Source organism: Hevea brasiliensis, chromosome 18 (assembly GCF_030052815.1).
Source record: "Hevea brasiliensis isolate MT/VB/25A 57/8 chromosome 18, ASM3005281v1, whole genome shotgun sequence".
Lineage (NCBI taxonomy): Eukaryota > Viridiplantae > Streptophyta > Magnoliopsida > Malpighiales > Euphorbiaceae > Hevea > Hevea brasiliensis.
This window is the reverse complement of record NC_079510.1, coordinates 6,551,965-6,624,053: the sequence shown is the minus strand read 5'-3', so window position 1 is coordinate 6,624,053 and position 72,089 is coordinate 6,551,965. Positions and strand designations below refer to the sequence as shown.

The 72,089-nt window shown below is 33.2% G+C and overlaps 3 protein-coding genes across 5 annotated transcripts; 1 reads left to right on the top strand and 2 right to left on the bottom strand.

Annotated features, from left to right (window-relative positions):
* Positions 1 to 19,951: 19,951 nt before the first annotated feature.
* LOC131175815 (uncharacterized) lies at positions 19,952 to 20,866 on the bottom strand. Its single transcript, XM_058140485.1, has 2 exons — positions 20,768 to 20,866; positions 19,952 to 20,671 (listed from the first exon to the last, which is right to left on the bottom strand). The coding sequence occupies exons 1-2, from the start codon at positions 20,864 to 20,866 to the stop codon at positions 19,952 to 19,954; spliced, it is 819 nt and encodes a 272-aa protein (XP_057996468.1).
* A 4,022-nt stretch (positions 20,867 to 24,888) lies between these two features.
* LOC110637253 (putative disease resistance protein At4g19050) lies at positions 24,889 to 29,792 on the top strand. The gene is made up of 2 exons (XM_021787286.2): positions 24,889 to 25,025; positions 25,766 to 29,792. The coding sequence occupies exon 2, from the start codon at positions 25,768 to 25,770 to the stop codon at positions 29,422 to 29,424; it is 3,657 nt and encodes a 1,218-aa protein (XP_021642978.2). The 5' UTR covers positions 24,889 to 25,025; positions 25,766 to 25,767; the 3' UTR covers positions 29,425 to 29,792.
* Positions 29,793 to 32,033: 2,241 nt separating this feature from the next.
* On the bottom strand, positions 32,034 to 69,636 carry LOC110637246 (ATP-dependent DNA helicase Q-like 2). 3 transcript variants are annotated; one of them, XM_021787259.2, is made up of 20 exons: positions 69,390 to 69,628; positions 69,059 to 69,280; positions 65,570 to 65,716; positions 65,263 to 65,475; positions 60,223 to 60,327; positions 60,010 to 60,114; positions 59,772 to 59,894; positions 57,168 to 57,256; positions 54,646 to 54,682; positions 54,537 to 54,570; positions 54,289 to 54,341; positions 54,135 to 54,212; positions 53,988 to 54,053; positions 52,684 to 52,750; positions 52,530 to 52,583; positions 45,449 to 45,556; positions 41,685 to 41,749; positions 34,229 to 34,307; positions 32,781 to 32,995; positions 32,034 to 32,433 (listed from the first exon to the last, which is right to left on the bottom strand). In XM_021787259.2, the coding sequence occupies exons 1-20, from the start codon at positions 69,396 to 69,398 to the stop codon at positions 32,242 to 32,244; spliced, it is 2,061 nt and encodes a 686-aa protein (XP_021642951.2). In that variant the 5' UTR covers positions 69,399 to 69,628; the 3' UTR covers positions 32,034 to 32,241. The 3 variants fall into 3 exon arrangements, with proteins under 3 accessions (XP_021642951.2, XP_021642956.2, XP_057996313.1); XM_021787264.2 differs by having other exon boundaries at positions 69,059 to 69,285; positions 69,390 to 69,627; XM_058140330.1 differs by lacking the exon at positions 32,034 to 32,433 and having other exon boundaries at positions 32,834 to 32,990; positions 69,059 to 69,285; positions 69,390 to 69,636.
* Between the last annotated feature and the right edge of the window lie 2,453 nt (positions 69,637 to 72,089).

Genomic DNA, 72,089 nt, shown 5'->3' with positions numbered 1-72,089 from the left:
TGGAGATCGGAAAAATACCTTTAGGCACCTTTCTAACTTAAAAGAGATCGGAGGAGAGTTCTTATCCGGTCTTAACTCAAATTCTAATAAACATTTAAAAGAGATCGGAGGAGAGTTCTTATCCGGTCTCAACTCAAAATTTTATTAAATAGGGATCGGAGGAGAATTCTTATCCTTCCCATCTCCAAATATTAATAAATACCTAAAAGAGATCGGAGGAGGACCCTCACCCGACCTCCAATTAGAATTTTAATAAATAATCCAGTAGAGATCGGAGGAGAGTTCTTATCCGGTCTCTATTCAAATTTTAATAAATATTAAAAAGAGATAGGAGGAGAGTTCTTATCCTATTCTCACACCAAATTTCAACCCGTATGCAAGATAATCCCAAAACCCAGAACAATTCGTAACGCCAACTCACTTAGGCTGTCTCATTTACTTATGTATCTGGGTAATCCTAATTAGTGAAAAATCAAACATTCCTTTTACCAAAAGGATTAACATTCCCACTATAGCCCTTCTAACTAATTTATAAAGGACACAAAATTAAATCTACTTACCCTTGTTAAGGGACGAGGTGGGGTGCCTAACACCTTCCCCACCCGTTAATGGACCCCGAACCTAGAATCTCTGTTTTGAAGTGGTTTCATTTTTAATTTAACTCCCTAAATGGTTTTCTTTAGTTTCCCTCAAAACTAAGGTGGCGACTCCTCACTTTTCCCACTTCGGTGAGTGATCGTCCGGGCGACCGCAAAATCCCGTTGCGACAATTTGGATTGGGATATGTTTTGAAAATTTCTTTTGAGGTAAATTGAAGAACTGTTTTTACCCAAATTTAGCCGTAACCATGCGAATTTTCCGCAAAATTTTAAAAATGCCTAATTAGCCCTAAATAAGATTTATAACACATGCTTGAGTTGAAAACACTCAGATTAAATTTTTACCACCACACAAGACTTAAAAACGAAATTGTTTTGCCAAAATCCCTTGTAGTATATTTAATAGATTATCGGTTGGCGAAGTACGATAATTTATTAGGTATACTACAAGATCATGTTACATCTTACGGAGGGGTAGGGTGTGACATTCTCTTCAGTTCTTTTGTTCTATTTCTCTAGGCTACTTTTATGTTCTTTTATTTCACTTTTATTATGTTTGCTAAACTCACCATGAGTAAGTAGTTTCTTTATTCTGGAATTAAGAGAGTAATGCTTATAATCATTATTATGGACAGATATTGAGTTTCATCTATTGGATTTGAGTTTTGTTCTTTGATTTAATATTATGTGTTCTTAATGCATGCTATGTGTCGGTACCCACTAAGACATGATAGAAGATACTAATTGAAGAACTGAAAGGTGAAGATTGGTATTGGAAAATTAGAGTATTGAACCTAGGAAATCTGACTTAGAGATAGGCTGATGACTGAAACACACCTTAGGTGCCTTGAGAGAGGATCTAAGATATCTTAGGATTAATTTCCATCAAAGCAACAATCCTCAATACAATGAATGAACAAGATTAAATCCATAATAAGGTTAAAGTGTGAAATCTTAATTCTGGAATTGTTTTAATAGATTGTCTCATTTTAAATCTATTACTCTTTTAGTCTTTAGCATTCAAAATAGATCAAATTCATTGCCCATTTTATTCAGTAGCCTAGATAGTCAAAATTGTTGTGTAGTTTGGTACTTGCTATTTAAATTCCTCATGGGACGATACTCTACTCACTACTTTATTACTTGTTAGTGATCTGTGCACTTGTAGGATTATAAAACTAGCAAACAATCAGCTACAACATTGGCTTTCCCAGGCTAGTAATCTATCAAGTAGTCATAGTCTTTTATTAGCTCTAACCATGTCCTCTGCCTCCAATTCAACTCCTTCTATGTGCCCAGATACTTTAAACTTTTATGGTATGTGTGGATGAAGCATTTTTCTCCATACAAATAGTGTTTCCAATTTTTCAAAGCAAATACAATTGCTGCTAACTCCAAGTCATGTGTAGGATAATTCCTCTCGTGTGGCTTAAGCTAGCGTGAAGCATAGGCAATGACATTTTTATCTTGCATCAACACACAGCCTAAACCATTATGAGAAACATCACTATATATGGTGTACTCTTTACCTGATGTAGGTAAAGCTAGAATTGGAGCTTTAGTCAAACACCATTTCAACTCATTAAAACTTTCCTGGCACCAATCAGTCCATTGAAATTTCACATCTTTTCGAAGCAACTTAGTTAGTGGAGATGTTAACATAGAGAATCTCTTCACAAATCTATGGTAATAACCAGCCAAACTAAGGAAACTCTGAACTTCTATAACATTTATGGGCTGCTTCTAATTAAGGATAGCTTCTACCTTCCTGGGATCTACCTTGATACCTTCAGCTGATATAATGTGCCCCAAAAATGTAATTTTTTTAGCCAAAACTCACATTTAGATAGTTTGGCGTACAATTGTTTCTCCCTCAAAGTTTGTGGCACAATTCTCAGGTGCTTGTCATTCTCTTCTGCATTCTTCGAGTACACTAAAATGTCATCAATGAACACCACAACAAATTGATCTAAATATGACCAGAAGATAGTGTTCATCAGGTCCATAAAAGAAGCTGGAGCATTAGCCAACCCAAATGGCATCACCAAAAACTAATAGTGGCCATAGCGAGTTCTGAAGCTAGTTTTAGGTATACTCTGCTCCTGCACCCTCAACTGATAATAACCCGATCTCAAGTCAATTTTGAAGAACACAGCTGCATCTTTCAGTTGATCAAACAAATCATCTATTTGTGGAAGAGGATATATATTCTTTATGGTCACCTTATTCAACTGTCTGTAGTCGATACATAGATGGAAAGTACCATCCTTCTTCTTGACAAATAACATAGTTGCTCTCCAAGGTGACACTCTAGGGCAGATGAAATCCTTATTAAGTAATTCTTATAACTGCACTTTCAACTCTTTCAACTCAGCAGGTGCCATTCTATAAGGAGTAATAGAAATCGGCTCTACACCAGGCATAACCTCAATTTCAAATTGCACCTCTCTTTCTAGAGGCAATCCTGGTAATTCTTCAGGAAAAACATCCGAAAAGTCACATGCAGTAGGGATATCCTTTAGACTTGGACTCCTCGCTTGGGTGTCTATCATATGGGCCAAATATGCTTCACACCCCTTCCCAATCATTCTTCTAGCAAATGCAGCTGAAATGAGATTTGATGGTAATAATTGCATCTCCCCATGTATTACCACATCTTCATATTGGGGAAGACCAAAAGTGACTATCTTCAGTCTACAGTCAATCATAGCATGATGCCTGGCTAGCCAATCTATGCTTAAGATGATATTATAATCTCAGAAGGACATTTTAATGAAATCGGATAGGAATATATGTCTTTGGATCACCAAAGGACAATCCTTATACAATCTGTTTACCCTAACCTCTTATCCTAAAGGACTAGTCACTAGGACATTAAAGTCTATTTTCAAGTAAGGTATAGTAGCAGAACACACAATCTTATCACTAGCATACGAATTTGTAGAGCTAGGATCAAACAGTACATAAACATCTTGCTCAAAGATGGAGAAATTATCAACAACTACATCTGAGGTTTCTGCCTCCTCCCTCTGGCGCATGGTGTACACCCTGGCTGGTGCACCACTCTGCTCTGGCTGATTTACTGTGCCCTAACTACCCGAGGTACTGCTCTTGCCTCTACCTTTGCCTCTGCTGGCTGATTGTGAACCTCTAGTGACAGAACCTTGAACAGATCCTTCAGTAGTGGTAGGTGGCCTAGATCTGTGGGCACTGGTACAATCTTTAGCAAAGTGTCCCGTACCACTATAATTATAACAGGCACCTATGGCCTTGTAGCACACCCCTCCATGGGTCTTACCACACGTCTCAAAGAGACAAACTGATAGTGCTCCATAGGGTGTCTGTTGGGTAGACCTGGGTGGCCTCTGTCCTAAGGATCTCCCTCTACCAGATTTACAAGAACTGGATCCTCCAAAATATTTTCTTTTTCCCAACCCATTGCCAGAAACTTAACCTAAAGTCTTTTCACTCTTTTCCTTTTCTTTTGTCCCCTTTTTAACTATCCCTTCTAACTCAATTCTTTCTAATTCTAGGGCTTGTGAAATCAACTCTGAGAAATTTTCATGTCTAAAACCAACCACTTGCAGTCATAGACTCTGTCTCAGCCCAACCTCACACGTTTATATCTGTTCCTGTTGGTGGTGAGTAAACTCCCAGCATAGTGACTCAGGCGAGAGAACTCCCTCTCATACTCTACCACAGTCCTGTCCCCTTATTTCAAACTCAGAAACTTCTGAAGCTTCATGTCTACATAGGTATCTGGGACGTATTTTTGTCTGAATTCTCTAAGGAATTCGTCCCATGTCAACACTGGAGGTGCTACTAAATTGTGGAGAATAGTCTTCCACCATTCATATGCATCTCTATGCAGCAGAGAAACTGAATACTCAAACTTTAATTCATCTTTACAGTGCAGTTTCTTGAAGACCCTTTCCATTATCTTCAGCCACTGCTCTGTTTGTAGCGGGTTCACTGTACCCTTAAATTTTGTCATCCCATATTTCATTAACTTGTCATACTATCGTGTTAGGGGTTGGGGTTACACTGCTAGTGCTTGCACTAGGGCTTGGACTAGTATATTTCCAACCATTTGCTAGAAGAATGTGGCCATTTATTGTGCAAATTGTGCAGGGAACTACTGCATGTGTGGGGCTAGTGCAGCTGATCCACCGACATTCTGAGGAGTTGAGGCTTCCTCCTGTGCCTCAGCCATAACTGATTGTTCTACAAAATGATCCCCTTCCTCCATTTCAATCACAAAATTTCTACCTCCTGAACAATCTCTCCATTAGTCTATATTCACGATGTAAATATACTATATGTATCAATCAATGACAATTGAGCTATTGTACTAATAAAAAATTAGTTCAAATTCACAGTTCAAAACTCATTTTAAAACATGCTCTGATACCACTAAAACATGTCACACCTTACCCCTCTATAAGGTATAACATGATCCCATAGTATACTTAATGAATTACCGATCTTCACCTACCAATAACCCATTAAATATACTACAAGGGAATTTAAAACAATTCCATTTCATTTTAGAGTTTAAAGCAATGATAAAAGTGTTATCATAGTGTCCTTAGGTTGGATATATGCCATAAATTTGATTTAGAAATAAATTAGCATTTTTAAAATTTTACAAAAATTTTGCATGTTGATAACTAAAACTATGTAAAAATAGTTCTTCAAACCTATTAAAAATCAATTTATAAAAATATATCATAGACGATTTGAACATAATCAAACTCTAGTAATTTCTTTTCATTCATCCAATACCAAGAAAGTGTGCTCATCTCATATACAAATCAAAATAAATGTTCTTTTACAAATTTACAACCCAAAAGATAACAAAATATTATTACAATTTCACTTGTACAACTACTCATTTTGTCTTTTAGATACATATGGACAATTTACATCAAAATGAATTTACAATGGGTATAACTCATATACCCGAAAATGATCCAACCATAGCTTTAATCACAGCTACGAGTAGCTCACTCTACTGCTTTGCCTTTCTCCTTATTTGCGACAGCATAAAAAAGCTATAGTTAAGTATTTTACTCAGTGGTGCACAACTAAAATTTTTAATTCAATATAAAACATACATTGTCAATGCGTAACAAAGAAATTAGAATATCCATATGCATAACAAAGAAATTGGAATATCCATATTTTTCATAAGTCATAAAACCAATCTTATAATTTACAATCATACAAATCATGTATTTTAATCACATTTTATCAAAACATTCATAAATTAGTTGTGTTGCCAATAATCACACAGTTAGGGCCACGATACAAAATTTTCGATTAATGCCGTGCTGTACACCACGACAAAGTAATTTACAACCTCACTAATTATTATTAATGAGGGAGGTGGCTAGCTAGCTATATTAGTACTCATCCGAACTCAACCTCAACGGGTAAACCAGGAGGAGGATCACATAATCAAAGTCAGTCCCATAAAAAGAGGAGAAACACAGTAAGGGACTGTCATGCTAACTGTGATTTAAAAACAATTTTCAAAGGTTTCTCGATCAATAATCACATTTGCAAAAATAATAACCACATTCAAATAATCATAAAACCCACAAAGATTTGGCAACACCCAAATTTCTCAAATACTTCTAAAATCATTCAAAACTGGCCCACCCCTTTGCTACAATGATGTAAAAGGGCCAATATCCGTCTTTCCACATTCACAAATTCATTTCATAAAATTAAAGTTCTCAAATGTAAGAAAAATCATGCCTCATTCATAATAACTCATTCAAATCAATTACAAAGTTAAAAACAAAGAAAAAAGGTTAGTTGTGCACAAACCTCAATGGATTTCCTTTCTCTTGATTTACTTTTTCTTGTCTTCTAAGGTCTCCTTTTCTACTGAAACACACAATTAAAGTGTCTCAATACTCATCCCAATTATCTCTAAAAGTTATTCAATAAATGCCTAATAAATTTCCTAAGTTGGCTATGCAATTTCAATAAATTCTAGTTCTGTACAGTCTGAAACCTTGACTTTGAACTCCATTTCAACATAGTTTCAGTCATAATTTGAGAAAGTGATCTTAATGAAATTTATTCTTCTATGTCTTAGTTTTCTTTAACTTTTTGAATCACGCAATTTGGAGTTCTCGATATCAAGTTATGGCCAAATGACTAAACACTATTTCAAATGTCATATCCTAAAATTTTAGGTTTTCTAGATTTATATCTTAACTTTGCATTCTATATCTAGACATCTTAATCTCATAATTTGGCCCTAGTACCTGAAACAATATTTTAGTTCTTTATCTAAGGTTTCTAAATCATTTTGAATCACTTCAATTGGAGTTTTGTAGAGAAAGTTATGGCCTAATAACCATTTAGAGGTCATAAGGCCAATTAGCTAAGGAGCAGGAATTCTAGATTTAGGATTCTTGACTTATCCTAACAATGCCCCTACTTTGCCCTAAGAATTGGACTCTGGTCCAAACATGAATTTTTTAGTTTTATGTCTTATGAGACTTTTGGATTTGGAATCACTACATTTGCAATTTTGTAGCCCAAGTTTTGACAATTTTTCCAAAACTGGTTGGATAGGTAATTGTTCAGAATTTCCAGGTTAGTCCAAAATCAGGATAGATTTGCTGGACCAAATTTATCTAGAAATTTGATCAAGTTAGGATCATAATTTGGCTCTATGGTCCTCATAAGAATTGTTCTCCTATGTCTCAGGTTTCCATTGATTCAACAATCACCTAATTTGGAGTTTTCTAGGGTGAGTTATGCCTAATTTACTAAGCATTGTTCATTTGGTCACTTTTGGTCAGGTCCAGAATTGCAATTCCGAATTCAAGCCAAATTTGAGATAACTTATAGTCATTTTTTGGGCAGACTCTCTTCATAAAAAATTTAGTATTATGTCTTAGGTTTCTTTCCCAATTAGTTTTATACCAATTAGAGTTGTGTAGCTCAATTTATAGGCTGTTAAGCACATTGGGCTCAAGTGTCCAAATTCTAGCAATTCAACACACTACCAATCCATTCATTCCTTTCATCAACTCACATCAATTCTCAAACAAGGTGTACCAAATGACCATAATTTGCTCTTATAAATATCAATTGCATGTATATCACAAAACCCTAATTCCTCATCATCCCAAATTCATACAAACTCATGCAATTTAGCATACTAATCATGTATACCATATCACTTAAGTTCTAATTTATGTTTAATCTCATCAAACACTTTAAAACCCTAGGTTCCCTCAAGCTGGCCGAAAACCAAATCCCTCATTTCATGCATGATTCTCATACTTTTTCATGTAAATTCATCAAAATCAAACTTAATTCAAGGTATACATACTAAATCAAGCATGAAAGAGAGCTCACCTTAATTGATGATTTCTCAACTTTAATTTCCTTCCAATTTTCTTGTTTTTCTTTCTCCTAATCTTCACTTTGAGGCTTAATTAGAGGTTTTCTACTAATTTAGTGGAAAATTTATGGAAGAAAAGTGGGGAATCAAAGCTTGGAACAATGAAAATGGAGGATGGAAATGATAGAGAGGGAGCCGGCCAAATCCTTGGGAAGAATATGACTTTTTAATTTTAATTTTTCTCTTTTATCTCTTTATATAATTATCCAAATATAAATATTTAATTATAATTATTTTAATTGCGTTATGATGAGGTCATGTTTATGTCATAATTTAAATAAAAATTGAAAATTTCATTTCTTTCTTTTCTTTTCCATACACATTTCTATATTCTTAATTCCTTTTCAATATTTTAATCTCATTCAATATAATGGACATTTAGGTCAAAAGTCACCTCTTGAAGTGAATTGACCAAAATGCCCCTCATCGGGTTATAGTCCATCTTTTTTTTTTCCATAATGCCCGATGAGTCCTAAGGTTCTAATTCACCTAATGGTGCTTTTTCCCTTTTTATTTCTATGATTTTTTAGTTCCCAATAGTTTCACAATTATCCCTTAACTAAGGATTTTATGGGGTCCCACATGAATTTAGGATAGTAATTGAACTTATAGTCACTTCCCATGTAGGTCACTCATCGCTGTGATCTAGGCTCATTTAACCTATTAGTGCTCCATTTCTTTTATTTTTATCCAACTTCATTTGATCTTTATCAATTTTATTTGTGGCTTCTCTATGTGATTTAAGTATAGTTCTAGATATTCTAGCTGTCCGGACAGACATTAGTCACCGGAACAATAGAATATACAGGACTACTTAGTATGAAGGTGTTACAACACAGTTAGGGAAATATATGTCTAATAAGGTTGAGTCCCTGTATGCTATATAATGAATGTTATGTTATGTTAGGTTTCATGTTATGCCTCATTATGTGCTGTGTGTTCATGTGAATGCACATGAACTTTTTATGTGCTTTAACACTTTTTGTTTGCTTTCAAAAATGCAAGATTCTTCTTATTTGCTTTCAAAAATGTGAGGTTCAATGAGGTCCGCTAGGTTGATGGGTGCTCCACCCGAGAATGAGGTATTGGAGCACTACTCGCCAACTCTGTTGTTAGGGAGAGAGTAAGCAGAAGTGGAAGGAGAGAGTCTTCAAGAGGTCCTTTAAAGTCAGCAGGGAGACTGCACATACACCTAGAATGTCTATAGATGCACAAAGAGTTCTCATGGCTTCTCCTAACAGCATGAGAATCCTGAGCCTTCTAGTGTGGGAAGGATGGGAAAAGATAGTTTTAAGGAAGGAGGAGATGAGTTAGAGTTTGTATCTCCTCCACTGCCAGAACTTGAGTATGGGTTTAGGTATCAATATCTAAACTAGGGAAGTTTTGGAAACCCTGGATTTATAGCTACCCCCAATATCCTCTTTTTATGCCCTACCCACCTTATTTTCTACTGTACAACCCATATCCCATATACCCTCCAAAACAGTACCTCTAAAGTTCTTCAACCACTATGGGAACTCAAATACCATGGAAGGAGTTACAAGAGAGTAAGTGCCACCACCATCCCCTGTAGCTCCTACAGTTCTTACACAAAAGGCCAAGATAAGTAGTAAGGTATGTCAAAGATGATGGACCACTTAAAGTTAGATGTTCCCAAGTATAAGGAAAGATATGATCTTTTCGAGTATGTGAAAGCAGTCAAAATGATAGCTGATGAATTGGACGCCAGTGATAATAGGGTCATTCAGATGGCTGGCTTTACCTTGAAATGTAAAAAGACGAAGGAATAGTATAAGTCCTATATTGTTAATAAGGTTGACAATATGACCTAGTCTTAGTTTGTGACAGAGTTTACTAATTGGGCTTTTCCAAAAAGCTCTAGGGAACTGAAGGTGGAGGAGTTTGAGCAGTTAAGGCAGATTGCTGATATGAGTATTGACGAGTGCACAGATAAGTTTGTTGATATTCTACAGTATGTGGGGCAAGAGTATGATATGGGTAAGGAAAAAGCAAAGAGGTACACTCAGAGGTTGCACTTTAGACACTCCTCATTGATTTTGGCTATAGAAACCCACAGTTTTCATTCCATAGTAGATGTTGCAAGAAAGATAGAGGTTGGGGCTATCATTGAAGGGTGTTTGGAGCTGAAAAGTATAAAGGCTAGGCAATCTGTAATTCCTAAGGCTATAGATACAGGGAAGTTTAGTCACTTAACCAAGACTGTTTCCTCATTTAGAACTAAGAAAGATAAAGGAGGGAAGTTTGGTAAAAAGCGAAAAAAGAAAAAGTTCTGGAATAGAATCAAGTCAGGCCTTGGGATGGGAGGCAAATCTAGTTTGGGTTTGTATACCTCTGGTTGTGTCAGATGTGGGAAACCCCATCGAGGAGTTTATAGGTTTGGAACCTCCCAATACTATAGGTGTGGCCAGAAGGGGCACATGTCTAGGGAGTGTCCTAACATGGAAAGGGTGGCTTCACAATAACATATTAGGTCAGGCAGTATGGCTCAATCGGTAGAGAGATAGACTTTTGTGGGTCCTTCATCAGGAAAGGGACAAGGTAGAGGATGAGGTTAAGACTTCCTCTATGGCAGGCTCACAAGGGAGGGGTTCAACAGCACCAGCACGAATCTTTACCATGACACAATAGGAAGCTAATACCTCTAACATTATAGTGTTAGGTAACCTTTGCATTGGAAGTTTCAATGTGCATGTTTTAATTGATCTTGGTGTACCCCATTCTTTTGTTAAACCCAAAGTAGTTCTAAGATTGGGTTTAGTAGTTTTGAGTCTGTAACGTCCATTGCTTGTTGGTAGGCCCAAGTGTGATCCTTTGATGATAGAGATGATCTGTTATGCCTATCCAATAATGGTGAGGATAAATGCTTTCCAGCTGACCTAGTGGTCCTAAAATTGATTAATTTTGATGTCATTCTAGGGATGGATTAGCTCTCAACCAATCATGCCTCCTTAGACTGTAGAAACAAGGTAGTAAGGTTTAGAGGACAAGATGGGTCAGAGATAATTTTTTAGGGAGATCAAACATTATCAGTGAAGGGGATGAACTCTGCCATACAAGCTAGGAAGATGTTGTAAAAGGGATGTGGAGGATTTCTAACCCCCATTGGAGAGGTTATGGAGAATAAAAGTGGACCAGAATCAATTCCTATGGTAAGAGAGTTTCCAGATGTATTTCTTAAGGAACTACCTGGTCTGCCACTTGAGAGGGAGATAGATTTTAAAATTGATCTGATGCTTGGTACTAGACCCATATATATTCCTCCTTACAAGATGACTCCTGTAGAGTTAAAAGAGTTAAAAGAACAGCTGTAGGAATTAGTGGATAAGGGATTCATCTGACCAAGTACTTCCTCTCGGGTGCTCCAATACTGTTTATAAAGAAGAATAATGAATCATTGAGGCTGTGCATTGACTATAAACAGTTGAACAAAGTTACTACAAAGAACAAGTACCCTCTGCCCTATATTGATGACTTGTTTGATCAGCTAGCTAAAGCTAGTTGTTTTTCAAAGATAGATTTGAGGTCTAAATATTACCAATTGAGGATTAAGGAGTCAGATATTCTAAAGGCTACCTTTCGAACTAGATATAGGCATTATGAGTTTCTGGTGATACCGTTTAGGTTGTCCAATGCCTTAATTGCATTCATGAATCTCATGAATAGGGTATTCAAACAATATCCGAATCACTTTGCAATCATTTTTATTGATTATATCTTGATGTATTCCAAAAGTTCAGAAGAGCATGCATAACATTTAAGAATAATTCTTCAGACATTGAGGGAGCATTATTTATATGCCAAGTTCTCTAAGTGTGAGTTTTGGCTAAAGAGTATATCCTTCTTAGGACATGTAGAGTCAAAGAATGAAATAAAAGTGGATCCTAAGAAGGTAGAAGCAGTGGTTGATTGGCCAAGGCCAACCATAGTGACAAAGATCAAGAGTTTCCTAGGTTTGGCTAGCTATTATAGGAGATATGTGCCTAATTTCTCCAAGATAGCTACTCCAATGACTAGGTTAACTCAGAAGAATAAGAAGTTTGAATGGCATGATGAATGTTGATGAATGTGAGGAGAGCTTTCAAAGGCTTAAGGAGTGTTTGATTTTAGCACCAGTACTAGCTCTGCCTATAGGCAATGAAGATTTCATTATCCCACTCATGACTTAGAGATGATGGCATAGTTTTTGCCTTAAAGATATGAAGACATTATCTTTATGGAGTAAAAATGCGTGATTTTCACATAGCACAAGAGTCTCTAGTACATCTTCAAGCAGAAAAAGTTAAATCTCAAACAGAGGAGATGGGTAAAACTGCACAGTGATTATGACTGTACTATCCAATATCATTCAGGAAAGACAAATGTTGTACCGGCTAATTGGAGAACGGTTACTACTCAAGTTATCAGATAAGGGTACCTGGATAGCTCAATAGCTCAAGTGAAGATGACACTAGTGTACGTAAGGCAAATAGCAGAGAAACAGCATGAAGACCTTGAGTTGCTAAAAATAGCAGAAGCGGTACAAAAAGGTAAGATCAGTTAGTTCTGTTTCAACGGAAAAGAAGTGTTAAGGTATGACAATAAGTTATGTATACCAAATGACATCCAACTCAAGAGAGAGATTATGAGGGAAGCTCATAATGCTAAGTACAGTGTGCACCCTAGAGCTACTAAAATGTATTAGGACTTAAAGAAGGTGTATTGGCAACCTTATATGAAGAAGGAGATTGCACAATTTGTGACTAATTGTGAGGTATGTCAGAGAATGAAGCTGGAGCATCAGAAGCCAGCAAGAATGCTCAACTCACTACTCATTCTAGAGTGAAAATAAGAAAATATGACATGAACTTTATTATAGGGTTACTAGTAACCTCTAATAGACATGAGTCGATATGGGTTATAATGGATAAGTTGACTAAGACTACTCACTTCATTCTAACTATTATGTGCATAAGTTGGCTCAGATCTATGTGGCAGAGATAATAAGGTTGCATGGAGCACTAGTGACAATAGTCTCTGATAGAGGACCATAGTTCACATCAAGGTTTTGGCGCTATCTTTAAAATGAGTTAGGCACCAGGTTAGACTTTAGCATGGTTTTTTACCCTTAGACAGATGAACAATAAAAAAAAAAAACCATACAGATTTTGGAGGATATACTGAGAATGAGTGTACTTGACTTTGGAGGATTATGGAAAAAGTACGTTCTCCTAGTTAAGTTTACATACAACAACAACTATCACTCTAGTATTGGAATGGTACCATATGAAGCTTTGTATAGGAGAAAGTATAGGTCTCATGTATGTTGGAAAAAAGTAGGTGAAAGAGCCTTAGTGAGAATAGAGTTAGTGGAAGTCACCAATCAAGCCATGCCCTTAATCAAGGCAAGGTTAAAGATAGAAGCTAGTAGATAGAAGAGTTACACATATCTCTGTAGAAAAGAAGTGATTTTTCAGGAAGGAGACATGGTGCTTCTAAAGGTATCTCTAATGAAGGATGTTATCTAGTTTGGAAAGAGAGGCAAACAAGCTCTAAGGTACATTGGAGCATATGAAGTGCTGCAAAGGGTCGAAAATGTATCTTATAAGTTAGCTTTGCTATCAGAAATAGAGAGAATCCATTCGGTGTTCCGTGTTTCTGTGTTGAGGAAGTTCATGTTAGATCCGAACAAGGTTATAAGTGAATCAGACATAAAAATTTCAAAAGATCTTTCTTATGTTGACAACCTATTTATATTGTAGACACTCAAGTAAGAAAGCTCAGGAAAAAGAAGAGACCTATGATTAAGGAATTATGAAACTGCCACAACATGGAAGAGTGCACATGGGAAACCCATGATTCCATGATACAATAATATCTCCTCCTTTTCTAGCTATGTCCTATATATTATGTATATTATATTTGTTATGTTATGTTTTTATGTGTTTGTTTTAACATTCAAGGATGAATGTTCTTGAGGGAGGGAAAATGTAATATCAGCCACTTTCTAATGTCAAAATATCTATCCTTAACGGAATATTCTGGTGAAAGTTAAAACTTCACTAACAAGGGAGTGGGGTGAGATGTGAAAATGTGTTTATGTATGTGTGATGTGTTCAAAATGTATTTAAGAATGAAAAATATTTTAAAGGTTTTATTTCCTAAAAAGTTTTAAAGTATTGTTTTGGGCAAAAAGAACTTCGACAGTCAAAGGACAGACTTTCGGTAGCCAAAGTCCTTTATATGGTTCAAATGCCCATTTGGACAAAACAGACTCTAGTAGCCAAAAACATGATTTTTGGCAGCTGAAAGTCCTTCGACTATCAAGGGTATAAAAGGGACCAAAGCTCCTTTTTCTGCCTAAAACACTTGGGTTTTCTTTCCTTTTTCTCTCTCTTAACTACTGGGACATACAAGGAGCTCTTTGAAGAGATTTCCTTGAGTTTTTGAAAACCTGAAAGTGGATTCTTCCATTTAGTGGAAGAGTAGATTCAAGCTTTGAGGTTTTGATTCTTTCACCTTTAAGCTCTAAGAAAAAATATAACTTTTTATTCTTCTTGATCTAATAGGTAGATCTAAGAAAGTTTACAAGGGATTAGATTTTTTTAATTTCAATCTCGTGAAAAGTTATTTTTAAATTGAGTTTTGGGAAGTTTATGTATGCTAAGGTTTTGTGATTTTATGTTGAAATTGTGTGTTTTGTGGTTAAAATAGTTATGTTTTAGTGTTATAAGCCTTAAATGGCTAGTTTCTCTTGATGGATTTGAAGAAAATCCATGTATATGTTATATTAGGTTTTGAGGAAAATCTAGGGTTTGAATTTTGATCAATGTATATGGGTACTAAGCATGTTTTCAAGTTTTTTTAGGCCCTAGAGATGTGTATATATGATGGGATTGTGTTTTGAAACTTTGGAGTTAGTTTGGATGTTGATGGGAGAAGGATTTTGAGGTTTTCAACTTGCAAATTCTTAAAATTCCTAAGTTCGACTGCTGAAAGCCAAAGGTTCGACAGCCAAAGCATGCAGTTTCTTAGAAAATCTAAAAAAACTCTCAGGTTTGGCAGTCAAAATCAACCTTGGACAAAAGGGCTGCTCGAAGCCTGAGACTTTGACAGTCGAAGTAGGTTCTCTAATGGATGCAAAGGACAATGTGCAGTTATTCAATTCAATTTTGATATCATTCAAGAAGGAGACATAGTGTAATCTTTCAATAAAGATTTTGATTCTTCAGTACTTTAGAATTTGAGGTCGAATTATCTCTAAAGTGTGGGTGAATGATGCGGTGTGCAAATCCATATCAGAACTAAAAGACTTTCTGTTTTCATATTTCATATGGACTTCTAGCTTTAGATGGATTCTTTATTTTATTAGATAAGTTTTATTTATATTTTCTAGTTTATATAGAACTATAAAATACTAATTCTATTTAATTTAGGTCTTTAAATTATGCTTTGTATTTAGATTATGACTCTTTAATTTATTCCTATCTAAATTAGGATTTAGAACTCTATAAATAGATTTATTATATTCAAATTTTTTAACTTCATTTATTTCTTTAATTTTCAATAAAGTTGTCTTTGCTTTATTTATCTAAGACTTTAGATTAAGTCTTGTGTTTCTTAAGATCTTGGATTAGATCTTATTCATTTTCAAGGGTTTGATCGTGTATCGATCATTTTTCGCGCTACATGCTGCATCACGAAGGGCCTAGAATAAGATGTTTATAATATGTATAGAGTTTCAGAACCCTGTATAACACTCTAGGGTTCTATTTCATAGGATCGGGCTTGAGAGACTCAGAAGGTTAAGGATCCGAGGATAGCTACCGTTCGAGATAGGCGGTTGATAGATTTCAAGAGGCTAGTAACTCTAACCTTAATAAAATGAAAACTATTTAAAGGTAATTAATGATCATCCTCATACATCACATCATATTTATTTAGGATATATGCATCTAGAACACAAAGATATTGTATAATTACATAATTTATTGTTGGTGTATTGATGGATGTTGGATGACCCATTGACTCCCTCCATGTTTATGACTATGTTATATTACGTATTTTATGGATCCATAAGTAAATTCCATTGAGAGATCTTTGTGATGCCCTTTAGAGGAGATTTGTAAGTTGTCCCAAGATGCGTGACACAATTTATGTCTTAAGAGAAAGTTTGGGGAGTTATTGGTAACAAGTCTATCCTACGTGAAATGTTTGTAATGTGAAAACTCATGTGAATGATGCATTGCATATGTGTGATTGCATGATATAATTAATGTTGATTAGTTTACTCATTGAGCTTGTGTAAGCTTACCCCATTTTTCTAACCCCCAGATGCAGGATTGCAGGACTAGAAGAGTTTTTTGAAGAGAGAGCATCAGGGATAGCTTTAGCCCTTTCCTTTATGTATGATGTATGGATAGATGTACATATAAACTGTGAATGGATAGTATTGTACTAGTAATTTAAGAAATTTAAAGTTATGTAGCTTTTTAAGTATGATAATGTATATGTTATATTAACCCTTTTTGAGAATATGCATGTCGAACCATTACGCTTTAGAGTTTATATATGTTAAGGTTCAAATTCTAAACCAAATTTATGTTATAAATGTCTAAATGTGTAAGAAAAGATTAAAGTGTAATGGTTTGGAGTATAGTTAAATGGTGAGGTACAAGAATGTATGTATATTTTACAAGCCTTAGGCTTGCTACAAGTTCTAGCAACTTTAACCTGATCCAAAACCTAGCACCAGTAATGGCCTTTGGTTTGGGTCGTTACAACTTGAATAAATAATTACCTATGAATCTATATATATATATATATATATATATATATATATATATATATATATATATATTTGACACATAATTATTTTGCAATTATATTGAACTAATTATCATTAACTAGAACTCTATGCCCCACAACTCCACTCCACCTCATTTGAAAGAATATACTTGCTAGATCTAACTCATTGAGTGAGCACAGAGCATATGCGCACCCTACAATTTGGTTAGTAAAGAAGGATATTATTGTTGTGGCAATCTTGGATCATGATTGCATGCATTGCTCCTCCTTTCTTGTTGATTTACGACACTCCTCTTGATTGCAGGTTCTATGGTTTGATTTTTGCACTACTCCTTTCTAGATCGTCCATTCCTTGAGCTTTTGATTGCTTATAGGTTGTATTTTTATAATTTATTTTAATTTGTAGATAATCTTAATGCTATGAATTAGAAATTTGGAATAAGAATTTGGACATGCAAATTTTGGGATAATTTATTTTAAATTTTAAATCTGTATAATTTTTTGTGTTGTGTTTAATATTATAAATTGAAATATTGATTTGCGAATTGGGATGCTGGGATAAAAATCACAGAGCTTGGCCTTCATTTTAGTTGCTAACCTATAATTGAAAAAAAAAAGTAATAAAAAAAAAGATAAAAGAGTAATTTCATATTTTTTACTTATAAAATTGCTATTACATATTACAATAATTTTTATGAAAATAAATTAACGTTAAAGAATTTTATTATAATAAATTGAAGTTAAGTGACAAAAATGAAATAATAACCAAAATAAAGGACAGTTAATTAATGATATAAATTGAGCTATAATATTTTGATTATAATTGATAATTAATTAAATATTTTTATTTTCATTATGTTTATTTTTTAATTTTAATTTTAATTTAATTTGATTGTTATTTTAAAATTATTAAAATTTTTGATAAATTAAATTTCGCTTTATTCTATTGGATTAAATCGATGGTAGGCATGAGCCAGCCACCACAAAAGCAAGTGAGAGTCAGGTAGGGAAATGTCTTACGGTTGTCAAATTTCCATTGGTTGATTGTCAATCAATTGGACAGAAATTTCACATCACCGAAAGAGATTAATGGTCTGTTTGGTTTAACTGTGGGCTGCAGCTGATAACTAGTAGCTGATAGCTGTTACTATTAGTTGATAGCTGATAACTTATAGTAATTTACTGATGTTAAGTATTTGGTAAAATTATGTTAGCTGCTGCTATTCATATGTAAAATGACCAATAAGGGTATGTATTATGTAATTTATTTTATTATTAAAATAATTATATAATTATTAATTTCTTATATATTGTTAATTATTTTATTATTAAAATAAATATATATTATTAATTTATTATTTCAACAAATTTAATTATTATTGAAATATATAAATAAAAATTAAATATTTTAAAGTAAAATATATTTGAAACTATAGTAAATAAAATTGATTTAAAAAAATTAATAATCATTGTTTGCTAATATTAAATTATAAGCAATTTGATCACGTAATGCATTTATTTGAAGTGCTCCACTTTCTTGACTACTTTCTTCTACTTGAATGTCATCTGCGTCACGAAATATATCTGGTGGTATAAATTTTGGACTTTTATCTAATTGCTCAAATGGTGGATCAGCCAACGCTTTTCTTCGAATGTAATTATGTAAAATGTCATTGACACAACTACTATGTCTCTTTGTACATAAAATGAATAAGGAGACATTGTTTGCAATATCTTCCATCTTGCCTTCCAAACTCCAAAAGTTCGTTCAATGCAACATCTTAGAGATGAATGCCAACGAATAAAAATTTCTTTGAGTCCCCTTGGTCTTCCACCACGTTGAAAATTAGGTAAATGATATCTAGTACCTTTATAAGGTGCAAGATATCCTTCCATTTGTTGATATCCAGCATCCACTACATAATATTTTCCTACACATAAAATATATTTTATTAAAAAAACAAATCACTAATGTATAATAGTATAAGGTTTGTGTGTATATATTTGTGTACATCTGTGTACTTGCCTTTTTATGACCAATTGAAAAAAGAAATGAGAAAAATGAAAATAAAATACACATTTACCTGGTGGTGGTTTGGGGAAGTTTAAATTTTGTTTATTGATAGCATACTGGAAAAGGCGTCCATCATGAGCTGTACCTTCCCATCCTGCCATTACAAATGTAAATTGCATATCAAAGCTATAAGCAGCCATAATATTCTGGGTAGGTACCCCTTTTCTACCAATAAATTGAATCAAATTTTCTTCTTGAACATAAGCAGACATATGAGTTCCATCAATTGCTCCAATGCAATCCTATTTTTCAAATGTTTAGATTTTAAAATTAAAATACTTAATGATTTTTAATGATATTTGTAATATAGTACTACATATAATGGTAAGAAAAAAATTTGAAAAATATACCTTGAAATGAGGCATATATCTGTCATCATTCAGTGTCTCAGGAGGAATATTACTGAACGTGGGGTCTATCGGTTTTATCATATCAATTGACAAGCACATCATTACTTTTAATACTTCATGAAAACTCCTACTGACAGTTTCTCCAGAATGCTGAAACCTTTCTTAAACTTGCCTATTTGAAGCTCCCAAAGCGAGAACATATAAAAACATGCCAACTTTTTCTAAAATAGTCATTTTTTTAGAACATTTTAATTTGTAATGAAGCTCTAAGTCTAAACAAAGTTTTATTAATGTGTCTTTATCCATTCTGAATAAATTAACACATCTTCTCTCATTACCTCTCATTATTTCTTGTAACCATACAAGTCCTGTATGGAATGAATCCATACAAGGTTCTTTATGAATATAAGACAAGTAATAGCTACATATAATATCAATTGCATATGTGGTTGTCTGCCAAACTTCATCGTCATCGTCATCCCAAATCATTCACTGAACAACATCCATTTCTATCAAGAAAAAATTAAAAACAAATAAACCTCATATATAAATTAATAGTAAGTACTAAATATTTTAACTTTACAAGTTCATGAATACACTAAAACTTTATTGCAATGCCAAACTTGATAATTAAGAGTTCAAACAAGTAATGAAAAATAAGAAAAATTGCAAATACAAGTAATAGCATCTACTAAGTAGAAGGCTTCCACACACCATTAGTCCATAATGAGAAATGAAATTGAAGCCATTTCCACTTTGTTTCTACATCTTTGAGAGTATTGTACATCTCTCTTTTTGACTTTTGATCAAGTAACAGTGTGCAAAAAAAATGAATATTGCTTCCTTTCTCTATAAATGGCAAAGTTAATACATCTTTCATAACTTCTTCAATAGAACAACCTGGGCAATCTCCCAAAAGACTACACATAGTTGCAGTCTTAGGCTCCATGGTCTCTTTTATAGTTTCTTTTAGCTCTTTAACTGTATCAGTCATCTGTGTAGCGCCTGAAACCTTTTCGCCCTTATTATCCTTTTTTTTCTTTATTGCAGGGTCATTAGACAACTCTTTCCTCTTTTGTTTTTGCACATTATGTTGACTATTATCATTTTTTGTATTCTCTAAACCCACATTTTCACTTACTGCTTGACTGAATGAACCTTCAGATCCAAAACCAGCGTTCATCATTTCATCTAAATCATCATCAAAATTAGATTCTGCATTAATATTCTCCTCAACATGATCTGCGGTATTAAATTGTTGCCTCTCCTGAGTTTCATTAGGTAAAACTCCAGATGATGGTGCATATGCAAATTCTCCAGTAGCCACAGTTCCTAGAAATAATTCTCGATAGTTTTCATAAAGCTCTTGTCTAATTCCTTTCTCTCGAAATCTTGTAAAATTTGAATTTTCCTAATACATATAAAAATCAAAACACTAGTGTTAATAAATAATTAAATGCTTATTTGTTTAATGAAGCCTTAAAAGCTAGTTCTTTATTTAACTTACCTTAATTTTTTTGTTCCACCATTCATCAGGAGCAATAACTGTGCCTTTTATGGGATCCCATCCTAATCCTGTTTCACTCCCTTTTAATGCTTTCCACATCTTCCATTGATCTTTCATCCAATCCCACTTGTGCCTTAATTGTCTTTAGTATACTCTACACCAACTTGCCTCAATTCATTCTGTAACCATGTATATCCTTTGTCACCCCATCCACCACCATTTCTCTTGCCCAAATTAGTGCCTCAAACACAACTTTTAACAAACAAGTTAAATTGTTCACTACTCCATGCAACCCTTCTAGCACCTTTATTTTTTGTAGCCATATCAACTTAAAAGATGAATGTTATTAACTCCAAATAAAAATAACATTCAAGCAAATAAAAAGTATGCAAAAGTATTAAACATAAACTCCCATTTGAGATTAATTCAAGCAAAAAAGCATGAAAGTAAGTTTCCTATTTTGTAAGAATTCAAGCTTTTGAAAGGCAAATAAAACTAAAAATAATAATCTAGACCTTCAGTATTACATGAATTTATCATGAGATAACTAATAATAACTCTTTCCATAATCTCCAAATTCCAATGATAAACATCAAATAATTCCTAGTACTATAGCTAATTCCAGCATTAAAATTGATCATGAGAATTGAAAATTGACTTGTTTAGTTAATAAAAGAACTGTACAACCAACTTCTATTGCAAATTGACCTATTGAAAAAATACTAAGAAACATGAGATCACCATATTCTAGACTTTACATATCTAACATAATTAACAATTCTTTTTTCATATTAATTGTTTAATTTTAGAGTTTGTTCTATCTTGGATTAAGAACAATGTTCAACCAAAACCAAATCAGTAGCAATGAAAATTCGAAGGACTGATCAATAAATTTGAGCCATATTACTTCCAGGTCCCTAGTTATTTCCAAGGTGTGATTCCCATATATGGCAAAATTAATAATGTCCTCAACTAAATTATTATCTCATACCTCGATCACTAAACATACTAGAATTAGATTGAACCTTTTGGATCGATTCAAAGGGCAATGAATAATAACTTGTCATCAACTCTCATGCTACATAAATATAACACATCTTTTTCCCTAAGAAAGTTCTGCTAGAAATAAACATTGTGTTTGAAGCACTATATTTGATGCTTAATTCAATAATATTTGACCAAAGGTGCTTAATAATAACACAAATAGTTATTGCTCCCCATGTTTTCAGGCAATCATGCACCAAATGAAAGTAATTACTAATTCTTCTTTCTATTAGCATAGTTTTCTATTCATTACAATTAACCTTTTTAATTAACATCTATAGCAAAATCACACTGAAAAAAATTTTCATTTGATTTAAGTAATAGTTTCAGCATACCTTCAAGGTTCTAGAAAATCACAATAAAGATCCACACACTTTCAAGGCATCTAACCATGCCCTATGAAGGCCCACAAAAGGAACTCAAGGTACAATTTGATGTCTCATGTGTTTTAATTTTTCTACTTGATCTCAAATGTGTTAGACCTATTCTAAATGCCAACAACCAAAACTCCATTTGAAACAGGCTTGATTCCATATGATACAATGGAAGCAAAGGAGTAATTGAAATAATTCATGATGTGATAACTATTCTAATGCAAAGCATTCAGACCTCTAAAGATGTCTATCATCGTAAATGGAACAAGATTACTACTGTACTAGGCACATAATATAATTTCTAAGTCAAGCTCTTAGATTCATGAACACCATTGATTTTTTTCATTATGAGGTGAATAGCATCAGGAAAAAAGAAAAAAAAAACATATATATATATGTATGTATATATATATAGATCAGCTTAATTGATGTCTATCATCATAAATGGAACAACATTCACTCATAAATGGAATTTTATGGAATTAGCTGATGTCTATCATCGCCGATGTTTATCATCATAAATGGAACATTTTCAAGAACATATATATATATATATATATATATATATATATATATATATATATATATATATATAGAGAGAGAGAGAGAGAGAGAGAGAGAGAGAGAGAGAGAGCAGCTATTGTTGACTTTTTTCTTTGTGAGGTGAATAGGGGAAAAATAAATTAATTTTTTTTATTGTGAGGTGAACAGGGGAAAAAGAAATTGATTTTTTTCTTTGCGAGGTGAATAGCATCAGAGAAACGAAATTGCAGTTAATATATATATATATATATATTTATTTATACTACTATTATGTCTCCTTTTTTAGTTTTGAATTTAATTTGATTCTAATGAAATGTGATCACACTGCTTGTGAACTCATACATTATGATTTCAGTTTAGCTTATATATGAACAGGGGAAAAAGAAATTGATTTTTTTCTTTGCGAGGTGAATAGCATCAGAGAAACGAAATTGCAGTTAATATATATATATAAGCTAAACTGAAATCATAATGTATGAGTTCACAAGCAGTGTGATCACATTTCATTAGAATCAAATTAAATTCAAAACTAAAAAAGGAGACATAACAGTAGTATAAATAGAATTAAAAATAAGAAAATCATACCTTCTTGACTCAATAAGGAATATTCTGATGCATTTTAATGTCACAAATTAATTTTACCTTGAGAAGAAATTAGAATTTCAATTGATAAGCTCAAGAAGGAGACACAATGATGGCACAGAAATTGAAAAAAAATCACAGCTTCGATCGAAATAGGAACAAGAAAATAAAATAAGGAAGATGACAGATTGGAAAGAAATCGGTATTTTGATTCAAATAGGAGCAAGAAGATAATACAGTGAAGAATATTGCGTAAATGTTAGAGTAAGGATATTTTAGTCAAAAAATTAAAAAAATATATATATAGAGCAATTCTAAATAGCTCCTATTTTAGAGCTGATAGAATTTGTAGCTGATAGGTGTCTTATCAGCTGCTTTTCAGTTATCAGTTAATTTTTTGGAGTTTTACCAAACACTTTAGTTCATTTGTTTGATATTTATCGCCTATCGATTGCATCAGCCTAAACCAAACACTTCAGGCCTGTTTGGTTTAATCATAGTGCGGTGATAGTCATTATCGATGAAATGATAGTGATAATCGATAGGGGTGTTTGGTTTAGCTGTTGTTTGCACTAATAATCGATAAATGATAGTATTCTTGGTGATAAATGATAACCGATAAGAATCGATTGATATTAAGTGTTTGGTAAAATTATGTTAGCTGCTGCTGTTCATATGTAAAATGATCAATAAGTGCATGTATCTTGTAATTTATTTTATTATTAAAATAATTATATAATTATTAATTTCTTATATATTGTTAATTATTTTATTATTAAAATAAATATATATTATTAATTTATTATTTCAACAAATTTAATTATTATTGAAATATATAAATATAAATTAAATATTTTAAAGTAAAATATATTTGAAACAATAGTAAATAATATTTATTTAAAAAAATTAATAATCATTGTTTGCTAACATTAAACTATAAGCGACTTTATCATGTAATGCATTCATTTGAAGTGCTCCACTTTCTTGACTATTTTCTTTCACTTGAATATCATCTGCATCACAAAATATATCTGGTGATATAAAATTTAGATTTTTATCTAATCGCTCAAATGTTGGATCAGCCAACGTTTTTCTTCGAATGTAATTATGTAATGCCATGGATACAACTACTATATCTCTTTGTACATAAAATGAATAAGGAGGCATTATCATTTTAATAGTATATAAATAATTATATATATATATATCAATTTATACTATTTTTATACATTATATTATATTATATTATTATATATATAAAATATATATATAAATTTGAATGTAAATTATTATTAAAATAATTAATTTTATAAAATTGAGATATTAAATAGTAATTTAACCAGTATTGATTAACAGAAAAATTAATGAAGGAATTAAATAATATAATGAAAGTAAGATACAAAGACTAAATAATATATTTTTTAAAATATATATCAAATAATTAATTTCATTAAAATATAATTAAATAATAATCCATCCTTAATTTTTTTAATATTTTAGGTAAAAAAAAATTATTTGTACTAAATATGAGTTAAAAATAAATTTGAGGGAGCATTGTGCAATTTACCTAGAAGTAGACTTCATACGAAGCTTATGGACCATATGGCAACTAAATGCGAGTGTTGGGAGTTGGGTACAAAACTCAGATTCAGACGATTTGGGACAGTAGAATCTTTTCAGCTTTCAAATCCAACGAAAGGGTGTTCCTATTCCAGGTTTGATTGATAAAACCCTAATTGATTCTCATTATTTTGTTGTAATTGAAGGTAGATCTGTGAAATTTAATCCAAGAATTTGTTCATATTATGAGAAAAGCTGTTCTTGAATTTGGGTTATAATCTCTACTTGTTTAAAGCTTAAAGTGAAGATACATACATTATTTAAATGCTTGTTTGGTTCTTTTTTCCGTATAAAATCTTCAATGTATACTCGATAATTCCTTGATTTAATAACTACTGCATAGCGTTAATCGTTCTACAATGAAGCAAATATTTACAGAATCATGAAATATATAGTTAAAATGAATAATCTTGGTCAGTAATTTGATAAACATGTCATTGATTCTACCAAAACAAGTTGTTCAAGGGCAGTGTAGGTTTTACACAACTGGTTAAGCATCAATGCTACCTATAAAAATGAATATTTTTGCTAACTTGATGAACTATTTTCCCGCCATTAAATAGTTTAGAGAGGCTATTAAACTTATTTAAGCAGGTTATATTTTGCAACTAAAAAGTTTTCAAGTCTTAGTACTTGTATGATAAGTTTCTGCTGAGCAGCTGAGAAAGAGAGGGAAAAGAAAAAAGAAAAAAAAAAAGAGAACCCACAAATACTAGAAGACTGACTTTTGTTGTGATATATTAGAATGGGCAAAATGGATTCACTTATTGCTTTTCTTTTAGTTATGCAATTTGCTTTCATCTATCAGAATTCTTACATGGGATTTTCTTATTAGCAATGGCCACAACAAAATTGGGAGAGCAGAAGGAAGAAATATTGGAAGAGTTGAAGAAAGAGAATTCGAGAAAAATTATCCTTGAGGGGGACACTGGAGTGGGTAAAACATGGATGGCAAGAGAGATACAAAAAATAGCAATCAGAGATGGCATATGCTATGCAAGTCTTTGGGTATCCCTAAATATAAAATATGATGACAGGTCATTTTATGAGAACATAGCTTGTCAGTTAGCTGTATTTTCTGCTACTGAGGAATGGGAAGATGATGACAATAATGAGAAGGATGAGCAGACGCTCGACAGCTTGAAGCAAAGTATTTTAACAAAGCTTGAAGTACAGAGATCAGAAAATCATCGAAATAACAAATGTCTTCTGCTGATTTTGGATGATGAGGGAAAAAAGATGAAAGAAGACTGGATTATGTCAAAACTGCATCCTGTAATTCCTGAGATTGACCGAAAAACATTGAAAGTCGTAATTTCTGGAAGGCAAAGCTATGATGGCCAAATTATTGATGACACTGCCGCAGTAATTACTGTTGAACCCAAGGTAATTAAGGTTGAATCTTTATCCGAAGGCGAGTCCTTGACTTTATTGCAAAGTAGAGTTGACAAAAAAGTTGCTGAAGTATATGACACATTGCCACACAGTGTAGATTGCTTTTGGCATAGCAGGCAATTCTTCTCCAAATATGGTGCTGTGCATTACAATGAGTTGATCACTCACTGGCTAATTGAAGGCTTTTTAGGTCCTTTTAATCATGTGGAGGCGGCTTATGAGGATGGACACCAAATTTTGATGGAGTTTATAAATCGTGGCATTTTAAAAATTCAAGAGGATAATATTGTTGTCATGGAAGGATCAATGCTGAATTTGGTTGATCAACGTAATCTTGGATTTGTTGGGACAGCTAGAGTTGGACTTGCTAGTGTGCTTGAGGATGATGAGTGGGAAGGTCTTGGGAGAATCACACATACTGATGGAATGATAAAAACACTGCATAGTGGTAAAAAAGGAGAAAAGATTTACACTTTAATGATTGACGGAAGTCGTCTCTCCAGGGAAGTCCCTGAAATGTTCTTTCAGCACCTGCTTGAACTAAAAGTCCTTGTGTTTTTTGGTCCCAGATTTAAGCTGCTTCCCTCATCTTTATCTAAAATGGACAATCTACGTATTCTTGTTCTCAGGGGCTGTGATCTACTGGAGGACATCAGCTACATCAAAGAACTCAAAACTTTGAGTGCTCTTGAGATATCCAATGCTAGTGCTTTAAAAACAATCCCAGACAACCTATTTGAGCAAATGTCTCACCTTCGAAGTCTTAACCTATCTGCACTCAGCATCAAATCATTACCCTCTATTTTGAACTTGAAGGAACTTCGTTGGCTCATTCTAAGACAGTGTTCTCGCTTGCAAGATTTGCCAAAACTGCAAGCATTTACAAATCTTGAAGTGCTTGATCTCTGTGGCGCTACCTCTTTCAAAAGGTTCCAGGACAAAAACTTTGCCCCCCTTCAGAAACTTCAGACCCTTGACCTTTCCAATACTAAAGTTGAACGCCTACCCATATTTCAAGATCGTGAAAAATTCCCATCTCTTAAAAACCTCAAGCGGCTATTATTAAACTGTTGTGATCATTTAACTAGACTGCCCAGTCTGAAACCATTATCTGGTCTCCAAATTCTTGATCTTTCCGGTTCTGTTATGTTGAAGGAAATCAATGAAGAATCGTTTGAAGAAAAGGACAACCTTAAAACTCTCAATCTATCTGGAACTTCTATAATCCAATTGTCTTTTGACAATTTGGACATCTGTGATCTCAACTTGACAGGTTGTTCTGGCCTGGAAGAACTGCCTTGCACAGAAACACTCAAAGACCTTAAGCGGCTTGATCTTTCTGATGCCTCTAGTTTGGTCAGAATCAAAGACAACTCCTTTGAGCATCTGAAACTCCTGAGCTATCTCAACCTCTCAAATACGAAAGTTACAGCTCTGCCTTCAGTTTCCAACCTCCACAACCTTCGTGAGCTTTTACTAAGGAATTGTTCATGCATTGAGAAACTGCAAAACATTGAAGGACTTATAAGGCTTGAGGTTCTTGATCTTTCAGGTTGCAGATCTTTGATAGCAATAGAAGGTGAACCCTTCAAGCTGATGTCTAGGCTTCAGACGCTCAACCTTTCTGAAACTAAAATTAAATGTCTACCATCTCTTCAGAATCCAAGCAACCTCTGTCATCTTGTATTGAGAAACTGTACCAACCTCCAAAAGCTTCCACCATTGGAATCCTTATCAAAACTTGAGGTGCTTGATCTTTCTGGTTCCAGCTCTTTGACTGAAATCAAAGCTGAATTCCTTGAACGTTTAACAAGCCTGGAAATTCTTGATCTATCTGAAATCAAGGTCGAGGGGGTTTTAACCATGTCCAGTCTTTCCAATTTAATCAATCTCAATCAACTTTCACTGAAAGGTTGCTCGACCTTAGAAGCAGAACCACGTCTGGAAGTTTTTACGAAACTTGAGGTTCTGGATCTCTCTAGAACAACTGTTAAGTCTCTTCCATCTTTGGAAAAACTTAGTGGCCTCTGCAAACTTTTGCTTAAAGATTGTTCAGAAATAGAAAAGTTGCCATCCCTGAAATCACTCAGCCATCTGCAGGTTCTTGATCTATCTGGAACCAAAATCAAGGAACTTCCTGATGGGATTTCAGAGTTGACTTGTTTAAATCACCTTGATATTCCAGACTTGAAGATCATTGAAGAAGTTGGTTGGGAAAATATAAAGCGCATACCGGAGGAACTAAGCTGGGATCAATGCAGTATTTCTGAGCCAGTTGAAATTAGTTTGGATGGTAAGAAGAAGCCTTCCATACTGGTGAATGGTACCAAATTTTTCCGATTTTTGAAGGAAAATTCCAAGTTAGGGGAGGTTTGTTTGAAGCAGATGTTTTTCACAGTTTGTCCTATGAAGCAAGGTGATGATCCTAATATTTATCCTCCCAAAGATGAACTAATTGACAACATCTACTTCCAGCTTAGGCATTTTTCTGGTCCTAAAGAGGAGGTACGGACAATGGAAATTCATGGATTTGATGAGTTTCCCACTGGTCTTGAGGACGTTCTCAAGGATGTAGAATACATTTCTTTCGTTGAAAATACATTTATGACTTGTTTGTCAGATTTTGGAGTTGGCAACTTGAAGAAGATGAGGGGTTGTTGGCTAGAGAGATGTTCTAAATTGAGGAGCATTCTTTTCAGTGGAACAGATGTTCTGCTGGGGGAGAATATGGAGATTTTGTGGGTGTCAAGCCTCCCTCATTTGCAAAGTCTATGCAGTGAGAAGGTGAACTTGAATAATCTTCAGCACTTGAATATAGAGTGTTGTCCAATGCTAGAAAATGTTTTCGCTTTGCCACCACTGCTGGAGAACCTCAAAATACTCCAGATTAAATTTTGTGATAATGTGAAGACTCTATTCAAGTTTAATGAGTCGAGTAAGTGTGTTGTTCAGAAATTGCACACTGTGAGATTGTTAGAACTGCCTGAGCTGACAAGCATAGGGGCTGTTTTGCCTTCTCTAGATATTTTTGATCCTAGAGAATGCCCAAAGCTGGAGGACTCGAAAGAAAGTCTCAAAATAGGGACCGCATCTCGTTAAATTGCAGAAGCTATCATATAACGGCCATCTCTGCTACTTCTGTAGTTGTGGGAACATCTGAACCAAGAAGCTTCCCATAGTGTGATGGAAGTTACCAGCAGAAGTTAAATGGTTCCTGGCATGCTTGAGGTTGGAACTCTATCTTGATTTGTCACGGTACTCATTGTCCTTGCTGATGACTTACACAGAGAGAGAGAGAGAGAGAGAGAGAGAATGTTTCTAGTTATTCCTGTATCAATGCATTATTAAATAGTGTAATGTGGATATTCAGTTCTCAAGCCTTTAGTTATATTTAGGAATGTCAATTGGTTAGATTTTTACGGGTATTTGATCCAATCGAATCATAATAAGACAGATTTGGGTAGTATGTAATCGAGTTTGGGACAAGTTTGGGTTTTGAAAAATAATACCTGTTGTGGGTTCGGATTTTACGTGTTAGGTATTCGTTTTTAGGATCCATTTATATAAATACATAATTAAATATAAAATATATATTTTTTATAATAATATTTATAAATTTAATATATTTTATTTTAAATAAAATAAAATTTAAATATTTTATGAAATTATTAAATTTTTTAAAATATAAATTATTGATAAAATAATTTTTTATGTAGATTATTAATTAAAAAATATAAAATTAAAGGAATTTGTGTAATTTTAAGGTAATAATAATTAGATTTGGAATCGATTCGGTTAGTTGATAAGAAATTTTAATTAGGTTCAGAATATGCTCGAGTTTTAATAATATTAATTGGGTTTAGATTAATTTTAAACATAAAACTGAAAAACCACAATTGAAGGAGTTGGGTGATTTCATTCAAGTTGAAAAGAAGGTTATACTTTACTTTGGTCCATTATGATACATTATGCACATTTTATTATAAATAATAAAAAAAAAATTAAAAGCATGTTGCTTTCTTTATGACCTTATGTGGGCATTTGGACTACATTTTAGGTACTTTATTATTTTTTTATGCATCACATAAATTAACATTTATTTTGCTCTAATAATTATTATATTTATTTTTTTTAATTTAAAGAAAGAAGATAAAAAAAGCATTAAAAATTTTGAAGAAAAATTTTAATGATTGGGGTTATATATATATATATATATATATATATATATATATATATATATATATATATATATATATATATATATATTGGTGAGTTTTGTTAGCATGGGTTATTGGTTGAATTGATATATAATAAATTACTGGGTTTTTGATTGATTGATTGAATAGGAAATGTGTGTTTTGGTTAATTGGTGATGTTATTATTGTCATTTTTTGATTTTATGAATTTTTTTTTTCTACTTTGTGGATTTTGTCATTGGATTTTGAGGAAGATGGAGAGGACCAAGGGATAAAAAAAATTGAGATAGTGAGGTGGAGAGAGAAGGGGAAATTATTGAATGATCTTTTCCACACACAAAGTTTAGTTGGTGCACCACGCCAATAACAATAAAATAGATTTATAATTTTATTAAAAAAAAAAAAACAAAATCAATATACACTTATTGTCAACACTATTAGCAAAATGTGGCTTTAGTTATTTTTATTGCCTTATTTGCGGATGTGGTCTACTATTATTAGTCGGATGTATCAAATTATGCTTGTGGCATGCTACACCAATATCTAATAATTCTCTGCGAGGAAGAAAGTTAAAAGAAATAAAAAATTATGAGAGCAATTTTGAAATATAAATTTTTAATTTTTAATATGTTGCTTTGGACTAATTTTGAATAGAATAATCAATTAATTTTAATAGAATTCAACATTAATAATTAAATTACTAAGTTTTTAAACAGTAGAAAGTAAATTTATAAGTGTACCCTAACTTCAAGGATTTGTTTTTCCTTTCAATTTTTTTTTAAATTTTGATTATTGAATTTAATCAAAATCAAACTAAAATAGGACTAAACAGAAAAGATTCTCCTGAAACGCCAATCGAAACCGCTAGTTTCAACGCAAAACAGGCACGGTGGCCATGACTACCCCAACCTAGTGCCCTTCCCGTGCTCTTATTGACATTTGAAAACTGTGATTAGTGCTTCCGTTTAGTCTTTGCTTTATAGTAACAGTATAAACATAATTTTTAGTACTTTACAATAATCACATGCTATCGGTATTTTTCTAAAAATTATTAAATTTTTATTTTATTCTTTTTATAAGACCCATTACTTCAATTTAATTTCATAAAAATTACTTATAAAAAATTAAATATTTTCAACTTAATCTACTAGCTTATAAATTATCTTATAAATAAAATTATCTAATTAATTATTATTCGTGAAAAAAAAAAGAAGAAATTTAACTGCAAGGAATAACTGAAAACATTTTATACATTTTATTTTTTTTATGAAATTAATAAAATAAAATAATTTTATTTATAAAATAATTAATAAACCAATAAATTAATTAAGAAATTTTTAACTCTCAACTTTTATTAAATTAAATTAAAATTCTATAAATTCTAATAAAAAAAATTAAAATTTAATAATTTTTATAAAATACTCATAACTGCATAGGACGTACTGGCAATATCAAAACATAGTTTCACGTGATTCCCAAAAAAGCAAGGAAATAAGATTGCTGCTAGCGGAATACAAAAGAAAATGTATTAAGAAGTCCGCAACTCTCCTTTCCCCCTGCACAGAACAGGGAAAACAAGAAAGCCACAAATTCTATAATCAAACAAGAAACTGAAAATTACTTGTGAGCATAAGAGTTCTGCATGGCTAAGATCTACTTTCTGTAGGGGTGGTGGTAACAGTAAGGATATGGTTACTTGCATTGTCAGACAAATCTTCACTTATTCGTCATCGCTGCTTTCAATAAGAACAACATTATTCTTAGTCTTCCGTCTCTTGGTAGGTCTGTTCTTGCTGCCTTCATCATTCAATTTGTCATTATCAGGCTCATCAGATTCTACGAACTTCTTGATTTCTTCGAGAATTTTACTCCCGTACCTTTCTGTCTTCAGCTTCCCAATTATCTTTTCCAGCTGCAAATAAAGAGTAGAAACAATGAAATTAGTTAACAGGTTGATGGGCTACCACTTGAGTTGCTTAGTTCATGAAAGCCATGACAAGCACAAGATCTGCTTGAAACAAAGAGTTCTTTGGCACTTGTTGAAATCAATGCCATTTAACAGATAGGATCATCCGTCTGTTCACTTGCATGTCTATGCTGGGAATGTGAAGCACCGTTCAAATTCGGTACAACTAGAATGCCACATTTGGCTTCAAGGATACAGCTTGAATTCATGTATTATGACTAAAATAACAAGAATATTATTTAAGCTCCAGCTTGTGACAAGTATAGGTGCTCAAATCAGTAATAGGAACTTGCCTCTTCCATTGAATTTGGTTTCCGTGCACTGATCATGCTCATCTGTTGAGCAGACAAGATAGAATGAGGGGTTGTCCCATGACCTGAAGAGAGTTCTTTCCGCAACCTGTCAAGTTTAAATTCCAGTCCAGACAATGTAACGCTGTGTTTTACTCTTTTCATGTTACCAGTCTTGTTCTGTTTACTAGAAATCTCAAGCTTGACAGTCATCTTCCCTATGTGCAAAGAGAGAAAAAATAACAATATAATGTCAACAGCATTAGTGGTAAATGAGACGACATGCATGGTATTATAGTATGATTTCAAAATCAGTTGTCTGGTTAGTACATTGGGATGCTTATGGAATGGAAAATGAATACTGAAAAAATCAGTATGGATGGGAAATTTGGTAAATTAACAAAATTGTTGTCCAGTTTTATGCACTCAACCCCTAATAAGAAACATATCAGCGAAAACACTAACTAGACAACTCTTATAAGACGAAACAATGTAGAAATGATGGAATGAATCATCTCAAATCAAGGAAAAAAAAATTTGGGCGTGCTCAGCTTCAGAGCCAAATGATATTCTGCTTGCCAAAGCACAATGAGATGATGCAAGGTCATGGGTTAAAAACCAAGCTAATATTGTAGCTTGAGAAGTGAGATAATAAAAAAGAAAAGGGAAAACTTCAAAAAAGTACTATTGATTTCACGCATTGAAACTTAAGGAATATATATTTTTTTTTCTTATCAAAATGGTACCATGATGTTTACTTGTTTATATTTTCCCTTCCATCTGTAAATGGCAAGCTGACATGGCAAGGAACATTGTAACAGAATAAACCTTGCCATTAACAGAGGGAAGGGACCAATAATGGAGTGAATTCTATGGACTCTCTCTCTATTCCTTCTTGTTTCTTCTAGTTTCACTCTGTTTCTCTTCAGTTCTAGGCATCCAAACAAATACAAGCTAAACTCAATTCTAACTTCCCAGACAATCCATCTTGAACTCAAAGCCTCAATCCCTTAACCTAACCCACACCTGAACCTTTGATTCTACTTCCAAAACGTCAGTAGCAGAAAATACAATGTCAGAGAAATAAAGGAAATAGAGGAAAATCTGAGACTTGGAATTAGGGAAAACAACACAGAGCAAGAAGCTATGGTCAAGAATCTTTTTTCAGAGAACTGTCAAACAGATAAGATCTCTGATTACAAATTTACAATTAAATAATACTTGCTAATAAAAATCTTTATTTTCTCTCAAGTTGAGTTCAATGTTTCCGCAGAAACTTGAAAAGATTATTTTTCCAGGATTTAGTCTAGTGCTAAATATTTTTTTTTTTTGGCAAACCAGCAGCATCAGCATGTAAAGCCATAGGGTGGAAATGATAATATTCAATCTAATATCAGAAAGATGGTAGCCAAGATATATATACTAACATTTTTCAAAGATGGTACACTTACCTTGCAGTACCTGCTTTGCCAATGGTCCTATTTTCACATAAGCATTTGTGGCATATGCTGTATGCTGAAATTCTTCTTTCTACAACAAAAAGACTACATTACAAACTGGCAACATGTTTCCTGTCAATATAAATTTTTCCAAAAGAAAAAGACATGATTCCACGAGAACAGTTTTAGCAGGTGAATATATGCTAATCATATACGTCTTATGCATTTGTGAACAGGATAAAATAACAGCACAATTTTTCATCTTATTCCTTTATGAAAGCAATTTGGTAGTTGAATTTGTTCATGACCACAACCTCAAAACTGTATATATGTGCATGTGCATACACATAATTACTTTTGCCTCTCTTCTACTCTTTTACTTATTTGTTCCAATGAGCGAAGAGGGAATCATGGGTTTAAGCCATTATTGCATAAATGTTAATGAAAAAACAGTGACCATGCTGATTAGTTTTGCCTGAATGGCTGAATTTTATAAGAATGGGACCCTTGCTTCATCAATCTATGCATAACAGTAATTGTTTCATTGGATAATTTACATGAATCATGCAATCTCACAAAATCGAAAAACTGCATATACAGCTAAGGATGAGTACTTTTCAACTAAAACCCAAGGACTTCAGAGATTAAACAACTAACTCAAAAAACTCAATTCAACTAAGCCTTTATCCCAAAAATTTAGAGTCGGCTATATGGATTCTCTTTCTCCACTCTAAACGATTTTAGGTTAAATCGTCGGAAATGTGTAATGCTTCTAGGTCATGTTGTACTACTCTCCTCCAAGTCAGTTTAAGCCTACCCTTTCTTTTCTTTCTATCCTCTAACCTAATGTGCTCTACTTGTCTAACTGGAGCCTCCGTATGTTTACGCTTCACATGACCAAACCACCGCAATCTCCCTTCTCTCAACTTATCCTCAATTGGCACCACTCCTACCTTTTCTCTAATACTCTTATTATAGACTTTATCTAGTCTAGTATGACCACTCATCCACTTTAACATTCTCATCTCCACAACTCTTATATTAGACACATACGACTCCCTTAGTGCCCAACAATCACTACCATATAACATGGCCGGTTGTATGGTTGTATGATAAAATTTTCCTTTCAACTTATTGGGAATCTTGCAATCACATAAAATTTTCCTTTTCAGAGATTAAACAACTGTGGTAATAAAATTCCAGGTGAATGTACCACACCATATTTTTAAGGATAAATTTCAACAACTGTCATTGAACTTACATAGTTGTAAAACTATAGTCCTTTAATTTTAAAATGTAACATAAAACCCCCTAAACTTTCAAATTTTGCACAGTAAAATCCCTCTTACTTTCAATTACTGATTTTTCAATTAAAAACTGATATAAATAGCTCCCGCATGACGCTTAGTCAACATTTCTCTCTTATCTCTTATGCAAAGTGTAAAATTATTCTCTTTACACATAAAAAATTATTCTGTCTATAGAGAGAAAAATGATTCAATTTACACATGACTTTAGAGAAAAAAAAAGAAATATTGACTAAACACCATACTGAAACTGTCCAGGTTAGCGTATAACTGAAAAACTAGTACTTTGAGATTAGATGGATTTTACTGTACAAAATTTGAAAGTTGATGGCGTTTTATGTTATATTTTTAAGTTAAGGGACTGTAATGTTACAATTAGATAAGTTCAGGGACAATTGTCAAAATTTATCCATATTTTTAATGAGGGAAAATGTTATCGACTCTTTTGTAGGGACAACATATAGGAGGAGGGCCCAGCAAATCAAAAAGGGAAACTAATTCTTGACAGCTTTAGCAAATCAAGGAGAAGATTGATTCTTGGCAAAATCAATTTTTAGATTACTACTATTTCTGTTTTAATTTCATGATTCCTATTTAGCATAAAACTTCTATTTTAGTTGTAACTCTGTTTACAGAGGAACCTCTTTATATATGATTGAGATGAATTAATAAAGAAGCAAGCAGAATATTTATCCTTTAACCTCTGAGATTGGAAGCTCTCTCATTAAAATTGAGCTCTGAGGTTAGCTAGGTTCCCTCTGACGAATCTGTAGCATTTTCCACCATAGGTTCTTCACGAAAAGGAAGAAATAACAACAAGGGGAGGTCTTCCTATCCAAAGGAGGATTATCCGATTCACACCTGTGACGAGATCCTTAACTCAAGAACATAACAAATTAATGTCATGGGCAATCAATCCAATTTACAACAAAAAATGGACTCCTATATTCAGCTATCCGAGGAGCGTTACCAACAATAATCTCAGGAACAAAAAGAAATGTGAGCATTGTTGGAAGGAATCGCGAAGCAGATGTCCTTAGGATGATGTACTGAAGGGAGATCTTCATGAGGGAATGAAGATGGAGCAGAAAGTAGCCACCAACAAAATTTTCCTCCACACATGGAGGGACAGACAGAAACAAGGCCTGGTTCAGTGATAGTTCCACGCCATACCAAGCTCGATTTTCCATCTTACGATGGCATTGACAACCCGTTGGGATGGCTGAATCGTTGCGACCAATTTTTTCATAATCAAAGAACAACTGAGGTAGACAAAACGGGGTTAGCAGCGTTCCATATGGTAGGGGAGGCTCAATTGTGGGTTTTCAAACTAATGCAAGAGGAACAAGGACTATCATGGGAAACTTTCAAGAATTATTGCCATCTACGATTTGGGCCACCATTGCGAAACAATCCATTTGGGGAATTCGTAAACTTGAAACAAAGCAATACAATAGAAGAGTATCAACACAAATTCTAGGCATAACTTGCAAGGGTGAATTCAGTAAGTCCTACACAACAAGTTGAGATTTTATGGATGGGTTAACTGAAATGATAAAAATTGAAGCTGAACTGTAGCATCCGTCTAACTTGGTGATCGCAATGAACTTGGCTGGAGAAAAAACACTTACTATTACAGGGTGCAATGACGAGATGAGCTCCATTGACTTGGACAGAATCACGGCAAAATTCCTCTGCCACCTCGATTGCTAGACCATCAATTAATTTTGCACCACAATGGCGTCATCTGGGAGTAACAACTCCAATGCTCCAGTGCCAATGATTCAAAGATTGTCTAGAGGAGAAATGGCAAAGAGGCGACCTAAGGGCCTCTGTTATAATTGCGATGAGCCATATACGATTGGGCATCAATGTAAGCGGTTATTTTGGCTAGAAGTGGAGGATTGGGAAGATCCAGAGAAAGAAGAGCATCAGGAAATCATAAGGGAGCCCGAAATATCCCTCAACAAAATCACTGGACTTCGCAATGCCCAAACAATGCAATTACAAGCCATAGTAGGAAAATAAACCTTGCTGGTACTAGTAGACTCCAGCAGTACTCAAAATTTCGTAAGTGAGACAGCAGCCCAACAAAATCACTTTAAATGTTGATTTCGAAATTTTTATTATTGATCTTTTTTTAATTCCATTAGCTGGCTTTGATGTGATGTTGGGCGTGAAATGGTTGGAATCCTTGGCTCCTATTCTATGGGACTTTACATCTTTAAAGATGAGCTTTGCAATGGAGGGACGACAAGTAACTCTACATAGACAACATTTTGTGACCGAACCAAATTACATGCCATCCAGGAGAAAAGCACACAATAGGTTGGGTTAAGCAACTTTCTTGAGGAATTTTCAGACCTATTTCAATAGCCCGTCGACCTACCTCTCATACGTTCATGTGACCATCGCATTTGTTTGCTTCCTGGAACTAGTCCAGTGGTAGTTTGTCCATGCAATATCCCCACTTACAAAAGGATGAAATAGAACAACAATGCAAAGATCTGTTGAAACAAGGGATTATTCGCCCTAGTACACCGTTTTACTCTCCTGTTCTTCTAGTCCAAAAACAAGATGGATCACGGCGGTTTCGTGTGGATTATAGGGAATTAAATGCCAAAACAGTGAAAGATAAATTCCCAATTCTAGTGGTGGAAGAATTGTTAGATAAACTATATGGGGCTTGATACTTCACCAAATTGGATCTCCGTTCCTATTATCATCGAATTTGAATGGATGATGTAGATGTGGAGAAAATAGCTTTCCGGAATCGCCATGGCCATTTCGAGATTTTTGTGATGCCATTCAGTCTCACTAACGCTCCATCTACCTTCCAGGCACTTATGAATGCAATTTTCAAACCTCATCTACATAAGTTCGTCCTTGGTTTTTTTTTTTTTTTATGATATTTTAATTTATAGCAACTCATGGGAGGAACATATGCACCACCTTCGACAAGTGTTTGAATTGTTTAGAGCTTACTATCTTTTTCCTAAGCTCTCCAAGTGCTCATTTGGGGAAACCCAAGTCGCATATTTGGGGCATATAATTACCGGTGTAGGGGTATCTATGGATGATAATAAAATTAGAGCAATAACCGAATGGCTCGAACCCCAATCCACTAAGGCTCTTCACGAGTTTCTCGGCTTGGCGAGTTATCACCGCCAATTCATCAAGAATTATGGCATTATGGCAGCCCCATTAACCAACCTACTCAAGAAAAACTCTTTTTTGTGGAATGAGGAGGCAACAAATTCCTTTCAGGAAATGAAACACGTTCTGTCCAAGGATCCTGTACTAGAGTTGCTTAATTTTGACATTGATTTTGTCTTTGAATGTGACGCATCGAGTGGAGGGATTGGAGCAGCATTACAACAAGACGGCCATCCCTTCGCATTCTTCAGTTGTAAATTGGCAGAGAGGCCATAGTTATTAAAGGCTCAAGGCGCACTAAGGCGCCAAGGAGTCTTGGAGCCTAGGTGCAAGGCGCAATGTGCAAGCGCGCGCCTGAGCGAGGTGAGGCGCAAAAGTAAAAAATTTAAAAAATCCATAAAAGTCAAATAAATGTGATGCTTTTCTTTTTTTTCTTTGGCATATATCTTGAATTGGGTTTGTTAGTTTGAATTTTAAGTGGTAGTCCTTTTTGCCAATGAAAGTGCTCGCTAAAGATGGAAATAAAGAAGGCATGCCTTTCCAGAACCTTGTGCCTGAAACAAAGGCACACACCTAAGCGCATAAGGCGCTAGGTTTCGAGCCTGGTGAGCCTTGAGCCTGAGGCGTGCCTCTTTAATAACTATGAGAGAGGCACCTAGAATTACCTGCATATGAGAGGAAGTTGATTGGGTTATCCAAGGCAGTCCAACACTAGGGGCCATACCTATGGGGGCGACACTTTCTAATCCGAACAAATCATTTCAGCCTTAAGTACCTATTGGAACATCGTCTCACTAGCTCTACTCAACAACATTGGCTTAATAAATTAATTGTATTTGATTTTAAGGCAGAATATCGAGTTGGTAGCTTGAATCGCGCTGCGACTGCCCCCTCTAGGCGTGATGTAGAACAAGCTTTGCTTTGTCCAATTTCTCATCTTGTGGTTGATCTATTTGATTTGGTTAGGGCTGAGATTGAGAACTATTGCGTAACTTGCGAGACCTCATCCTTCAAGGAACAAAACTGAGCCAATGGGCTGTTCAAGATGGCTTAATTCTACAACACCACCAAGTCTTCTTATTGCCCACGTCACCCTTAACTGGGTCGATAATCTCTAGCTTTCATAATGGGGCACATGAAGCGATCCAAAAAACTCTACATCTGATTCGCAAAGATTTTATTTGGAGAGAATGAAAAAAATGGTCCAAGAATTCATCGCTACTTGTTCAGTGTGTCAAAAAAATAAGGTTGAACATTTGAATCCTACAGGTCTCTTACAACCACTAGATGTTCCGATTCAAATTTGGTCTGATATCTCGATGGATTTAATTGATGGACTCTCCAAATCAGGTGGCAAATATTCTCTCTTAGTAGTGGCGGATCGATTATCTAAGTTTGCCCACTTCATCCCTTTTGCTCATCCTTGCACTGCTGAGAGTATTGCTCAAGTTTTCTTTGAGCACATTTTCACGTTGCATGGTCTTCTAGAAACTATTGTTAGTGATTGCGATGCCATTTTTACAAAGCGTGACAGTTTTCAACTTTGTGGTACCAAATTGGCTTTTTCTTCAATATATCATCCTCAATCCAATGGCCAAACTAAGGTGGTCAATCATACTATTGAGATGTACCTTCATTGCTTGGCTGGTGACAAACCCAAACAATGGGTCTCTTGGCTTCCTTCAACAGAATATTGTTATAATACTTCATTTCATTCTTCACTTAAAACTTCACCTTTTTAGGTCGTGAACCACCATGCTTGCTTTCGTACGTGGAAGGTTCGTCTCAGGTGGATGCGATCAACCAGGCATTGCTTGACCATGACTAGATGCTTGCTGCCATATGCTTGCGTTTGATGCAAGCCCAACAACGAATGAAACTACAGTATGACAAAGGGCATCGTGATTTACAATTCCAACCTAATCAGTTTGGATGGTTGCGTCTTCAACCTCATTGTCAACGTTCATTGGCAAGTAGAAAACATTCCAAATTGGTCCCTTTCGTATTCTGAAACGGGTTGGTGAGGTTCCCTACCAGCTTGAATTACCTCCTACTAGCAAGCTCCATGATGTCTTCCATGTTTCACTGTTGAAAGAATTTAAGGGCACGCACGCCACCTTCTACAGTGCCTTCCTTGCTACCACTGGTTGAAGGAAAAGTGGTTCCTACTCCACTACAGGTCTTGCGTTCGCGCCTCAATTGTGGTTTTTGAGAAATTCTAGTTCAATGGAGTGGCATGCAACCAGTTGACGCCACATGGGAAACAGTACCTGAGTTTCGGGTAGCTTATCCAGAATTTGAGCTTGAGGACAAGCTCATTGTCCAAGAGAGGAGTGATGTTATCGACTCTTTTGTAGGGACAGCATATAGGAGGAGGGCCCAGCAAATCAAAAAGGGAAACTAATTCTTGACAGCTTCAGCAAATCAAGGAGAAGATTGATTCTCGGCAAAATCAATTTTTAGATTACTACCATTTCTGTTTTAATTTCATGATTCCTATTTAACATAAAACTTCTATTTTAGTTGTAAATCTGTTTACAGAGGAACCTCTTTATATATGATCGAGATGAATCAATAAAGAAGCAAGCAGAATATTTATCCTTAAACCTTTGAGATTAGAAGCTCTCTTGTTAAAATTGAGCTCTGAGGTTAGCTAGGTTCCCTCTGACGAACCTGCAGCATTTTCCACCATAGCTTCTTCAAGAAGAGGAAGAAATAACAAATAAGGGGTGGTCTTCCAATCCAGAGGAGGATTATCCAATTCATGGACCCGTGACGAGATCCTTAACTCAAGAACATAACAGAAAACCAGCATATTGTAGACCATTACTAGTAACTACTGTATGGGGCTCTTAATAATATAATTTTTAATACTAAAAGGAACAATAACTGAACATTAATGAATAATGAACGTTAACACATATGCAAAGATGTCTCACGGTCAATCAACTTACGCAAATATTTTGCATTTATGAGATTAAGGTCTGAAACATGAGGATTCTTACCAAAACACTTTCTAGAATAAGCCGTATCACAAGCTGTTCTAACTCTTCTCTCCTAAGCTCAGCACCTGATTGTTTAATACAAAATAGAAATTCAAATGGATTATTTGTAACTATAGTGGAAAGTAGTTAAAAGAAATGTAGATTTTGAGAACTATAAAGGGAAAGTGTAAACATGAAAATAACAAGATGAAAATACTATAAAGATTATTAAAATAAATAATATATAACACGCATAAATGCATTGATGTGGGGAAAATTTTGTGACAACGCTTGGCATGTTTTCCAGAAAATGAAAGAGAGTTTTCCAAATGGAGAATTGGAGATGAGATTTCAGATTTTCTAGATTTATACCGGTGATTGGAAAACTATTTTTATTAGTTAAATCTGACTAAAATGCAAAAGAACAGGAATAAAATGGAAAACATATGTTTCCATTTCAGCGTCAATGTCATTATTTGCTGGGCTCAAATTTTAACCCCAGCAATGTAATTACTTTTTCATCCAGCAGTGATGTTATTCCTTCTTTAGTAATCTTTTATTGTTTTTTAGTTTTAAACTTCCTTTGATTTCTTTTTAAAATGATATATATGTAATCATTAAAATAAAAATTTTACCAACTAAATTTTCAAATAAAAAGATAGGATCAAATCCAATAAAATATTATTCATCATTTTTTTAGTTTATAAATTTTAAATTATTTTTGCAATGTTGAATTAAATAATTTCATAATAATAATCATGATAATTTAGATGTTTAAATATGCTTTTTAATATTGAAAACTAGTAGTAAGAAATAATTTATATGATCACAATTAAAAATATTATTTTTGATTGAATAATGCTTTTTTTTTTTAATAATGAAAATAATATGAGATTTTATAAAGGTTAAATAGAAAATGAATCAGTCCATGAAATATGTTAACTTTTCATTTGCAAAATGAAAAGGTGGAAAACTAAGAAATGGAAAAGTAAACTAGAAAAGGGAAATAGAAAATGTTTACCACAACTAAAGAAGGCCCCCAAAACTAAAATTCTATATTATAGACAAAAGAAAACTTACCAATATTTTATTCCTAAATTACACTTAAGAGATTTAGAATTCCATTGGCTATAGGATTTCTTTTTAAATGAACAAAGACTCAATTATTTGCAATGAAATTTTCATTTGATTGATAAAAAAAATTCCCAAATCTTAACAAGGAGTACTACTGAGCCTAGCAGTAGGCTTTCTTGACATAAGTGGATCATAGAGGTTGGCTGGTGTGAAATTTTATTTTGTTTGCTTTTCTTCCCCCGCTTTTCTAAAGGTAAACAGATCTGCCAACTTAATTTTTAAGCCCTAATTCTTGAGTTTGTTAAATCTTGGCCTTAGTCTCTAAAAATAAAGTTTTTCCTAGTCATTCTACATTACTTGGGTAACTCCAAATTGGCTGTTTGATGATCCCTAAAGGCTCACAAGCTGCAAATATTTGCTGATAAATTGGGTTAAGTTCTGTCCACCCGTCAGTACCAGAAACAAAGTCATGCATGATGAAAATACCTTTCTCCTAAGAGCATACTGATGTAAATAGGCATACCTGTTCATGCAGTGGTCATATAGAGATTGCAATATGACCGCAAAAGATTCTTAGAGACATTAAATGGTCATTTATATTACTTTTCAGCTTACAGTTCTCAACTTAGAGCTAGTGTGAATCTTAGAGCAACAATGATAAGAACAACTAAGCTTTGATCCCAAACTAGTCAGGATTGGCTAATGAATAATTTTTCGCCATTAAACTCTGTTTGAAACCAAGTTTGCATAAATACTAAAAATTGTAAATCTTTTTACACAACTTTCCTTCACGTTACTTTAAGTCTCTCCCTTTCTCCTCTTACTCCTTCTACCACTAATTTATTACACTTCCGTACTAGGAAAATCCAAACCATATTAATTGACTCTCTCTCATTTTATCCCCAAAGTGTGCTACGTACACTTTCTAGCAAAAGTGATGATTCATAATCCTATCCATTTTCTGTTACTAGGCATTTATTTTAACATTCGCATTTTTGCTACACTCTTATCTCATACTTTAGATACCCAACATTCATTCCGATATAATATAGCTAATCTAATCACAATTCTATACAACTTATCTTTTACTTTATAAAGGATCTTATGGTCGCTTAGCACACTGTCACACTCCTCTATTTCATGCATCATGTTTCGATCCTATGAATTACTTTCTCACTTATCACTCCATTCTTTTGGATGACATAACATATATTTTTGAATTGGTTGCATTTTGAAACCAAAACACCATCCAATTGAACCTTATTTCTATTTCTTCTACGAGAGCTAAACTCACAATGCATATATTCAGTCTTACTTATGTGTAGACTAAAACTCTTGCTCTCAAAAGTCCTCCACAACTCTAATTGTTGGTTTAACTCTGCTACTTTCATCCACTAAGACAACTTCATCTGCAAATAACACACACAATAGGACAACATCTTGAATATGGCTGATTATCTCAACCTATAAATAAGGTAAATAGGTATGGACTCAAAGTTAATCCTTGATTTTAACCCTTTGTTATGGCGAACCAATTCGTATCCCCTCCCACTGTTCTTACACTTGTGATCACCCCTCATATATCTCCTTAATGACATTGATATATTTGAAATTGAACTCTTTCTTATTCAGCACCTAGGGATGTAAATAAGCCAAACCGCTTGTAAGCTACTTGAGGCTCAACTCAATAAAAGCTCGACTTGGCCTAACTAGTTTTCTTGATGAGTTGTGCTGAAGCCTAATTTTTAGGCTTGTTTTATAAATGAACCAAGCTCAAGATTATTAATATTCTACTCACTAAAGCTCGTGAGCTGACTCATTTATAGGCTCATGAGAAAGCTTGTTGAACATACTTATGAGTTGGCTCGTTGAACAGGCTTGTAAGTGGGCTCATTGAACAAGTCATGAACTAGCTCATTAAACTGACTCATTTATAGCTAGTTAGCTTAGTACATTGTATTGTAATTTGGATAATTTATCTTAACTATTGAATTTCAGAATGTTGTAAATAAATTAATTTTATTTGGCTATTTTATGAAATAATATATTACTAATTATTATTTAAAATAATAATATAATATATTTTTTAAAAACATAATTATAAAATTGAAAACATAATTAAATAGAGCCCTTTTTAATTAATGACATTATTATGATTTATTGGGTCTATCATTAAACGAGTTTTAATTAATTTTTTTTTTTTTTTTTTTTTTTTTGAAATTTGACAATGTAAGCTTAATGAGTTGAGCTCAAGCTCACAAGTTGTGAACTTGATTAACAAGTTAAAAACAAGCAGGATTCGCAAGCTCAATAAACAAGCTAAATGTGAGCTAAGTTCAAGCTTGGTAAAAATTTAATGAGTTCAGCTTGAGCTCTTCAAAACTCGGCTAGACTCAGTTGGTTTGCACCCCAACCAGCACCCACCAAAGAACTTCCATCGATACTCTATCATATGCCTTTTCTATGCTAATGAATATCATGTGGAGATCCTTCTTCCTCTCCATGTAAATTTTCGTTAATCTCCATGACAGAAAGATAAAACTCTTTTATATATCTATTAGGCATAAAGCTAAAGTGGTTCTTTGTAACCTTAGTAATGTCTATAAGTTTGCATTCAATCACTCTTTCTGACTCATCAATTTATTGCCACAGTAAATTGGACAACTTTAGATTTCTACTTTATTCCAACAAATCAAGAAGAAAAAACGAACCTATTTCCTTGTGCTTATTTTTTATTTTGTCCACCAATTGCAACATTGTCAGTCGTTGATCATTCTCTTGCATATCTTGCAGCAATGAAACCATAATTTTTGCATGACCTGCGAAGTGTCAATAGCTTGTTAAGCAGTAAACACAATCTTGTTAATTACAAAAGAAGAAAAGGCATAGATAAGTAAATAATTCTAAGTTAGTAATACTTTTATGTTTTCAATGCATGGTTCCTTGAATTCAAAAATTTGTTAGATCTAACAAATTTCTAGTATAAAAGCCAAATGTGACAAAGAAGTATTCATTGAACTGATAATAGAAAATTCTCAGTTTTTCTCTTTTCTCTGATTCTCTCCTCTACTCTACCTCTATCATCTCATCTCTTTTCTTTTCTTTTCTTTTCTTTTCTTTTCAATCATTCTCTAAATTGAATTTCAATCTTAATGAATCCTTTATTAGGTATGTATAATGGAAAAGTGATTTTTTATTGCAAGGGTAACTAGCCCGCTAGTAAGGCTATGACATAAAGAAATACTAGAAAAGGAGCCCAATATAAAGATTTTCATAAGTATTGAATTAAAAAGAATAAAAATTTGGAAACAATTGATAATTCTCATCATAATTGCACTTTTAGGTTTCAAAACATTGTATAAGTTCAAAATAACATCTTAAGAGTTCTTCCCCAAATCACAACAACAACAGTAGCTATAACTAAGTTTTAGTCCCAAACTAATTGAGGTAAGCTATATGGATCATTTTTCACCATTCAATTCTGTTAGACATCAAGTCTGCATTAATATCCAAAACTTATAAATTCTTCTATACTAGTTCCCATTCTAACTCCTTCCCCTCCTAACTTATGACACTTCCATATTGAGGAATTTGATTCTATATGTTAAACATGATCAAACTATCTTAATCGACCTTCTCTCATTTTATCTCCAATATGTGCTAAATACATTCTCTAATGACTACGGTTATTCCTAATCTTATCCATTATTACATTACCAGACATCCATGTCACACTGCCTTGTGCGTAGGTTGTACCTTAGATGCTTAATTTTCAATCCCATGTAGGGGTGTAAATGAATCAAGCCGCTCGTGAGCTACTCAAGGTTCAGCTCGATAAAAGCTCAGCTCGTTCAGAGCTTGGGCTTGAATTTTAGGTTCATTTAATAAACGAGCTGATCTCGAGCTCAGTAGCATTCGACTCGAGCTCAAGTTCGAGCTCGGCTCATTTACAGGTTCGCGAGCTGGCTTATTGAACAAATTCCTGAGCTAGCTCGTTGAACAGGTTCGCGAGCTAAATCGTTGAACAGGTTCGCGAGTGTTAAATAGATTCGTGAGTATGCTCATTTATAGGCTCGTTTACAAAAGCATTTATATTAGTTATTGTAATTTTATAATGTTATAAATATATTTATTTTGTTTACAATTATTTTTAAAATAATAAAAAAATAATATATTATTTAAAAATATAATATAAACAATATATAAAATATATTTATAATTATATATTTATTTGTGCTTTAGATTTATTTTTTTACAAAAATAAGTTAATTTTTATATGAGAATAAATTTAGAATATTAGATAATAAATACATAAAAATTATTGTGAACTATTTAATCTATATTAAATTACTAAATAAATTAAAATTACATACTTTTGGTGCTGGTGTGATTTGAAACATGAAGCATATCTCTCTCCCTCTCTTCCTTTTCTATTAAGATTTTGAATTTTTAAAAAATTAAGCTTCAAAATTAACACTAATTTATCCAATAATTATTATTACTCTCTCTCTATATGTACTCTCTCTTCCAATCTCTTTAGCTAGTTCTTTTTTATGTGATCTTTAAACCTTTAAAAGATTAATATTTAATTTTAAAACTAAATTATCTATCTGTTATTATTATTCTCCTCTCTCTAAGCATTTTCTATTTATGCATCTTTTTAAAAAATTTCTCTCTTAAATCTTTTTCCTACTTCATATTGTCCACTTATTTCCTAAAAATTAAATTGTTAATATATTAAATTTATCGAAACATATACAAGAGAGTATCCCTTATTGTATAATGTTTGCAGATGATATGGTTCTAATAGATGAAACGCGAGAAGAAGTCAATAGAAAGCTAGAGCTTTGAAAAAGTACTCTAGAGTTAAAAGGCTTTAAGTTAAGTAGAACGAAGACAGAATACATGCATTGCAAGTTCAGTGAAGGCCGAACTCGTGATAGGGAATGAGCTAGTTTGGATGGAGTGGTACTATCCCAAAGTAATCACTTTAAATATCTCTGCTCAGTCCTTTAAGTAGATGAGGGATGTGAGGAGGATGTTAGTCATAGGATTAAAGTCGGATGGTTGAAGTGGAGACGTGCCACGGGAGTTTTATGTGATCGCAAGACTCCCAATAAGTTAAAAAATTTTACCGTACAGCCATACGACCGGCCATGTTATATGTTAATAAGTGTTAGGCACTGAAAGAATCGTATGTGTCTAAGATAACAGTTGCGGAGATGAGAATGTTAAGGTGGATGAGTGGCCATACTAGACTAGATAAAGTCCGTAATGAAAGTATTAGAGAAAAGGTAGGAGTTGTGCCAATTGAGGATAAGTTGAGAGAAGGGAGATTGAGGTGTTTTGGTCATGTGAAGTGTAAATATATGAAGGTTCCAGTTAGACAAGTAGAGCACATTAGGTTAAAGGATAGAAAAAAGAGAAGGGGTAGACCTAAACTGATTTGGAGGAGAGTAGTACAACATAACCTCGAAGCATTACACATTTCCGAGGATTTAACCCAAAATCGTTTAGAGTGGAGAAAGAGAATCTATATAACCGACTTCAAATTTTTAGGATAAAAGTTTAGTAGAGTTGAGTTGATTTTATTTTAATTAAGAGCCATGAAATTAGCTTGTGTGTGTGTGTGTGTGTGTGTGTGTGTGTGTATACACAATTATGTAATTGAGTTTATTATATATATATACGCAATTATGTAATTGAGTTTATTATAATTGTCATCAATATAATAATATCATATAATATCTTGTATTTATATCACATAGTAATCTTTTTAATTAAATCATAACACTATTGAGTTTAGTTAGAGTCATGAAATTAGATTGTGTACGTGTGCGTGTGTGTGTGTGTGTCTATATACACATGTAATTGAGTTGATTGTAATTATAATTAATATATTGATATCATATAATATCTTGGTAATCTTTTTAATTAAATCATAATACTATTGAGTTTAGTTAGGAGCCATGAAATTAGATTAAGCATGTGTGTAATATAAATATAATTTTTAATCAAATTTAAACCTTAAAAGTTTATAAATGTAATAATAAATATGATAAAATTTTAATTATACATTACATTGTGCCATTAAGCTTTTATTGTAGTAAATTATTTATATAAAATAAAAGTACATTAAAATTTAAAAATAAAAGCTAATAAATTAAAAAAAAAAAATCTTGATGTGAGAATTGTCCCACATCGGATAGAAAGGAGTGGGGGGAGTTATGGCTTCCTTATAAAAGGGAAGTCCTCCCCTCTAACTTAAATGTTTTTTATTGGTTGGCTAGCAAGCTAACACGTGAGGCCCAAACGGGCTTCTTAGTACTTTATTTCAATTTTAAATTTATTTTTACTTAAATTAAATTTTATTTTAATACAATAATATTTCGAGCTTGAGTCGAGCTCAAATACGAGGTTGAGTTTCGCTTATTGATATTATAAATGAGAAAACTCAAGCTTGGTTTATTCATATTACAAATGAGTTTGATACAAGTCAAGCTCAAGCTTAGTATACATATAACGAGCCAAGCTCGAGGTTGAATATTAAACCTTGAATCGAGCTCGGGCTGAAAAAAAAAAAAAATAACGAGCCAAGCTTGAACTATTCAAAGTTCGGCTCAGCTCGGTTCGTTTACACCACTAATTACATAAAACATGACTAGTATGACCATAGTCCTATAGAACTTAACTTTCAACTTGTTAGGGATCATACTCATCCTATTAAATCCTAGTCCTTCTCCAAGAACTAAAATTTCAAGTGGTTAATCATCCTCTACCATTTTCATCTCCACAATAAACTAAATAACACTAGACTAAAAAGCCCAAAAGATATTGCAACTAAATCTTCAAACATTTAAAAAAAAAATAATCTATACATGGACCTTCTTGTTTACATGCTAATTTGCGCGCGCACTTAAGAATGGTGATCGTACACTTAGAAGGCTAAATTAAAATCCAAAAGAGACATAACTTTGTTAGTCCTAAACCTAGTCTTAATTTACAACCAAGATCAAGTCTTAAAATTTCCATTTTACAATCAAATCCTAGTACTTTCAAAATTGCTTATTATAGGTCCTAAAATGAAAACTCTATTAATCAACACCAAATTCTATTAGTCAATGACATATATAATTTTCTCCTTTTCTCTTTCACATTTCAAATGTCAAAACTTTTTAAAATAATAATAATAATTTCTCTTTTTCTTCTTCAATTCACAATGAAATCACAAAATTTTATAAAAGCTACATTAAAAAATTCAAGCAAACTCATAACCACTAAGAATTTACCATAAAATTTTCTTTCCTCGAATAATACAAAAAAAAATTTTAACATATTTTTCTCCCAGTCATCTTTGGAAATCCACTTTTTGCCTAAAAAATTGCATACCTTAAATTATCAAGAAATTACACAAATTTGCAAGTTGAAATTCATCACATGTTAAAATAATTCAACAAAAAACAATCTAAAATGCATCATATTTTAAATAATTCATGCTACTGGACTTAAAATTGAAGTAAAAATTGGAAATACAAAGATAGAAGAAAAAAATGTTCACATATTTTAATTCATTGTTTAAGAAAAGAATTTTTTATTGTTATTTGTTGTTTTGAAATTTCTTAATTTCTTATATTTTTTGTGATTTTGTTGCAATATTGGGCCTTCTTTGCAAATCAAAGTAGAAAAAAGAGTAAAATAAGGAAAAAAAGGTGTTACTTTTTAAAATTTAGGACCAAATGCAAAAAAAGATATGTATATTTAATATTGATTGACGGAATCCAACATTGACTAGCAAAGATTCACCTGTAAGACAGACAATAAGCAATTTATAACTATCAGAATTTGACTGTTAAAAGGGAGAATTACTATTTGCACCTCTAATTTAGGTCATAATCACTAGTCAGTCCCTTTTGTTTGACAATCTAAATAGCTAGTTCTTGTCATTTGATTCTATTAATAGTTTAACCCATCCATCCTCCAAAAAGGCACTATTTTGCTATTAAATTTACTTGAAAACAAATTTAGCCCTTTTTGACACTATATTCACTACTTACACAATAATAGAACAAGCCTTTTCATTTTTTAGAAATAAATTTTGTTCTTGGAAACAAATTTTTCCAGGGAAATTTTATTTTAGATTTTTTCTTAAAAAAAATCCAAGAAAATTTAATTTTTCTATGAGAACTTAAAAAAAATCATAAATAAATACTTTTTCAAAAATTATTTCATTGAAATTTTTTTTGGAAAAGTTTTTTTTGGAAGAAGTAAGTGTTTCTTCAAAAATAAAAAAAAAAATTGTTTGAAAAAATAGAAAATAATTGGAAAAAGATTTTGTTTGAAAATTTTTTTCCTTCAAGTTATTTTTCTTGGAAATATTTTTTTTGTTAATAGCGGGTATTTTTGCAATTTCACATGCATTTTAGACTTTTGAGCTTTGACTACTTTAACAATTGACCAACAGAAAAAGAGAAAGAAGGAGCCAAAAGGTTAACCGAATCAAATGTTAGCAACCAATTACTTAGATGGTCAATATGAATCCACAAGCGATTATGGCCTAACCTCAGCGTGATTTTAAATAACAATGGCTTTTATTTATAGGTTTTTAGCCTCCCGATATCATGACATTTGGCATTTAAGGTGCAAAAAAAAGTACCTGTAACGGCCTTTATGTAATAGTAATGGCCATTATTTAATGATAACAGTCCATTAATTTACTTTTGTTTCTGTTCAGATGGGGACAACGACTCTTCTTCATGCTTTGTTTCTAATTTGAAGAGTTCTAAACTGTTGTGTCTCATTTTCTCTCTTAATTTTCCATCTAAAATTTTCAAACTTTTTACAACTCTTCCACTTCTTATTTCTTGAGCTAAAGATCATCAACTATTGAACTAAGATCATCGACTAACTATCTAGTTCTACACATCCATATCTTGAAAAGAGAGTTATTTATTTTTGTTTTTAGTGCTTTTTGCTTATTTGTTAAAGAAAATTATGTTTGATGCTAAGTTTTTTGCTAAATTTATAGTTGAAGCATTAGTTTGCCTAATCTATAGGTTATTGTTTTTTCTTTTCTAATTTTGAACTGTTTTGGAATTAATTTTAGCAAAATAAATAAGTAATTAAAAATAACATCAAATAAACTTTTAGGCTCCATTAATGTTTGGTAAATATAATGTTAGTTCTTCACTATCTACATCGTTATTTTAGTTTTAAGTTGATTAATGCTAATGATGTCTAACCATGATGGGTTTAATGTCTTTATTTGATGTGTTTATGTGTGTTATTGAGTTGTGTAGTTTTACCCGCATCTTTAAATACATATTCATTTCATGAACTTTGTAAATTTATCAAAAAACATTTTCATAGTGATAAGCCATTATTATTACATTACAGCCATTACAGGCTTGATTCCATTACTCATACTCGCAGCCACAATTTAAATCCATGAACCTCAAGAGGAAAATAATATTTTTCACTGTTAAGAAATAATAATGACTTAATTGTAAAAGACAAGAACTAGTATAGTGTTACACCAATTCAAAAAAAATTATAAGGCACTATAATAGAATTGAATAGTTACGGTTCTAGAGGAGCAAAGTACACCCTCTTGCAGTAAGACATTAAATCAAACAAATAACAAAAAGAAATACGAAAAAAGCAAAGAAATACACATACAAATGACTAGTTTTTAAGCTATAACTCTAATATGATAATAAAAAAAAAAATTAAATAAAAAATAGTGGAAAATAGGTACTAAAAAAATTGTGCTGAAAAAAGATCAAAGAAATTTACCAGACACATCAACTTCTATAATATCGCTGGAGAATGCACAATTATCACACATCCCTGCAAAGTACAGAAACAAATTTACAGTGTTCAATAATCAGTGCTGCTACATGGCCACATGCAAAACACAAAGATGTCAGCGACAATCATCAAACAATACCATTGCAGTCTCGTAGTGGCTCAGAAAAATGTTGGAAAAAGGCACTTCGGCGACATTTTCTTTTTGACTGCATGTACAGAAAAACTTAATTGATAGTTTTGATGCAAAACATATCACATTTGCAAACTGTAACCATTAAGGCAAATGCAGATTTTGGTATTTAGCTACCCAAAATACATATTTTTATTTTCCAATGGTTACTATGTGGATGGAACATCTTTTTGTCGAATTTAGAAAAATAAAGAGCATTAGATTTACAATTCCTAGAGCGGCAGAAAATATCTTTAAAACTATCAAATGGTTTCACATTAAGACTCAATTTCACACCCATGAATTTCAACTAAACTAAAGCTTATATTTCAAAATTCAAAATTATTATATTTTCCCAACAAGACTGAACTTCAACTAGAGCTTACATTCCAAAATTCACAATTATTATATTTTCCCAACAAGATGAAACAAAAGCCAAATTATAACGCATGGTAACATGTTATTCTAAACAACAACTATAAACAATTTTTCATCAAATTGATATGACATTAAGCATATTCACAATCCTAGACTATATGTAGCATTAAATTACTTTTTCTATTATTATTAGATAGTTAATCATAATCATATTTATCTATCCATAGTTAATATTTTGAATGTTACTACGTTTATATAGAAACATGCATGTGACCAAATTACATTTCCTTCACAATCAATTTATTAACTTAATTTATTGCTCAAAGCAAATCCAACTTCATGCATTGACAGATGTATAATTTGATTATTCAGAGGGACCTGCCCGATAACATTAGCAAACTATAGAATTAATTCTAAAATTAGTGGCTCCATTTTAGAATTATGCAGATACTGATGGAATCATTCAGAAGTTTGGCTTCACGGGCTCGTGCAGCACTCCTGAAGGTGAGTCTATCTGCCATAACATTTCTTAGTGAGTTTGAATGTCAATCATGAGCTCTCTTGGTCAGATGGCACCTATTTGTCTTGACAAAAGTAGCATATGGATCCAACTTAATCAATTAAGCATATTCTCTAGCATGAAAAATAGTTCTTCAGACAATTATCATAGGATCATTACCTCACTTGACTTTCTCCTATCGCCACCTCTCTCTCTGTTATTCCTGTTGTCAACTTTAAAATTATTGCTTGGGATGTTTTCCTAACTTCAATTACTATGGATATAGTCCATAGAGTCCTTACCAAGGATTTCTCTATAGCATTCAACACATGATTTTCTATCTGGTAAAATTATTTGACCTACAGTGATATGATATGGCTTGTAATAGGTACAGTACCTGGCAATATCGTACTATGTCATAAAGATTCTGCAGTCCAGAATTCTCATAGAAGACCATTGAACTCTGGTTAGAAAAGTGTTTTGTTACAAGATGGTATGCAAGAATATTACAGAAAATTGTAATGTCAAAAGAAGAAGAAATTACCTGCCTGGGAACATCAGCAGGTCTAAAAAAGAGTAGACATTCAGAAGGGGCTCCATCCCTTCCAGCTCGACCACTTTCCTGCAGCAAGAGAAGCTGTGGGAAGAACAGTCCCAGGAAATGACTAACATAGCAAGTAAAAGGAACAGGAAAATACCTGGTAGTATGTTTCCATTGATTTACTCAGGCTGTGATGGATGACAAACCTGACTACAGGCAGTTATTTTGACTGTAAGAACATATATGTTTGCATACACAGTTGCAAAGCTAGGCATTATCGTCATGGATTAAAAAAAATCATCATTAATGGTATTGTAACAACCTGAAGAATACACATATTCAAGGAATATTTCAAAGTATAAAGACATCCATCATAATGTAAACCAGTAAATTTTTTTAACACACCATCTGGTTTGTTGATTCCCATACCAAATGCCACCTGTCACACAAGCAAGTTTTTAAAGGAATGTAGACACTAATACTGGAAAGAAATAATAACTTTAGTGATACATACCGTACCAACAATGACCTGCAACTTATTTTTGCTCCACCTGCATCATAAAACCACATAAGAACTCCACAAGTATACAGAAAGTAAAATCTCTGAGTTTTCCAGTGTTAAAAAGGTTGGATAATGTGCATGAGTTATAATGAGAAAGTAGAAAAAGAAACCCGTATCATGTGCCACCCTACATAATACTACTTCCTACTTACTGAGAAAGATAAGGAATGCTTCAGGCAGATTATTCTGATAACACAAGCTAGCCCAAAATTACATGATCAACAAGGAAACATTTAAAGTCAAATAAATAATTGAAGAAAAGTATATAAAGAGATAGAATTATTTTATTTTGCCTAAACTTTGTTTTTGCAACCCTTGTAATTGGAAAAAGAAATTAATATCTGAAGAATTTTGTTATATGCGTGTTGTCTTAGGTTAGGGAAAGTGGAAAAGGGCAAGAAAAGTACTGCACAAGCCATCAACCGCATAAAAAAAGAAAAGAAAGTGAGGAAAGTCGGAAGCTGTTAATGCCCAGCTAGAATTTTTGGTAAATATTGGTGTGATGATAATTACAACTGTCACAGACTTACAGTCGAGCCAACATAAAATACATCAGATGTTACAACCGTTACACCCATTGCGGTGCAATTTCATTATCATTTGTTAATCAAAGACCCAAAATGGCAAATATCAAATCAAGTACCTATTTCTCCAATAGATAATGTATCAGTTGCTATTTAGTTCCCTAACTCTAACACAAAGGCAAACACCATGTGAACAAATATTGCAATCAAGATCAAGGTGGAAATAGAAGTTCTTGGTGAGTCAAAAGGCAATGAACCACCTTCAAAAGAGGTTTGCTGGTAGAATGAGAGAGTGAAAACGGCGATCAAGAGTGAAACGGAATGATGCTACAAAAGGCTAGCTAATGCAAAAACAAACATGCATATGAACAATATAAGATAACTAGAAAGGAAGAAAATACGACAATAAGGAGGCTAAAGCAAAGTCTCTACAATAATCTTTTGAATATCTAAAACCAAAAATAATAATAATAATAATAATAATAATAATAATAACAATAACAACAATAATAATAATGAAAGGGGAAGAAAAAACTCCAACTACTAACACAAATTTCCAACCACCCATACAGTACAGATTTTGGTATAACAACAGGAAGTGAAAAGAAAGGGAGATAAAACAGCCACAAGGAAAATAAAATAAAATCAAAGTTGTTACAAATCCTTAAACTAATTATGGAGTAATAAACTAAAATACTGAAAACAGCCAGCCAAATGCTATTTTGACATGAAAGAGTTAAAATCCAAACACAAAAACCCATAAGCATCCATGTTCAATTGTTTCAAGCACAGTTTCAAGTAATTGGGCATTCTATCCGATATCAGTCCAATCATAATAAAAAATGATCAACTGACATAAGATGCATCGAGTTAGTGCACAGATTTTTGGAATGTTGGTATCGCAATATGTAACAATAGGTTTCATCTATGTCACACAAATATACTGCTTTAAGTAACATAATAAAAATCACAAGGAGAGGGAGAGAGAGAGAGAGAGAGAGAGAGAGGACTGAGGAATACCTAGCCCAAGGCTAATTTCCATTTTTTCCTTTTTTTTTTAAAACCTTTGACTGATGGGCTTTCTGTTCTGTCTGAATCCCCTCCATGTTAATGGGCTTTCTTTTATATTTTTATTTGATGTACGATATTACTATTGCTAATTTATATAATAAAGGCCATATGTTTAACATAAAAATTATTCTAATGTTTATCTTTATTTCTTTTATATTATTATTTGGAAAAATACTTCTGGCATTTCATATCAAATAATAATTTTTATACCAAAGAAACAGTATATTTGGATAGAGTGTATGGAGGTTTTTTAAAGTAAGGTCAAGTAACAAAAGATAAAAGCATACAAACCTCTCCAACCCACCAATTTGGTGGATTAAAAAAGTGAGAGTTTTGAAGGTTTTAAAACCTTCAAAAATCTTATCTTATAAAACCAAGCTCCCAAACAGACCTATTGCTTTAAAAACCCATGCCTTACCTTTGAAAAACTCCCACTCAAACATATTGTAAATTAACTTAACTTTGCCTAGATATGAGTATAGACACACTTTAGCTCATACATAAACACACTTTAGCTCATACATAGCCAATCTCATTATATTAATCCCAACAGTATAACATTGGGAAGTCCCTGTTCGTAAGTACTCATCAAAGCTTTAAGTGTAGTGAAATATAGACAAGGGTGTAGGATTTTCCCCACAATCAACGCACCATTTTAGCCTTCGCCAGTGGTGATAAATATGCACACCATATGATTACTTTAAGGAGAAGAGGTTTCCTTGGATTATATTGTGGATCAGGAATGTTGAAATTTGAAACAATAAAAGCCAATTTACTTCCTCAATGTGAACTATATCAAGTGAAAGGAGAGAAAATAGCACCATTTAGCAAAAAATTATAAGCAGCCGAGAATTTAGAAACCAAGAATAATGATTTTACCTCATATGAACCTTCTCACGAGAATTGACATCCATATCTGCATGGTAATAATCTGCTGAAATTCCTCTCTCACGCAACTCTGCCGCAACCTACAACCCTCAACAGTATACAAGAATAAATATTTATTCAAACTCAGGGAAAGATGATCCACTACCTTACATCCAGAAAATGTATTGGTACCATTATACAGTCTATTTAATTTACTATCAATGTTTCACTTACATACACGCACAATACAACTCAACTCAACTAAGCCTTTATCCCAACAATACAACTCAACGCACAATACACACATACACGCACATTTCTCTCCTTTCACTTACATACACGCACAATAATGCAGAAAAATGATCTGTACTCGTGTTCTCATAATTCTAGAGCTCTACAAAACATGAGCAATGTCAAAGAATATCTAAAGCGATAATATGCAAACAAATAACCAATTGGTCATCATTGTCTTGTTGCAAAATAAGACCAAAACCTAAATATATTGGGATAATAACCTTGGGAGTCCTAAACCACTTGAGATTTTCTATGTAAGTGCATAAAGCTTAATTTTGTGAAATAAGGTATTTCACTGCAGAATACTCTTTCGATCAAAACATCTTACAATTTCAAGCCTCCAAAAACACCTAGCATTTTAAACTGATAAAAAGTGTCCAAGTTACCACATTAACATGGTAGGAAGGCTTTGAACAAGTGATCATTGATCACATGCAAGGAACATGATCGCTAGGTTTAATTGTCTTCTGAATTGGAGGGAACCCTCCTGCAAAGTTATTACCAGCAAAATAAGTAGAAGGAAATGGGGAGAAATTATAGAGAACACCCAAATTAGCCAAATTCATTTTGGATGACAAACTAGCACACAAGCCTAATGGAAGAAGGATTATGCTTCTGTCATAATCAACTTAATCTTTTGGGAACAAAACAAACATCCAGAACCAAAAGGACAAACTACAAAAGGAGGATGTCCTGTTTTGATGAAGGCAAGGTATCAGGTGCACTTCTACAACGTTGAAACATAAATCCTAAGAAATTTAGCCAAAAAGTACAGAATTTGCCCAGACGTGTTCTTTTTCAAAATATTTGGTTTTAGAGAGAGACCAGGGGGTGGGGGATGGCCAGTTGGGGATCTGTGGTGTAATTTACAATGAGTAGGGATATATGTTTAACTTTTTTAGTCAATGTCAGCCAACTATTCTTTTTTAGGTTCATTTGGCTTCAACTAGGACTTGAACTTGAGACCTCACAGCCAACCATTCTTCATGCTATTAAAAATTTAAATGCCTGAAGAACCAAAGAGAACCCCACGACCATCAGTCCATCACCAAGGGAGGAAAGAAAAACTTAAGAGATTTATGTTAGTGATAAAAGGCCAAATTTTGTCCCCTAGGGGACATCCTAGCAGTAAAGACTTTGGATATCTCTATCAAGAGGTCTTACTAAATGGGGTGAGATCTTTATGGAAACCTACCCCACCCTCCAATGAAAGCAAAAAATAATTAAAAAAAAATTAATTTTTATACTACTTAATCCTTAACCACAACAATCCCTTATCCACCAAAAATGTTAGGGCAATAAATGGAATCATTGTTGTGCTTAAAATGCATGATGGTAGAACATTCCTCAATAAAAGATTGTCCTTGTCAATTCTACACGTCCTGTTTCAATTTTACACAATTAGATAGTTTTAAGAAATTTAAATAGACTATATAGAATATATAACTATATCCTTTGTGCAATAGCTAATAGACTTAATAAGTAAACATTTTTAAGCCTATTTCTTGATGTGTCATAAATTTTTCTTGGAAAAAAAAAATCAACCATTTTATTCAAAATTGTCTCTCTACCCTAGGCATCCACTGTGCTTTTGTGCCTTGCACCTAGGCTCCAAGGGTCTTCAATGCCTATGTGCAACTAGCAATTTTAACAGTGCTAAAGAAAAAGAAATACACTGTACTTTTACTGGTGGTTTATCTGTTCCCCTTGTCATCTCAACAAGGCTTTTTAATTCCTAAGCTTCCTCTAAGAGTAACTAAGTGCTGATTCACCAATCAATACTCTCACAATCTCCTCCAATAGAAAGAAATTTCTTTTGAATCTTTCCAACCACGTTGACAATGAAATGGAATAAAATGGACATGAAATGCATACGCAAATTCAATTAAGTGCATAATCTTGATAGATTAGAAGTGCCACAACTTAGGTAAATTAGCATTACAAATTAGGTACATTAGCACTATTTATTACTTTAACTTCACCATCAACAAAATCAATCCACAGAAAAAAAAAAAGGAGGCAAAAAAAATGACCCAAGGGAAGCACTAATGGAAAACAAGGACTCGTTCACATTCCCCACTGGAGAAGCAAAAGAATATCCTGGACTCATTATTTGGATAAGATTCTTGAATGAATTCATGGAATAGTATGGAAACGAAAAAAATAGGCAATTTCAATTAAGTGGATAATCCTGACATATTAGTAGTGCCACAATTAGGTAAATTAGCACTATTGATTATTCTAATTCCACAAACAACAAAATCAGTCTACGACAATATAAAGACAACGAAAATGACACAGAATGCACTAAAAAACACAGACCTGTTCACATTCCTTTCTGGAGAAGCAATATACTATCCCAGATTCATTATTTGGATAACATTCTTGAATAAATTCAGCAATTTCATCAATAACAACCTTAGCAATTGATGACTTCTCTCGAACCTGCAAAGCAGAGGAACTTAATTTTGGGCTCAAAATTACTAAGGCAGAACAACAAATTTTACCAACTCAACTCAACTCAACTAAGCCTTTATCCCAAAAATTTTATTAACTATACCATATAAAAGAGATTTGGCCTGTTGACTGTGCTAACAAATTTAACACATTTTGGTATATGTAGCATCTCCATCAGATCATATTGGACTTTTCGAGTAGCAGTTGCCTACAAAAAAGGCAACTGAAGTCATTCTAATTACCTTAAAATTGCAAAAATATGAATTCCACATATTCTCTTCATCTTCCATTATGGAAAAAGACAATCAAAACATACGGTCAAAGCCAACATAGGAACATTGGGAAACTGAATCTTGAGGATACCAAGGTTCTTGTAGTCAGGGCGAAAGTCGTGACCCCATTGACTACAGCAATGAGCCTCCTGCAAATCATTTCAAAAAATTAACACTAAAACGTTGCGAAATTTTAATATACGACTTTGATCATCTAAAACAAAATGTCAAGCAGTGATTTCATTTCCATCAGTATAGTACAATATGTAGTACAGTAATATCTGAAAATAAACATAAATATGTAATATACTGCAGGAAAAATAGGTTCATCTGCAGACTATCTGCTTGAGTTTTTTTATTTTAAATATTTTGGACTGGAATAAATTTTGAATGGTACCCATTTCTTTCTCCTAACTGCACAAAAATAATGAAAATTTTCCAAGTCGTCAATTTTACAGTTCATGAATTTCCTACGACTTTGTGAAATTTGTGTCTTTACCATAAACCAAACTAACTCTCACAGCTAACCACTTAGCCAGATTCTATGGATAAATAAAAGCACTAGACCTTGATCTCCTCTATTCTGGCATAGATCCTCTTACTTCAGCAGCAGCCATAAATCTTGGAAACAAGAGAGAAGCCCTTATTCCTCTTGAGAAGTGACAGCCTAAAAGTGTAAATTACAGAAAACTCTCCCAAGGTTGGCCCTAACATAGACTTTGGTTTCTTGGCTCTACAATTTGATCCATGACGTATAGGGTTAACTATACTGTTGGTGTCTAAATTTTTTAAATGCTGCTATTTCAGAGTCAACTTTTCTTTTCTTTTAATATTTTTGGCAATCAAGTATTGGAATAGAAAATTTTATTTCAGGAGGTGCACTTAACTGGCTTTGCTTGCAGAAGTATTAAAATGGACAATTTTACCCCATTAAACAATACGCACTGCTATGTTCAATTCATCTCCCTCACTTCTTCCTTTTCTCTCTCTATTACCTTATCTTTTCCCCAGCATAAATTAAATTTATCATCTTTCCATCTCTAGCAATCCCAAAAATCATAATTATTGTTTCAAAATTGAAACCCCAATCTCCACAAATCAATCACAACACTTCCCACTTATTTCTTTTACATTTAACACCAAAAAAAATCCAGCATTTCTTATTTGTTTGATTACCAAGAAACAGCCAAAATAAAAAGGCTTGTTACATCGCTGAGGGAAAAAAAAAAAAAGCATGTTTGGTTGCTCAATAATAATAATAATACATGATGATTCTTAAGTAGATTGACTTCCCAAATGTGAATTTGATATTAGTAGAGGTGGAAGAGGAGAAATTGAGTTTTTGTGAAGGTAAAGGTGCGAGAAGGTAATGAATAGAGAAAGGGAGGAAGTAAGATTGTAGTGGAGGGATGCAAGTGGTAATATTTATTAGGTTAAAATGGTCCATTTTAGTATTCTAGCAAATAAACCAAATAATTGAAATAAATCTGTTCATTCAAACAGCCGATTACAATAACTGACATAGTGAAATGGTAAAATTGAAAAGTTCATACAACAATGGTGTAACTATCCCTGATATATGAGACACTAATTTTTCATTACACTTATTTCTAATTTGATCACACTTTAGTCCCTAAAATTTTGAAATTTGACTGCTCATTAGACTTGGAATTGCTATATTATGAAATATTTCAATCCATCAAAATCTTACACTTTCACTAATTGTAGTATAAAAACTAAAATAACTAATTTTGAAACAAAAGGGATGGAAGTGTACATTAGGGCAATAGTTAGGGGATTTTTAAATAATTTAGATTTAAAATTCTTGGCCCAGCAAACTAAATGGATCACTCTTCAAAATTTTTAGATGCACTTTTCTATTAAACTTAATCCCATGACACAGATCATGACTGATAGGGATATGGATGAAGAAGAATCTACTGGAAGGTGACAGCTGGAATGTGGGTTTTTGGAGAGAAATGCGGGAACACTGTGAAGGCAGCAACTCGAGAGTCTATATAATTGAGAGAATGAGTGAGGGATGGGTAGAAGTAAGCAAGCTGGAAAATACAAATTGCCCGATTCCTACCCATCCCTCACTCATCCCTCAATTATATAGACTCTCAAGCTGCTGCCTTCACATTGTTCCCACATTTCTCTCCAACAACCCACATTCCAGCTGTCACCTTGCAGAAGATTCTTCATCCATATCCCTATCAATGACAAGCAAGATAAGGCACAAAACCAAGTTAATATATTATACTAATATATAAAGGAACAAAACAAGATAGGTGATAGGTTTATGTAGAGTTCACTTTGATTACTAAAAGATAAACATAATAAAGCAAGTTGCATTTTCAGACTAACAAAATCAAAGGTTGAACAAATAAATGTGATACTAGCAAAAGGAGGAGCAAGAGAAAAGAAGGAAGAAAAATTTTTAAAATAAAAAATAAAGAAAAAAGAATGAAAGTTCACACCACCCCATGCACAAAGAGAAGGAGAGAGAGATAAGATAGGCAAACACGAAAAGTTCAAATAACCACAGATAGAAAACATGAAAAACGATTTTACCTGTTAATAATAGAAAACAGTTTTCTAATTCAAAAAATTTTAAAAAAAAATTTCATATATTTTATAATTAAAAAAAATATTTAGCGTGTAAAATATTTTTAATGTATATTATTAATTTATTTTATAATAAGGAAAACAGTAGAAAACAACTTAAAGTTGTTTTCTAAATTTTAATTAAATTTCGCAAAACTAGAAAACTAGTTTTTTAGTTCTCCATTTGGAAAATTGACACATGTGAACACAAAACTTGATTTTCCAGCTTTCTAAAACATTTCCACAAAACTGCCCCAGTTTTCCATAAGTGAACAAGCCCTAAGAGTCTAGACCTCTCTCCCTCTTTGCCCCTCCTCTCCACCCATTCTCCTTTCATATCTCTACGACTCTACCTTGCTTGACACCTCTGTCCTCTAGGTCTTGTGGCTCACAAGTCATCAAACCAGGCCACTATAAAAGTCTTCCTCAATATATTACTGTTTCTTGCAATCTCCTGGCTTCCTCGAACTCATGATCTGTTGGCTTCCTCTCTCGAACTCTATTGTCATTGTTGCGCTATGCTTGAATCTCATGTTGTTGCGCTATGCTTGAATCTCATGTTGTTGCTACTTTTATCTCAAATAAGTTGGTGGCTGATTGGCACCCAACTTGAAAGATGCTGGGCTTTGTAGCTATGATTAATCCTCGTTAATCTCCTTTTTCTTTTTCTTTGCTTACTTATGTTCCTTTATATGATTATTATTTGATTTGAATCAATGTTTTGATGGGTTCCTACTTTCTCTCCACTCCCCAAAAATTTCAAAGGAAGAAATTCGTTTAAATAGGACTTTTTTTTATTTTATTAGCAGTTTTCTTTTGGCTAGTTAATTTGTTTGGCATTAATATTGGAGTTGTTATTGAGAAAAGCACCGCATTAAATAATAAATATATTAGTTAAAGGGTATTAAAAATTGATTTAAAATTAAATTTGACTTGATCATAAAAACTCCAAAACAATTAAAAAGCTTTTCAAACTGTTTTTTTCGATAAAATCTAAAATGGTGCTTTTCCCAAACACTTTTTTGACCTCCAAATTTCAACCCCAAATGGGGCCAAAGATGAGTTTGTAGATCATCTAACTTTAGTTTTGATCTTGATATAAATTACGTAACTTCTCTTGATTTTGATCCCAAAAATTTGGGAAAACAAATATGTTGAATCAGGGTGGAAGTTGATTTTATTTGAATTAAGCCATATTGGATTCATATGTACAAGATTTCCTTTTCCTAAACCCTAATGCATAAGGATACATTTTTATCGATTGATGATGAATGTGGGAAAATGCTTCAGATCTCTGCCTCTCATTCTTAGCCTCAAATGGGGAAAAAAAAGGAAAAAAAAAAATTTATGAACTGAACCAACCAGTACACATCCCTACACATAAAAAAAGGTTACCAACTTGCCTATGTCATTTCCACATGTAACATGAACTTTAAAGCTAAAAACCCAATGAATTTCGTTTATGAAACATTCCAATTTTAGCACATGATACCATTTTTTCTTGGATGCATGAAAAAGAAATTTCATTAAATCCATGAGATAAGATTATGTAAGAGAAGCGTATTTCTAAAATTAGGTACAAACCAAAGCCTTGAAATAAGCCCAAGAACTAGTGTTCTTTTTTCCTAGGCTAAGGTCTAAACAAAATGGCAGTTTAAAAAAAAAAAAAAAAAAAAAAGACCTTTGAGAGAGCAAAGACCTACACAACAGTGCGATAGGCCAATCATGCGAAAATAAATCAAAATCAAACACATAATTGTAGGCCAACAATCCGGCCTAAACCTGAGAGGGTATCAACAAGCTTGCCAATAGTCAATAAGATCTTAGGTTCTCTCAACAATGGGTTTGGAAACAAACATACTATTTTTACCCATCTCTTTCCTTGTCTTTATAGACCCTCTGCTTTGCATAATGCTTCTGTTTCACATTTTCTGACCCATGACAACATCATCTTGTCCCAAAATTTTCATTTCTATAAAAATATTACTGAGACTACTTGCTTTTTAGAATTTTCACTTGGTTACTGAGATAGATAAGAGGATTTGAATTTTTGGATTCTTCAAGTAATCTTTCTTACAAATCCTTCTAACCCCACCATTCTCTTCATTTAGCCAATAGACTTTGTAAAGTTAAAGTAACACCCAAAGTAAGAGTTTTTCATTGTATGAATAATTCAGAGGCGAAGGCTAATGATTTATTGCAAAAAGAAGGCCAAGTAAGGAAATGATCTCCTAATTGGTGTGTTATCTTTTGTATTATCTTTTGCAATATGGTCTCCAAATTAGGAATCACCTTTTTAGTATTATTTAGAAGGAAAGAAGAGAGAGGGGGGAAATGACAATTCCCTATCAGCAAAATTAATATTAGAACAAAAGAATGTAACATATCTTGAAATGTAGCTGAATAGAATAATGGTAACTAGTGTTAACTTTAGCTTGAAATAAGTAAAGAAAAAATGATATAAACAATATACTTACATCAATTGCAATTAGAGAGAGATGACCTCCATGATGGCACTTTTCAAGTTTTGACATAAATCTTTTGCTCTTTGATATCTTTTCAGGTGTGACATATAATATTTTAACTCCTTCACCCTTTTCAAGGGCCTTGTATATAAACTTTTCTTCCTCCTTACCAGTGGTTGACGTAAGCATTGATGCTGGAATATCTAAAGACTTTAAACCCATAACCTGAATCATGGATTGTTGTTAGAAAATATTATTTAAGCTGAAAAAAGAGACATGGCCAAAGCCCATCAATTAAATGTTAAATAAAGAAAAGCACCTGATCTTGAATTAAAGAAATCAATGGACTAATAACAAGAGCAATCCCATCATGAAGAATAGCTGGAAGCTGGTAACATAGGCTCTTGCCCCCACCTGCAGCCATAATTACAAGAACATCTCTTCCACCCATGACAGCATTGATGATCTGGTAACAGTTAACTATAGATTAATAAATCCATAAATATAGAAGAACAATTAAAATCAAATACACAAACTAATGAGAGACATTGCCAAATATGCACCATTTGATAAAAAGAAAATATTTCTCCTAACAACATTTTCCAAATTTAAATATTTAGGATACGTGGAAAACAATTTCCCTAATCAAAGTTAACAAAAAAAAAAAAGAAAAAGCCTTCAGCAATGTTCAAGGAAAATGGCTTTACATTTTGAAAAGTGAATGCCATTTTCTGCACCTCTATAAACTCATAAAAATTGAAGAAAACCAAAACAGAAACACATAGGCACACATTCACTGGAAAAACAACCAGCTTCGGCTATCACCAATCTCCATTCACAACTACTATTCACCACCAAAAACCATAATTTAAAATTGTGTAATTTTCTCTTACATTTAGGTGTGATAAAACAATGTGTATAACTACTTTTTAGATTTTAAAACAAACAGTTTCACAATTACTTTTCAGTTTTACATCCAAACAGTAGAAAGTGATCCAACTTCTGAAAAAAGAAATCTACAAAATATGCTTCCTACCAAAATTTTGTTTTCCTTGACTAAATATCAAAATCATCTTTGCTCATAATCTAAATTTAAAGAAAGTTCAGTTGGCACCGTTTGAAGTCAAATTGGTTTAGTATGGATCTTGATATTTGTGCTTTTTTTTTAGCTTATACAGCTGTTAATTTCATTAATTTTAACTTTGGTTTCCAAATTTTCATATTCAAGGGCATTTTCATAATTACTTGACAAAAATTTTTGTTGCAATAGCACTCTATGTGTCTTGTTTTAGGTTTACTGATGTCATTGAGCTTTATATCAGGTCAAGTCACAATCTACACATGATATAGTAAGTTTGAGCTCCTAGCAAATGTTTGACAAGTGGATAATCTAACTTTCTTGAAAAATATTTACTTTTTTTTTTGGAAATTTGGAATTTTACCATGTTTTCATCTTTTATACTTGTCTAGAAGTAAGTGTTATTAAAGGCGCCAAAAGGCGTCGGGCGAGGTGAGGTGAGGTAGTGCCTCACCTGGGATGAGAGAGGCGAGCGCCTCTCTCGCCACAGCGAGGAGGCGATATTACCTCTTTTATTTATTTGTTTATTTTATTTCTGTGTTTTAAAAGGAAAAATACCCTACCTTTTCTCATTTTCACACTGCAGCAGCCAAAGAAACAGTAGTTTTCTGTGAAAATTAAAAAAAAAAAAAAGAGAGAGAGAGAGAGAGAGAGAGAGAGAGAGAGAGAGAGAAAGGAAGGAGTAGATAGGAAAATCCAAGGAAGAAGAAAAAACAAATGAAATACAGCAGGTTAGTGGCTGTAAATTGATGGCAATAAATTGGAGTGAGAGTAATTGGTGGAGTAATTAGGTGACTTTACTATATTGGTGGCTGGTGACAATAAATTTGAGTAATTGATAGAGTAATTAATTGACTTTACTATGTTAGTGGAGTCATTAGTGGCAGTAATTATAATAAATACAATTCCATAAAATAATTATAATAAAGACAAAGTAATTTATAAGCATATTTGAAAATTATATTATTCTAGTAGTTAATAATAATAATAATAATAATAATAATAATAATAATAATAAAATGATTTTAAATTTGAATATGTATATTATGCTAATATATGTGTGTGTGTGTGTGTGTGTGTGTGTGTGTGTGTGTGTGCATGCTAAAAAATATATGTAATTTAGGCTATGTCACGGCAGAACGCCTCACTTCAAAAAGTCATCGTCTCGCCTCTCGCCCCTCAAAGAAGGCAAGGCGAGACCCTATCGCCTTAATAAAGTAGACAGAGTAAAGTACGGTTTTTCATGATTTTGAAATTTTATGATTTCTTCTTGTTTTGGGGAAGAGAAGGGTTTTGAAGGTTTTTGGAGGCTGTAAACTGTAAAGAGAAAACCTCCTCAACCCACCTATTTGGCAAGTTGGATAATGAAGATTTTTGAAGGTTTTCAAAACCTCAAAAATCCATACCTTATAAAACCATGGATTCTCGGAAAAACAAATCCATGATTTTAAAGCCTTTCAAAACCTTCCATTACCGTATAAAAACAAACAGAGTGTTAGATGTTTTTGTAATTAATTGTGAATTTATTAATAAATGTAATGACTATAGGTAGATGAAAATGTTGATTAATAATCAATTGATGAATATGGAGTACATTTACTCTTTATTGCATTGATCCGACGCTATAAAGCAATTTTAATTTAAATAGTAGTGCTCATATAAGTTCAACATAGATACGTTGCAAATTTATGCCTGTTATTTTAGCATTCTTTTTAATTTAAATCAGTGATTACTAACTATATATCAAATTCAACTAAAAAATCCCGATATCTCCACTAAGGTTCCGACTAAAAGTTTCTTCTCTTGGTTTTTGCTGAAGTTCTAGAAGACACACATCTAGAGTATCTCACCTAACTTAGTTCTGATCCTATTCATCTTCTCATTCAGGTGCTCAATTCCAATTTTATCTTCATGATCTAGATGAAGAGAATCAAACTTAGAACTTAATTTAGCTTTTTTATCAAAATCATAGACAAAGATTAAAAAAGCACGTTCTTAGAATCTTGAAGTTCTGATATCAAACTGACATAGGAAAGTTTGGGTGGGTTTTTATGCTAAAAGCTTAAAATAATAGCACCGCAAGTTTATGGTTTCATTTGGACTGAAGAGTGAATTTGAGTAGCAAATATAAGCAATCATTTTGCAGGATTTCAGATTTCATAGTGGTGAAAAGTAAGGCAAAAGAAAAAAAAAAAAAAAAAAAAAAAAGATTCTAATCTTTACTCTTATAGGACTTTGGGCATCACTACCAAGATTCCCATCAACATTACATCTATGGTTGAATTGAATCACACAATCCAAAAAGCACAATTGCTGGAATTTTATTCAATGAAAAGAAAAAATCAACAAAGCATTACAAGAACAAGTATTAAAATACACTCAAATAGCTCTAACCCTTAAACTCCTTAACCATCAGAGATTTGATAAAAACAAACCACACTCTGTTTTTCCTCTTTTGACTTCTATAAAGTATCACTTCTAAAACTAACCCTAATCCTATAAAATTAGGACTTCCCTCAAAACTAACAATCAAAATAACCCCTTAAGATATCCAGACAGCCCAATTCAGCAAAGCTAGAAAATAAAACAATACTAAAATTCTACAAATAAAGGAGCAGCAACACTCTATAATGACTAGAAGGTACAAATTCTAAGCTTCTTAAGCATTTAAACTTAACATTTCTTAAACTCGTAGTCGTAGAAAGATAGAATTGGTAAAAGGGTACTCACTTCACGCTGATTTGCACGATATTTTGAAATGCCAAATACATGAAACTTATAATGATCAGCTTTAGAGTCCCAATCAAACGTCCCCGACCAGTTCTCTAATGCAGTTTGGGGAGCATCTTCAGCAGCATTGGGGTTTCCATATGCTCTACAAGCTTCCAATAGGGCCTTCAGTTCGGATTGTCTCTCGTACAACTTCTCTTGACGATCCAGCAATACCTGTATCTGGCCTGATCATTTTGAAATTTAGAAGAAAACAAAAATTTTAAGCGAAAAGCAAAACAACCATTGTAGAACATTTGTGTTAATTTCTGAAAATTGAGAGAAAATAGACCTTGGACATCTTGAATCTGGGCCTCCACGTTGCCAAGCTCTGCTAATATCTCTTCAGTTTCCATGGTTTTTCTTCAAGGATTGTGGTTTTGGGCGGGTCGAGCAATTCGGTGATATTTTGAACAGCGTTTTACTCCGCAAGGATTCGCACCCGCTGGGGAAGTAGGGTTACTGCCTATAGCCCTGTTTGGTTCAAATGAATGAACCACTAAACAAGTTACGTAGATCATGGTTACCTCACGTGAAATTGTGAATTAATGGTGAAGAGATATTACTCTCAATCAAACAAATCAATTTTTTATATTTCTTGGAATTTAAAGTCTGTCTCACTTACCCAACCAAACAAGGCTTCACAACATTTGGTAATATTTGGCTCCACAGGTCTCCATATCACTTCACCCATTTAAACAATTTTTTGTACTTACTAGAATTTAAAGTCTCTATCTCACTTACTCAACCAAACAAGACCTAACAACATTTAGTAATATTGGTTCCACAGGTTTCATGGATAAGCATAATTTCCGTTCGAAACAACTTTGGTTTATGTCGCATGGGTTTTGCGGTCCAGACGATTCTCATCGAAGCGGAGGAGTCACCACTTTAATTTTAAGTGAAATTAAAAAAAAATTATTTGTAAAAATAAGAATTTATGACACCACTTCTAAAACAAAGATTTTAGGCTCGGGGTCCATGTATGTGTGAGAAAGATGTTAGGCACCCCACCTTGTCCCTCAATGAGGGCAAGCAGATTTAACGATATGCTCTTTATAATTTAAAATCGATAATTTTGAGGTTAAAATTATGATGTTGGCCCCTATTATTGATAAAAGGGGCTTTCGATATTTCACTATTTTTTGGTTACTCAAGAACACGAGTATATGAGATGACCCTACAGTGATTTTGATGTTGTATTTGTTTAATTTATTATGATTTGTTAAGTTCCACCCTCTTCGAAGTAGGACTCTAATTCCGAAGGGGTGTTATCCGGACCCTACAGATTCATAACGAACGAGGAGGACTCTCAGCTCACTCATTATGTATCTCGTCATTGACATTCAAATAACCGAGGGTGCAGCTCGTGTGCAATGGACAAGCGTGAAATAATATGAGTATAGATTTTTATTCATTTTAATTAGGACTCTAATTCAAAAGGAATGTGTTAACAGAAACCTAGAGAGTTTTCTTCATTAATGAGGACTCTCAGTTAATGAAGGAAGGTCTCATTGTTGGCATAATTATCTAAAAAGATCTTTACTCATATTATTTCATGTGAAATTATTTAATGTTTTACAATAATAGTATTTTGTTCAACTAAACCGATCTATATAGTTCTCTCTTAATAATATGAGGATCTCGAGAAGGACTCTCCATCAGATCCCTATATAGAATTCGGGGTTCTTGGAAGGACTCTCCCACGAATCGATTACTGAAGCATACGATATATTTTGTTTGTAATATTCTGTAAAAAATAAATGCTGGGGTTATCAAGGAAAGAACTCTCTCCTGATCTCCCCGAATTTTGTGTTAAACGGGCTTGTAGAATTCTAGGGAACGAAGACTCAAAGAAAGGACTCTCTCCTGATCTCTTTGATTAAATGCCGAACAATTTTATGTAATAAGAGGCTAAAGGAATCCGAAAGAGGACTCTCTCTTGATCCCCTTTTACTGAAGAATTTTCTTAAAAAACTACTAGAATTTCAGGAAAGGACTCTCTCATGACCCTTCTATTTTGAGAATTGCGAGCGTTGAGCTGAACTCTTTCCCTATTCCCTTTTGGAGAATCGGAACAGTGTAGTGGTGCACATGCGATCTCTCGATCTCTTCATTATCTGAACTTTTCCATCTTCGATCTCCTAACATTGGCCGAACTCCTCGATTCTGGATTTCGTGCTTCATGAACCGAGTTCGTCTTGATTTTCGATCTTGTAGCTCATCGTTCAAGCTCTCCTCGATTTTTCATCTCATCATCTTAGCTTGTCCCGGATTCTGATCTCATGACATATTTGTCCGAGTCAATTTAGGTTTTCGACCTCACAACCTATCCTGACCTTTTTAAACCGATCCGGGCTACATTTATTTTCTTATTATTTCCTTATTTATTCAAATTGGAAATTTTCGTGCCTTCACTTTCATCCGTACTCCTTACGGTATTTACAGAGTATTAGTGACTCGAACTTTCACTCTCATACAAATTATAAAAAAAAAAGATAAGAATAAAATGACGATAAAAATAAAACTTGCGAGCGATAGAAGGTAAAAAATAATATTTGTGAGGTAATTCAAGCTTAATGCAACCCTATTCTGAAAACTCAGTGTGACTTGATACCTTAAAAATACTTATATCATGAACACAAGCCAGTGATATTTAGATAATGGCAAGTTAAACGCTTACCTGTAGAGAGCCGAAATAATGGATGAGCCAATACCGGTGTTTTTGCAAATTCTGGAGCTGCTAAAGCTGAGATGGCAAACTGACTTTGAGTTGTTGAAAGAGATGAAAGTGCGGTCTTAAATGGCGAACATGATTGGGCTTTCAAGATGATACACTATTGCTAAGGGTATGGATTGCAAGACTTGTAGCTCTAGTGAAAGACAATAAAGCTATATCGAAATTCAAGAATTTCCCCTCGATAATCACCTCTCTCCTACTTTTACTATAGTGTTGCATGTAGGTATTTATAGGGAATGGGTACCCAAAATA

Coding starts and splice junctions, on each gene's coding strand:
- LOC131175815 (XM_058140485.1), bottom strand. CDS start 20,866: ATGTGGAAAGCATTAAAAGGGAGTGAAACAGGATTAGGATGGGATCCC. Junction 20,672..20,767: donor GGTGGAACAAAAAAATTAAG/GTAAGTTAAATA, acceptor TATATGTATTAG/GAAAATTCAAATTTTACAAG.
- LOC110637253 (XM_021787286.2), top strand. CDS start 25,768: ATGGCCACAACAAAATTGGGAGAGCAGAAGGAAGAAATATTGGAAGAG.
- LOC110637246 (XM_021787264.2), bottom strand. CDS start 69,453: ATGGAAACTGAAGAGATATTAGCAGAGCTTGGCAACGTGGAGGCCCAG. Junction 54,054..54,134: donor CTGCTGATGTTCCCAGGCAG/GTAATTTCTTCT, acceptor TTTTCTAACCAG/AGTTCAATGGTCTTCTATGA. Junction 52,751..53,987: donor ACATAGTACGATATTGCCAG/GTACTGTACCTA, acceptor CTGTACATGCAG/TCAAAAAGAAAATGTCGCCG.